Source organism: Mya arenaria, chromosome 12, assembly GCF_026914265.1.
Source record: "Mya arenaria isolate MELC-2E11 chromosome 12, ASM2691426v1".
Taxonomy (NCBI): domain Eukaryota; kingdom Metazoa; phylum Mollusca; class Bivalvia; order Myida; family Myidae; genus Mya; species Mya arenaria.
The window spans coordinates 49,553,984-49,626,072 of record NC_069133.1 but is presented as its reverse complement, the minus strand read 5'-3'; the positions used below and the strand labels follow the sequence as shown (position 1 = coordinate 49,626,072).

Below are 72,089 nucleotides of genomic sequence, written 5' to 3'. Positions count from 1 at the left end.
TCACACTTTATCCAACAGTGTGTTGAGAGCAAAAATGGGCGGATTCTCAATTACATAAAAACTTATTATTCATGACAAATTTAATAAATGTGCGGTCGGGTGTTGATTTTCAATGAATAAGTCAAGATTGTATTGCAAACCTTGCATTTCAGGAAAAAATAATAGATTTTGATAACAGGTTTGTTTCATTTTTTGAAATATGAGCAAGTAGTATATGCACATTTTCCATGAATTCAATGTAAATGTAATTCTTTGAAGGACATACATAATCACGCATATATGTTTATCATGTAACCAGACCCACAAGATATAATGTATTTTAATGCAAAATTTGTTTGGGAAAGGGAGACGTTTGGAAAACTGGATGCACCAATATTGTGTAAAATGGGCTGCGATATTGGCCAACTCATTTTAACTCAAATTCGATTTAATGTTCGCCGATTTTTATTAATTATCTTAATTCAAAAAAATATCTGTATGAAAAACAACAGAAACAAGCTCAGTAGCCATGACAGACATATTCATTATATTTTGTATGCTGTTGAGCATATTTTTATTTTAAATATTTCAATTAAAACATCATTAACAGCAATACAATTCATGTTAATCATGGACAATTACATATGAATATAATGTTCTGAATTATTCTCTTCGTATATCAACTCATTCTATTCAATACAACACTTTATTACATCCAATGAAGATATAAACAAACACAAGGGGAACAGTGACAAACAAAACACACAAAAACATAAATATAATTATGATTTGGCATAGTATAACTAATTGCTTAATTGAATACCTTAACAACTGAAAAAGAAGGTACTACTAGTATTATAATTGTTAACATTATATTAAAGCGATATATACAGGATAATAGGTGCATTTATAGAATAGGTGTAAACCACACTAATAGTATTCCTTGTAGTATTCCAATGTTTCGGTTATATTGAGCTCTGTGTGTGTGTGTGTGTGTGCGTGTGTGCGTGTGTGCGTGCGTGCGTGCGTGCGTGCGTGCGCGCGCGCGCGTGCGTGCGTGTGCATGTGTGTGTTGTGTGTGTGTGTGTGTGTGACAAAATTGAAGGTATGACCTGGTGGCATCCAAGAACACTTGAAACCTTTATTAAAATGTTATTAAAATGATTGATTTCTCTGGCTTCTTTATCATTTCCGAGCCGCATTTTATCATGCTACATGCAGGTAATTTAGCGATATGTTCCTTATTATAGTGAATACGTCAAATCTACTCATTTGAAGCTTGCTTTCTTGACAATACAAGAGAACATGTAACGAAAACAAACACAGCCATGTGAAGTTTATCCCTATGAAGCACAACTATAGCATCTGAAGACGTACACTCAAATTAAGCCAAGGCACCGATGGAGCTGAAGGTGACGTCGTGAGGATGGTTTAGGGGACCAAATTGTAGAGTCGTTTTTGTAAATCTGAATTTAAGGGCCGGCCACAATGCGAAGTCAAAAACTAAAACGTTTAAAAAGTTCATGTTTTATTTAGTTTTGAGGAACGATCATTTTTTTGTAATGAAACATATATTCTTTGTGACATGTTTTTGGGTACTAAGGAGTTAAACATAGTTTACAAAAGAAGATTTTGGGTAAAAAAGCATTCACATTATTTCGGAGAAGTCCGTCGACATTTTTACTTTGTTTGTATGTCAAAATGCCCCAGACAACCTTATTAACAATGTTTTGAGAGCTATTGATGATATCTTGTCAAATAAGTAAGTAATTCGGAAAATAATGAAAAATCGTGGATGAAATTTATTTCCGGGTTACAAAAATGCATATATCTTTTTAAAATAGCTGCAATCAACATAAAGCTCTAAGACATTATTGATTGAGCAGTTCCGATAAATTTGTCTCATAAACATATTTTTAGTATTAAGACGTTTCCGGGAAAACGTAAATGCTTTTTGATTGGAAATCTGATCAAATATTATTTCGTAAAAATTGCTCCTAATTACAGCTTTTTATGTTGCAACTGATATATGAATCATGCTTGTTAAATATTTAACCTCAAAACTAAATATATTGATTTTTTTTTTAATTTTGGTCCTTCAATCGACTTTTGCATCGCTGTCGGCCCATTTAAGCGTAGTACTTAAGGGGACCTAGTGAAGCTCAATGAGTGAGAAATTAGTAAATGTCAAGGTAACAGTCAAATGAATCTGTTTGTGTGCAGTTTTGACACAAATAATATGTTTAACATTACAGTCATTACTTAAGAAATATGAACCGTGCAGGTAAGTACATTCCCCTGAAATATATCTCGTTACGGTTTTCCTCAATCCTTTCTTTGTATGAAACCTAGCACGCCATGAAAAACTGACCAGACAAGGTAAGTGGAAACTTATTTTTTATTAAATAGTTATCTTTTTCTTAAAATTTACCGTTCATACCGCGCCATGCGAAAACATCCTGTAACATAATTTAAGATATATATGACATAGCGTTGATTGTTGCTATTCTAGTCTTGGTTTACTTTGAAATAAAGCCATGATGCACATATTCGAAACAATACATTTGGTGACAAAAAAGTAAATATGTGCAGTTTAATTTCCCCCTGATATTCAAAATTGTTTGAATTAGTTTTACAGATGAACTTTTCATCATATGTATGGGTCAATTGGTATTGTTCTGTACATTAGAATGTATTTAACACGATTCGATTGCCGATGAAATGATTGCTGATTAAAAATGATGTACTGGTGAAATGTTTAAAGTAACTAGTTATTGATTATATCAAATTTTAATTATTATTTGGTTTATATTAGATTTATTTTGTTTATTAGTTACCAAACTTCGTTTACGCTATCGAAATAAGGTTAGTAACTATGCAAAAAAGAGGAAGTACGAGGCAAGTACTCGATTAAAATTATTCATACCATAATATTTACACCTCAACTTCCATTCCTTCAATGAACTGCCTTTCGGCAATTGCGTTCATCAATCGATGAACGCAACATCTTCGGATATGTTCGGATCGCAATTCATCGCATAACAATATACATGAAAATTTGATCTTGTTATTGTTTGTATTGTGTCAGCAGGTCCCGTAAAATATAAATCAACATTTTAGAAAGTGCTAAGTTATTATATTTTAAATGTTTTGTTGCCAAAAGTGTTTCAATTTTACGTTTAAAAGTGATTTCATGTGGTTAATCTTTTCCCGCGTTATTGTGACGTAATTTGAAAAAAATTAAATGTTTTCAGTAACAGTCGGGTCGTCACAGAATGGGTAAGAAAGGATTACTGAAAGGTAATCCGAAATGAAATGAAGTATTTTTTTAACCTTTCTTGAATAAAATAATGAACTATTGGTGTAAATGTAAGGAATGAATTGCGGGGTTGATGTCATTATCGGGGATATGAACGCACTTGGGCTGGTCAAAGTACATCAAGCCCGCAATTCATTCCTTAAATAATATTTCATAAGAATATTAAAAAAAAACATGAACAGTTTTTAATCCTGATTTGTAATTAATTTATGGAATCGGATGAATCAGTTTCTGAGAAAACACTTCAAAAAGAAAGTCGGGTCAGATCATCTTATTTGAGCTGGTTGAATAAATGTTTTACCTTATTTACTTTTTTTGACTTATAACTGTCTTCTTTTGTTAAAGGCTGTTTATAATCAAATAAACTTTTTCCTATTCGTGAGCAAACACAAATCTATTTTTTTGACGGACAAAATGCAGTTTCCGAACAATATAGCAAGTTCAAGAGAGAGAGAGAGAGAGAGTTTGAGAAACAGGAGGAACACATACTGGTTATTATTATCTACTTCACTAACTCCGCAAGTTATTAAAAATATACACAAGGAGCCCGAAGGTGGAGTTGTGTATGTTCCATCACGAGATGTAGTGAGTGAAGAAGAAGTTGTTTTGTACCAAAGTGTCACCTTCCATGCATTAAGCAGCATGCACATATTGGAAATGCATTGTAATTTATCAACACGCTACGCTCAATTTTTAATGTGTTCAATTTCTCTTTATCATTTATATTTTATAGCAGAAATCACAACTAGTAAATTGAATTTCACTATGACAAATCTCGCATCACCGCTCAATAATGGTTAGATTAAAATAAGCTAGTCATAGATATATAAAAAATGCATGAAACGGTAAAAATATATATGGACTACCTATCAAGTGATATTCCTTATTTATTTAACTGTGTGGTAAGGAGTTGGAGCGCTCGAGGAGACCGAAGGTAAACGTTTAAACATCATTTATGAAATTTATTGAACAAAAACTTGTACTCATTATTGTTTTTTACGTATTTTAATTAACTATGAAAACAGAAGAAGAAGAAACGATACAGTTTCATAAAGCAATGTCCTTTTCGCAAAACGAAACGGCAAAATAAAACAATTTGTTTTATATACAGTCGAAACTCGCTATGTCGAACTTCGTGATCTCTATGTTACGGTTATGTCGAACGAAATGTGTTAAATTAGACATGTTTTGTATTTTGGTTGTATATCGAATGATCGTTATCTCGAAGTTTTTCTCGAGGTCAAAACATAGTGGGTTTTGATTGTATTCATATGTGAACACGATAAACAACGGAAACAAGAATTCGTTGTTTTAAGGCAAAAAGTTATCAAAACCTTAAAAGTTGTTTGGTGCCTCTTCTCATTTACCCCAAGATCTGTTTATAAACTACGTTTTGTTTTGTGTTTTTTACAAAATTGCAATAAAGAGTCATCAAAACTGGCGTTCTATTTTTCGCAATCACATTGTTACATGTCAAAACGAAATAGAACAACAATAATGAAAAATTGTTTTTAAAGCGGCATCCTCGGCTTCACCGCTCTCACTTCTTTAATTTGATTACACACACATAATTGACAGATTACATTCTGAATTTTGAACACTTCATATAAGCTTAGTATTCGATAACAAGCATTGTATGCAAAAATGATAGTAATGTCGTCTTAATTTCATTTATTTCACCAATGAAAACTAAGCAAATAAGTATACGCAAATGTCGAAAATTAAGACAACAAGTAAGGACATTTGTTTATATGCTGTTTAACTACTCACTTTTTATATACTCCAAGAGGCGCAATCGATAACCTGATTGTACTAAAGTATTTCATCTACATGTTCGCAAACATATATGATATTATGTATATTGGTTTGGTAAATAGTTCATTAATTACGTGGTCGGATTTCTATAACTGTATGGAAAGTGCATACATACAATTTATTATAAAAGTTAAACGAAAACTGGTATGTGTTTTATCTCCAAAACATGTAAATCTTGAAACAAATATCGTAGCAATGTTTTATAAATCCTCAAGAACGTACTTTAACACTGCTTCAATGAATTAAGTTTCAATATCTCTTTCATAACTTAATCTCTGAATAGCACATTACTGTCATCGTATATAACGCGATAAGTATCATATTTCATTTTGACCATGCACACCGGCCGGACCCGGCATGCGCTTTTCAACTTTACGCGCGAATGGGAACCGGGGATATGTTTACCTCGTGACTGGTACCCGTTTTATCGAAAAAATCTTGTAGATCTGAGCTCTTTTCCATACATATGTTTCAATCCGAAATCTGCTAACCTTCATAACTTGTGAATAATAAAGATTGTATGAAATTTAAAAATATTTAATATGACATATGTAAAAAATATACGACTAAAAATTGGTTATTTGTTTAGTATGTGTATCATAGAGTACTAAACATTTTTTTATGATTCTCAGTCCATGAAATAACCCTAGGGTCCAATCGCTCGAATCAGGTAGCTCGACTGGCCAAAAATGCAGTCCAAATACCAAGAAACTGTGCTCCCGGCATCAGTAGATGTCATTGACATATGTGTTCAACGCTTTCATTGTTTTTACTCTACTATTAACCCAAACATGAATAAACACAAGCCTTACATTGACTCAATGACAAGTATTTCCAAACCATTCCGTGATTTAAAATCCATACACTCAACCAACCGAACTTGAGATTAAATTGTGAAACTAGGTCACCGGTGTCAACCTAAAAATTTATTTAAATTACTTTCGATTTCACCACTAACACTTAGTGCACTGTTATTTGATATTTAACCATAAAATGTTATAAAATGTTTTTTTACTCATAATTTAAAGATATTTGTGTCTACTAATTCAATGGCAGACGCTGGAACTTTTATTTTTTAACAACAATATTTCCATGACCAAAACTGGCGGGGGAAAAACATCAATCACGTGACAGTTATTGTTTGTGTCGGCTGTTACATTTTTCAGTGCTTATTGCTATTGTTATTTTAACAACTCCTGCATATTTTAATTATTTATTTCATACAGAGAATATTATGACTGCGACGGCGCTGCCATAACAGTTGACTGGCTCATATGCTATCACTATTAATTGGCGAATACGGCTACGGAACAAACTAAAAACAGTCGAGATCTACTGCATTCGTACTCTTATCTGTTCGTTTCTTTTCCGTTTCGTACCAAAATCAATACGGTCGGGAAAATAATTTTGAAAAACAAAAGTGAAATTCAATTTACATATTTTTTTTTTCTTTTCGGAAAATTAGACTCGCCGGTTTTATAAACCAATTTATATAAAATTAGTGGCCTAATGCAAAAACTGGTATAAAGTCTAAAAAAAAAGTATATAATCAATAACATAACAAGAAAAGTGAGGTTACTTCGATACTATTATAATGATATCATACTAGGGCCTGAATTTCGTTCCGAGTGTTTTATTTTCAGTGCTAGAAATGGTCATAGCAAGTGTCTGTTTACGTGAGGTTTATCTGCAATACGTTGAAAGAAATCGTTGCATAATGTGCCGATTATTTGGAACTTTGTTAAATTTACAAACTCTTCAAAACTTTCAACTATTAACTGCTCTGGAATTGTTAATCTTTAAAGAGTTGATGCAACTGTAGCAACCGTATTTGTTTTATCTAAAATATTAACACATCATAAAATATTTCACCTTAAAACGTTCGTCGTTTATCACGTTGTCAAAATTCTTAACAATCAGCCAAATGTTATTCATTATTCATATCATTCATTGCTGAGTTGTTAATTATCGTTACATTCTGCAACGCAGATCCTTTAAAAGCACAAACCATGTCAAAAAATTGGAATAAGCAATTTCGAACCAGAATGAACTCGTGCGCACGTGAACACGTGTGTCACTGACCGTGCCAAGGCATTACTCCCATTTTGAATGATGTAGCTATCAGATGCATGTCAGATCTGTTTGTTGTCTGCGTACTTTTGTCTATTCTTTCAGTCTCGTTTTCGCACTTACCTTGAGTCTCTGAACACTGTTTGTTTTTGAAAGGTTGACCACTGAATTTGTACATGGAGTTTCCATTGTACAGTCAAACCCCGTTGGTTCGAGCTCGCTTGGCTCGATTTCCTCGTTGGCTCGAATTGGTTCTAAAGGACCGATTTTTAAAACTGAATGTAAGAATTCCCGCTTGGCTCGAACTCCCCGATGCTCGAGTTATTTTTGCCGGTCCCTTGGTGTACGTGCCAACGGGGTTCGACTGTATTATTGTTTGAAACTGTCAATATGCAACACTGTCAATGGTTTCTAGAACTCTTATGAAATCTCATTGCAATTTAACAGTGACTTCAAAGTTATGGCCGACAAGAAAGAGAAGATCATGGAGATAATGACTTGGGAGCAAGCCAAAAACACTTTATGGAATTGTATGTATCATTTGGATGTTACATTCTGTTTAAAGGTACCAATATGTTTTGATTTTGATATAAAATTTGATTTCCACATTTCGTTATCAAAACTTACATAATTCAAATTATGGCTCTCATCAATCCCCCTACCCCCACCCCCACCCCCCACCCCCCCCCCCAAAAAAAAAATAGAGAAGAAAAATAAATACATTTGGATAATTATTCATTATGATAAATATTATCATAACATAACAAGTCGTATTCTGTAACCCATTTTTATTCATTGAGTGGAATACAGTTTTTAACTTACATGGTTCATGTCATTTTTAGGGACAACACGTTTAAAGGAACAGTTACCGGCGATAATGGATGGAAGAATGTTTCTGAAAGGCTCTTTGGCAAGTGCATTCCTCGCGTTGGTATTCAGTTACGTTCTTCATTACATTATTTACCCGTAAGTGTTTCCATAAACTCCTCCCACCCTCCCCCCCCCAAAAAAAATAAATAAATAAATAATTGAAAACGCCTACATGCTTAAAGGTTGATATTTATATTAAATAAACAAACGGTCAAGTTGTATTTTTTAAACAAATCATTGGTATATTATCTATTTTAATGACTGGAGAAAAAATAAGTATTACTTATATGTTTCATTCTTTTCTCAGGGGCACGTTAAGAATAACAGTTATGACCGGTGATAAACCCCGGCAGAGTGACACCGCATGTGTATGTTTAACGCTTTCCGTGGACGGATACAAGGCACTGGAACAGAAGCTGGAAGCACGCTTTAATCATGATTTTTCACGTGGACAAACAGATACGTTCGACGTACCAAACGTTCAGGTATATATTATTTTCTTGTTGTTTTTCGTTATATGTAAAACAAAATATCAAATTGTCTGTTTTCAGTAAGTTTTCACTCTTTGCCATATCACTTGCATAGGAATTATATTATTAGGGACGGACATTAAATACACGTAACATAAGAAGACCCACTCCCTCCTCGTGGTATTTTTTCTTCATTATAGCTACCTTCTGAGGTTGACAGTATAGAAATATCCAAGTGTCGACCAGGTGATGAAGTTGACTGGTACATCGACATTGTTAAAGTGCAGAATATGAAAACAGAATCGAGTAGGGAATTTCCAGTTTTTCGTAGACTTGGATCGAATGAAGTAGTCGTCATTCACAATTACGACACTTACTTACCGAATGATGAATTCTACAACAAACTTCCAAAGATGCTAGGTATGTTTTGAACTATTTAGATATGCACACACAGAGTTGTTGTGCTTTCAACGCATGCTTAAGGCCTTTCCACAGTGCAAGTGGTTGACGAGGGTAAAACAGTCGAACGAGGACGATTTTTTTTAGGAGGAAAACAAACATCCTTTGCAACTTATTTTCGGGATATAAAAAGCTAAGTAAATTTAACGAAAGAAGATTATAGCAAATATTTGATCAAAAGCACTTGCATTCTTTCGTAAATGTCTAGACTTTAAAAATTAGTTGTTGTGTGTCAAAATGTGTCACAATGCCCCATGCTACCCAATCAACAATATGTTGCGCTTTCTTTATGATATCTTATCAAAAAAAAAGAAATATTATATAAGATATATAGTCCATATAATGATAAAATTCATATCAATGTTACAAAAATGCTAATGTCTTTCTTACAACAACTGCAATCACTTCAAAGCCACAAGACACTGTGAAACGAGTATTCTTGAATAACTTTTTATATTATAATATATTCGTTCGTAAACGTTTGCTCAACTCCTTATCACACCTACACAAATTGCACTGTTGAAGGCCTAAAAACTACACATGCATGTTTTTCTTTACTGCAAACATCATTTGTTGAAGGTTATATAATATTACAGAATATTGTGTAATAAAACCAAATATTTTTTTAAAAAATCTATACAAAGAACGTGACACGAATGTTAATTGCAGAACAAAGACAGCGCGAATTAGAGACAGCGAAGCGGGATTACGAGTATGAATATAAAGATGAGCTACCAGTTATGGTGAAGGAACTACCTGACAAAGAAAAATTTTCATTTTTGTACGAGATGTTTCTTGGATTGAACCTCGGAAAATTCATTCTGTTAACAAGCGCATTTGAACACACAGATTGGGGACAAACTATAGAAGGCGTAATGGACATTTTTAAGTACCTTCATCTAAAACCGCCCAGCGATTTAGAACGGTAAGATATCTTACTCCGTTATATGTTGAGTCAGATACAGTGTTAATTTTCACAGCATTGGTACAATCACATAATTTTTCCAGATGGAGGAGCGACGAAAAATTTGGTTTACAACGCCTACTTGGCGTTAACAGCAACGTAATCCGTCGGGTTAAGGACATGGCCCAACTACAAAAGCTTAACGTACATGAAAACGACGTGTTACTTACTTCCGAGGACCTCACAGTCATGGAAGCCTTCAATGAAAATCGACTTTTCATCGTCGACCACAGCATTATCCAGGGCTGCCCAACGAGCGAGCGCGTCATCCTTTGTTCGCCAATAGCGCTTTTTGTCCGTAATGAAGATGACAAGATCATGCCAGTGGCGATCCAGCTTTTTCAGAATAAAACAGATGATAATCCAGTATTTTACCCTGATGATGACGAAATAACCTGGCAATTGGCCAAAATATGGTTCAACAACGCCGACGCACAAGTGCACCAATCAATATTCCATCTTGGGTACACACATCTGATCATGGAAGGCTTCGCAGTCGCTGCACACCGTCACCTATCTACTTCTCACCCGATATTCAAACTACTGGCTCCCCATTTTATTTACCTGATGGCGATTAATAAGGGGGGCATGAGTCTGCTACTTGCAGAAGGGAAAGCTTTGGATAAAGTTATGTCTTCAGGCGCAGCAGGTGGTAAATACCTGATAGCTCGATACAAAACAAAATGGCGTTTGAATATTGAAGGCACACTCCCGGCAGATTTGGAAGCTCGTGGGGTAGGAAAAGAAGTAATTCCCATTTATCCGTTCAGAGACGATGCTATGCTTACGTACGATGTTATCAAACGGTATGTGCATCATTACGTTGATCTATATTACAAAGATGAAGATGTCCTAAAGGGTGACGAAGAGATACAGAATTGGCGAAGTGATATGACTCGCCCCGAATCGCAAGGCGGACTCGGGATTTTCGGTGTCCCAGGAGAGAACGATAGATTTCAAACCAAAGAGGATTTAGCTATTGTGTTGACAAGTATCATTTACACATGTAGCGTCGGGCATGCAGCGGTGAACTTCAAACAGTACGACGAGTACGCCTTCCCCTTAAACTACCCGTCGAAACTAAAAGGGAAGCCTCCTACCGACAAGACGAGGCGTTATGTGCGTGACATTCTATCAATTCTTCCTCCGAAACCTACGCATCACACACTTTTGGAAGTGGCAGGTATATTGAGCAGTCGCGGAACAAACAGTCTCGGGCATTTCGAAGTAGACTACATTCATGACCCAGCAGCTGTGGAATTGGTAAAAACGTTTCGGAAAGAACTCGAAACGGTTTCTAAAACCATCAAGGAGAGGAATAAACAAAGACCTCAAGAGTTGCAGTACGATTATCTGGATCCACAAAGCATTCCTAATTCAATCAGTATATAGACACCAGAGATATGTGTTCCCTGCTTTGACCTAGTTTGTGATTATGTTGTTCTTTTTGTAGTTGTTTTGATCAAAATACTTTTTTAAATGGCAAGTATAGTACAGCATAGTATAAAACTTTAAAGAAGAATTATTTTTACACATTTTGCCTTAATTGTTTTAACTGAAACCCATTGTGAAGGTTGACCGACTCCCTTAACTACATATCATTTGCAGACATATTCATGTATTTAAATTTCTCTTTGCTTTAAATCTGACAATTTGAACGTTTGTGACGCAGGGTTTTAACGTTTTTGTACTATATATATTTTTATAATAAGATTGGTTGTAACCAGTAGTTTCTGTAATTGTGTTGTGTTCATAATGCCTTTAGTTTGTCCGTGCTTCCTTACTCTGCAGTTAATTGTACCAAATTGTTTTGTTTTAATTTGTTCGAAATAAGCCTTATTGTTTATTTTTTTGGTTGTTATCTTATGAATTATTCTAACTTCTAAGTTTACTCTTGTTAAAGGATCTGCTATAATTACGTTATTGATACATACTAATTAAAACATATTGTTTTGTTATATTGTGTCTGCTGTGTTTTTCTATTATGTGTATGTAAACCTTTTTATGTTTCTATGTTTATTTTAAAAATTCGTATAGATAAAAAAATAAATTAGGAAGCTCATGTTTTGGGATTGGTTTTTTCTCACGCGAATGCGATCAAACTCTTACTCTTGCAAAACTATATTCTTTATCAGCACATAATAACTTGATTTAATGTGGATTGGTGTGTTAGCAGTGGTTTTTATAAATGAGTTCTGAAAATAAATGTACAAAAAGCCTTAATTAAAATATATGTATTGGACATGTAAATGCGATGAAATGAAACGATAAGTCGTTCGAAATGCTCTTCCAAGATCGTCAAAGTTTACTTTTTTAAATATTGGAGAAGAAATTAACAAAATTCGCCTAAATGTATGTGGGACTAGGAATTGTTACAATTTCCTTGAGGGAGTGCCCTTAATCCCTCCCAACACTTCATTTATATTACTGTTCTGGAGGAGGGGTGCAAGTGAAAAACATAACGCCCCTACGTTACGCCCCCTCGTACTTAATAACTCCCCCTCGTGTATGGAGCCGCCCCTATACTGTATAATATCGTTCTTTATATTAACCCATCATAAATACATAAGCAATACTCAAGAGCAATACGACCAAATTCCATTTCCCTTGTATCAATTCGTTAAAGAATACTTCTAGACAAACTGTGGATATTTGATACACATATGAAAACACATATAATGCTTTTCTTTAATCAAGATTAGTTTTTACATATATCCATATATGTACTTCTTTCGAACACATGTTTGGAACCGAATCAGCGTACCCGATCAAGAACTGTAAAAGCAAGTCTCGTTTGCAGACTCGGAGTCTGAGGCATTGTTTGACCATTAGCATTAGTAGAAAATAGTATGCAGTCGTTTCAGGTTCGGATATGACCGATGAAGTTTCATTTCGCTTTGACCTATGGTCGCATTTGGATTGGAATACGGCATATGCAGATGGTTGGTAACCGGGATCAAGAAGCAGACTTCTCAAACACTATACATGTATTTACTATACGAGTAATGTACCCGCCGTATATCTAATATGTCGAGAGACCGAATGTCTGACTTATGTAACCCATTAATTATCGATTGTTGAAAATCACATGCAGTTTGCTTCGCTTAAATTGCGCGCCGTTACTTTTCAACAAACAGGAAGAGAAAAGTCAAACCGGAAGTGAAAAGGCGTGTTAATTGAGTATATCATCGCGACCCGGCCTCTTCGCTATTTAAAACGAGCGTTTAAATCACCATTGATATTTCTGTTTTTTTTAAATGGCTCTGCAAGTTGTAAAAAGCTGTCATATGGGTCGGAATCGCAGTACTTTTGTAGATCGCTTTAAGATTTACATTAATTTACATTAATTTCGTCCTCTTCAGACGGGTTTTCGAAGACATCACTGAAATGTTTTTTGAAGCCATTGACTACATATGTATTGTTGTTGACAATAATTTCGATGCAAAAATCAAAATTTGATCAGTTATTTTCTTTGAAACGCTTGTAATCAACTTCAACAGCCTTATTGAGATAATCAAAGAATACATTTGGATATTTTTCACGGCACTGACGCTGCAATCATATAAAGGTAAATTCGCACGTTTATAATTTACCTACGGCCCGGGTGCCTGGCCTTTTTATGGGCCCTATAGATTCCATATGTACCTATACCAGTGTGATAGCACATGCGCGGCCCTAAATTCCTTGAACCAATATAGTTTTGCTCCTTTGTTGAAACGGGTTCTAGGGATATATTTCTCAGCATCGCGAATGATGTTGACCAATGCAGAGTTTAACATTTCTGGGTCTAAGGTACATCGTGAATTTTACATATATCAGAAATTTGCATTCCGATATCATTTTGTTAGTTTCCTATGTGCACAGTAGTTCATTTTGACCAGTTAATGTTTCGTTCATTTAGGGAGGTTACCTCCTGGAGCAAGTATATTCTTGGAGTTGTTTACAGCCGGTGGCATGATGTCAACGTATTAAAAGGTTTTGCGACATTATTTGAGGAAAACTTATGATCAGCCGAGTCTGTATTCATTTGATTTGGCAAGTGAGCATAGTTCGTGTAAACTAACACTTTGTTCAAGGGTAATTGTTCAAATAGTAATCGGGTCTTATAGTTCAAATTCAAACAATTGGCAATTGAAAGCGCCTGCAAACATACTGTATTCCGTCTTTGAGTAAAGGTTAAAAAGTGCATGAACATCCGTACAACCTTAGATATAATTGCCAAGACTTACATACACTTTTGCTTTACAAGAACAGCCGTTACCGCTTTGGCGCATCTCAGGGGTCCATATATTTCCCCCATTACGTCAATAGAACAGAAAGCCTGGTGATAAGAATTGATAGTTTATGGAACACTTGTTGATTTAGGAAATAATTTATGTTCGGCCAGGAGTGCTATATCTACATTTTATTAGCTAAAGGATCGGAGTGCTGGTAGTCTGAAAACGTAATGTCTTTAATATTTTAACATAGAATATAATGTATCATTATACAGAATAAAAGGCCGTAACGGTGTTGAACATGATAGCCTTACAGCATCAGTTTATGAAGTTATCGCGCTGGATTTGTTTAGTTATCACAACGCGCCGAATCCTAATCGTCTTCCCTTTTTTCATCATCTCAAAACATTCCAGTATCTGCTTATGGTATCTGCCCTATAACCGATTCATTAAGTCATGTTTGAACAATTTTCTTATACACGCTTGCCTATTAAGACCATCTTAGTTATTATTTCTTTTTGTTTGTTTAAAAATACTGATTATGTACATGTCTTTTAAGGTCGGTGTGTACGGGATTAGGGTCAGAAACCCTTTATCAATATTGGTCAATGCTGGTCAGTGTCCGGTCGAGTACTTGAGATTGGCTCACTTGACCGTGACACGCATGGGCCACTGTCAGCGTACCCCACCCGTTCAATCACATTTGTAAAATATAAAAATTCAATGAGTTCGATTCGAAATGCGTTATAGCTACACGTCAATAACACTGAATACAGTATATAACAACTCAAAAATATACTTATAATTATTATTATCTTAACGGACGGATATTTAGAAATAATCCAGGCCTCCTACTTCATCAGTTAACCTACTAGTGAACTACTCTTAACATCCTATACTGGCGCCTTTTCAAAGTGTAAACGATGGGGAGCTAACAGGGATCAAATTCAAAACACAAAAATGCAATTAATATTTGAACAAGCTTTCTTTCAACATGATGTTGATCGAAAATGATACAGATTCAATTTTAACGCTTTGGTTTAAAATAAAACTAGATTCTTCAAACAAATGATACTGTGTTTGGTGCTGTGTGCAAACCACATGACAAAAGACAAAAGACTTAAAATAGTTTATAATTTTTTTATTACGATATGTTTAATGAACTTAATATGTACGATGAATATGTGTCTGAAATGAAAAGTTTGAAAAGTAAGTGTCGAAATAAACAGTAGTGAAAACACAGGTAACAGTTAGAGATGTTTATATTGAAAAACAGTTTATCCATATTGAATGGTATGACTAATGGTTATAAGGTCGGATAATGCTCAATTAAAGAAATAAACATAAAAAACTTGTCAATTCAACTGTTTGAATGTATCAACCGGTTTAAAGTGTTCGATTTCTGTCCAGTGACGGCAACTGTACGATATCTCTTACACTTCGTATACAAATAAGACATATCAGTACAATCCATTTGGATTCGAACCCAAAGGGGATAAAACCAAATTTGAGATATGTATCGAAAATATTGATAAAACAAACATGTTCAATCGATGAAAGATATCACTTATAGTAGTGATGTAGAGCTAGAATGTATTAAAAAAATACCATTAAAAATATTTGTTTTGATATTGTGCTGAATATAAATGTGTCTTTAACGTTAAGAGGGGCAGTAACTCAAATAACAGAACCTACAACACACAAAAAATCATTGGTACAATAAAAATGTAAAAAAGCAGACAAAAAATACATACAGCAAATTATAACAAAAGAATACGAATTAATATTCAAATAGAACTAAAAAGAGATAGAAACGAGTTCATGAAAACTGTCAATTCAGCATTCATAGAAATGAAAAATGACAAAATCAAAACACTTAAGACATACTTGTGCTGCAATGTTTAATACCAATATTAAGAGAGCTTAAAAAAGATATTGCGAAAATCCATGGAAACCAGCTATAAAAGACTGCTGACAAAAAATTAGATCGCATTATTACATTTAAGTTCAAAAAATGATGTTCTATGCATTTTTCTTAAACCGTTAGTAACCATAAAACATGCATTTTCGAACGGAAATATGAAAATCTGCGATGTGATTTTTGTCAGCAATCTTATACCATTGGTTTGAAGATGTTTACGCAAAAGTTTTCTCTTTCCAAGACTAAAGATATCTGTGAGAGTGCAGCTTTAAAGCTGAGGTTTGCTTTGTCTAGCGCTCTGTCTTGCTATAGTGATTTTTAAGCAGTCATTTCCGTGAAACTGAGAATGTTTCACAAAAGTGTTTAAATGCCTATCGACACTACTGTCTAACATGGCATTTAAGATTTAATATTGATAGAACAAAAATTGTTACTTTCTCATATGGTAGAATATCGAATCATATTTTCAAATTTGATAAAAGCTGTGAAGGAGAACATGTATATTGAAATATATTTTAGCCGTTCTGGATCATGTCTTTCAAATTGATATGCAAATTGACTTGTTATTTTCTCATATGGTAGAATATCGAATCATATTTTCAAAATTGATAAAAAGCTGTTAAGGAGTACATGTATATTGAAATATATTTTAGCCGTTTAAGATCATTTCTTTTTTCAAACTGATATGCAAATTGACTTGTTTTGTAATCTTGTTATAACATTAGTCCTTTATAAATGTAAATTATGGGGATTCGGAAACTTAGTGTATTTAAAGAATGTGAAACATATATTTTCTTAATCACATATTAAACATGTGCTTCTCAATACCGATTGCACTAGTGTGTGGTGAGACTGAAGTACTTCCTAGTCGAATTGACATAGAAACATGGATGGTTAAGTTTTTGGCAAATCTTGTGCAACCATAATCAAGATGACTACAAAACTGTATAATGCCATATATTGTCTTTATGGTGATATGCATAATAAACGAAAAACAAAATCTTGCAGCTGCATAAATTATAGTTTATATTATATTTGGTATGATAATAGGAGAATTCTCACATGATGCATTATGCATATATTAAAGGGTATATATACATTCTTCCGGAGGTTACGATAATTTGCATAATGTTGATTGTACTGTTTTGAATATTAAAATTAATAATAAACCCCTTTGATCACATGTATAATTATTTCCTGTTCAAGATTGGTACGTTTGCAAAACATTTAAAGCTTACAAGTTTGTTCATCTAAATTCATTTCGGTATTGTATGACAAAAAGAGAATGAGAGCATATATCATTTACATATTAGAGACCTGTAAAAAATTACCCTACACATATCGCGACATCGCAAACATTACACTACATCTCGGGGCATCGCAAACATTATTCTACATATCGCGACATTGCAAACATTACACTTCATCTCGGGGCATCGCAAACATTACACTTCATCTCGGGACATCGCAAACCTTTCACTACATATTGGGGCATCGCAAACATTACACTACATCTCGGGACATCGCAAACATTACACTATATATCGGGATATCGCAAACATTACACTACATCTCGGGACATCGCAAACATTTCACTACATCTCGGGACATCGCAAACATTACACTACATATCCTGACATCGCAAACATTACACTACATCTCGGGACATCGCAAACATTTCACTACATCTCGCGACATTGCAAACATTACAAGTTACATATCCTGACATCGCAAACATTACACTACATCTCGGGACATCGCAAACATTACACTACATATCGGGACATCGCAAACATTACACTACATCTCGGGACATCGCAAACATTACACTACATCTCTGGACATCGCAAACATTACACTACATATTCTGACATCGCAAACATTACACTACATCTCGGGACATCGCAAACATTACACTACATCTCGGGACATCGCAAACATTGCACTACATCTCGGGGCATCGCAAACATTACACTACATCTCGGGGCATCGCAAACATTACACTACATCTCGGGGCATCGCAAACATTACACTACATCTCGGGGCATCGCAAACATTACACTACATATTGGGACATCGCAAACATTACACTACATATCGGGGTATCGCAAATATTATACTACACATTGAGACACTGCAAACAATGTTCTACATATTTGAGCTTCGCAAGCATTATTCTACATAATAGTATTGTGGCACTAAAACACATACCTCATATTATGGCACAACCACCATATACTTTATATTGAGGGGTCGCAGGCGTCATTCTACATATTATGGAACTGCAAAGATTACACTGCAAAATGGGGCATTACAAACAGTGAACTATATATTAAGTCATTGCAGACATAACACTACATTGTTTAAGGAATTGCAACCATTATACTAAATAATGGGGCATCACAAATCTTATATTTCCTATTTGTGCACTGCAAACATCAAACAATAAATTGAGACATTGCAGATAGTATTCTCCATATTTGGGCATTGCAAATAGTATACTACATATTGGGAAAATGCAAACATTATTTTACAAATTGCGGCATTACAAACAGTATACATGTACTTCATATTTGATATTGCAAACATTACACAACATATTGCAGAATTGCAAACTGTATACTTCATATATGGGCTCTGCAAATATTTAACTACACATTACGATATTGCAAACATTATATTGAGAAATTGCATAAATTATAATGCAAATTGGAGCACTACAACATTAAAATATTAACAAAGAAATAAAAAAGTTTACATTTTATACATTATAATATACACCTCAACTTACATTCCTTTGGCAATGGCGAATGCAACATCTTCTGATATGTTCGGATCGCGAATAGATAGATAGATAGATTTATTTCAGCATAAAATGTACATAGCATGGAATTAAACACATGATAAATAATATCAGGAATAAAATATATCCATGTTAACTACATTATATATCTAAGGATAACACAAAAAAGGGATTTTCAGGGATGCCAATCATAGCATAACAATATACATGTAAATTAAAAAGCTTTGTGTTTGTAGGTCCCGAATATATTAAATATTTTGTTGTCATTACTGTTTCGATTGTACGTTTAAAAGTAATTTGAAGTTATTTACTTTTCCCGCGTTATTGTGACGTAATTTGATAAATTGCTTCTGGTCACGGTCTGGTGGTTCCATTTACCGATTGGGTAAAAAGAATTACTGTAAGGTTTTTTAAAAATAAAATGAAGAAATTTTTATCCATTTTTGAATGAACTAAGTATTTGTGTAAATATAAGTTAAGAGTACGTTATTGATGTCATTATCGGGATTTGAACTCAGTTGGGCTGATTAAATTATGTGGAGTGCGTACTTTTACTAGCCCAGTTGCGTTCATATCCCTGATTATGACATTAGTTCATTCCTTAATTAGTTTCCTAAACATGAGTCTGTGTTACATTACATTTAGATAACAAAACTGACATCTTACTGAAGTATAGTATAAACAGTCTAACAAATAACCTCTAATGGAGGAGTAAAATATTTGTTTTATTTTTAAAACTAAATGAATTTAATTTGGTTATCATAAGGTTTAATTTTAGATATTCTTTTATAATTTTAAAACATTTAAAGAACGATATAATTTTATTATATGCTTTCAGGTGGTTTATAGAGATTTATCAGTGGTTTATAATTTAAAGTGTTTAAAGACAATGATTACAGCCGCAAAATAAAGGTTTATGCTATATATAGTTTTATTGCATTGTTATTAACATTTATAAAGGCTAATATCTTTTTTTTCCCTAAATTTCTTTGGTTTTGTTTTATCATTAAAGATAAATTAGCTAAATGTAGTTATGCATTACAATTTAAAAAATGCATATTGTACGCCTTCAAACGACGTGTCTATGTGCAATATTTGACAGTAAAGGGTTCAACATTAATGAAGAAACCGCACATTCATCTTCATATCCTTATGAATACAATATAACGTTTCTCATTGAATTAAAACCTAATTAACACGCCATGCGAAAATCTTCCTGTAACAAAATTTAAACTATCTATGTCATAACAGTTATAATCGCTGTCCAAGTTTTGGTTTAGTTTTAAATTACGCCGCGATGCACAAGCTGGAGATAATACGTTCTGTGAAAATGTAAATTTGATACTTTTCAAAATTGTTAGAAGTGATACTCGTGCTTAAAATCAATGTAACAAAAATGATTTTTGATATGTATTCATACTTTTCGGTAAATAAGAATAATTGTATTTATTGTGGTACTGCTTATTAGGGAGTAAAAGTACATTTCTAGATAATATTACAAATGAAATATTAACATATGGGTATCATTTGGTAGTTTACTGTTGTTGTTTTTATTAATGTCTTTAACCCGGGCCGACTGCCGATGAAGCTAAGCGTTACTTTAAAGTAATTATACAAGAACTAATATATATATGAAAACAAAGAAAACAATTGGAACATCAAACGGTTATACACATACGGTTGTAATTCATCAAAACCCTACTTAGCTACTAAGTGCACACTTAGCGCACTGCTGCGTATCCTGTTGTCAACATACTTGTGCAATAAGAAGCTTACAAGTTTACAAGTTTATTGGTACACTTAGCACATACATACATGTGATAAAACGTTATACAACAGTACTAATAACTACAATAACCAGGCTGTGGGTTGTTACTATCAGAAGGAAGAAATAATGCGGAAAAGTGGCTACAGATTTATCAAAAGGAAAATACATGTTTCTATGATTATCTAACGTTTTGTGTATTTGGAATGCCGGGTGGGTTTTTAAAATGATTTAATATAATAGCCAAATATTTGCCTAATTGACAAAGTGTTTGTTCATTGTTTTCATTCATAAGAGATTCGAAACTAAGACAATTTGTGTTTCTTTGGAATCGCTCTGGAATTTGTTTTTTTCGTAATTGGTTAAAAAAACTACATTTGAATAAGTAATGAAATTCGTCTCCGACCTCTCCAGAATTACAAACATTGCAAATTCTATCGTTACGTTGGACATTTGCCCATCTAAGTTTTTCAATAGGAAGATGATTGTTACACATTCTAAAATTAACTAATTGTTGTACAAGGTAGGGTGACAATATATCAAAATACTGTTCATATTTATGTTCGTGTTTGTACATACGGTAATTAAGGCATTTACTGGAATCAAAGACATTGCTTTGCCATATTTGTGAGTACTGATTTTGAAGACTTGATTCTATTTTCATTAACAACATATCTCTAGAACCATCAAATATTTGGTTTTTAATACATAGCTTAAAACACATTCATCGTAAATAGTCTTCACAAATGTTAACCAGTTATACATTTTAGAATTATGAACATAGTCTGGGTACATGAATTTATAAAACAACGAAGAAAGTTTATCAGTATTTGGTATCATATTATACCAAAAGCCAATAATTCGTTTCTTGATAACAATAGAAATAGAAATCTCCCAAGGTCTTCATATAGCATAATATGAGGAGTACTACGTTAAACATGTAATATATTTTTCATAAAGTCTGTATGCACCTTTTCTAAGAGGTTAACGTCTGAGTACCCTCTAGCGTGCATTTACTGAAATATCATTGTAATTTCTTTACAGTGAAAAGTCGTTTGTGGGGTTAAGACGTTTAAAATGTTTAAAAAATTGTTGTTGTTTTTTTAATTCGTTCAATACTTAGCACAAGTAAATTTTACGACATTTTATCAAAATTGAAATTACAAAGCATTTGCAATTTTCTGGAAATGTTTTTAAACAAAACGAATATGTGTTTGTGTTGAAATAGTCAAAACGGCCCAATCAACAATGTACTAATGTCTCTCTGGTTATTGCAGCTGTTTAATATGTATATGTGTTTGCTTTTCAGCTTTTAAATATCCCTTTCTCGAAACAACAAAACAAAAGATCATATTTTCTTAATTCCTTTAAACAGCATTCAGTTTGTATTTCAGTTACACTCGATACCATTTGATTATGCAGAGACAGAACTTAACATTTGAATGAGACGATGTCTTCACTGCAGACAAACCCAGGGTATAAATAAATATCATGTTTCACAAGTTACCCCCCCCCCCCCCTTCAACCCGCACACCCCACGCTCCCAACCTATACAAAAAATAAAACAAATTAAAATCGTAGAAAGTAGATCAACATTCTGTACCAAAATAAACATAAACCTCCTTGTCTTGATGTCAATATGCGTGTACAGTTTTTGTTTTTGTTTTTTACAAATAAATTCAATTTATCCGCTTTGTTTGTATTGATTTTTGAAGGGCAACACTGAATAATAAAAAAACCGCCATAATAGTCTTCACTGGTTATCGATCGGGGCATCCTATCATATCTAAACTGCACCTGCTTTTGCTTTTCTTAACATATAATTTATCTCTATAAATTGAAATGATTCAATTAATGCATGAACTCACAGACGCCGATTGTGATTTTGAGACGATGATTGAACTCGTTGCAAACGTAACACGGGCGCGCCGCACAACAATAATCGATAATCGACCCGGGCCGAAAAGCTGATAATCGTGTAATCATGCAAACAATCGTGAAAAACCTGCACAGATGTGGTATTGTATAAAGTAGCATATGCATATGTATAGAATGTTTAAGCAAACTGCCATTAATGTTTTGTTTTCGTTATAGTTACCTTCCGTTGTAGACAGTATAGAACTGCGCAAGTGTCAACCAGATGGCAAAGGTGGGTGGTTTATCGATACAGTTAAAGTGGAAAATGTGCAAACTGAATGGAGTAAGGAATTTGCAGTTTTTCGTAGAATAACGTCGACTGAATCATACACCAGTCGCGGTCACGACACCTACTTACCAAATGACGCTTTCTACAAAACACATCCAGAAATGCTGGGTACGTTTTAAAATGTTACAATAAGCACATATAAAGTTGCCTTTGCTCACAACACATGATTCGAAAAATATAGAAGCACGTCGCTCTTTACAGCAATAGTCGTGATCATATGTTTATAGATTATATAAAAGGACATCATCATTGTATAAAAACGAATATGAGTTAGTTTATATAACACAAAGAACTGACACATTTTGAATTTTTGATTGAAGAACAAAGAAAGCGCAAACTAAAGGAGGCGAAGCAGGATTTCGTGTATAAACATAAAGATGGACTGCCCGTTATGTGTAAGAAAATCTCTAGCCAAGAATCATTTTCATTTTGATTTAAGAATGACCTTGCTATTGAACTTTTGCGACTTTATTTTATGCGACTCGACAACGACGATTGGGGGGATAAAATCGAGGATTTAGAGAACCTTTATACAGCAACCTCCTTTAACTTTACCCAACGATTTAGACTGGTAAGTTATCTTAATTCTTAATATTTATTGACATGAGAAAAAGTGTATTTTTCACTTCCATTGTATTCTCATTTAATTGTTTCCAGATGGACGAGCGACGAGAAGTTTGGTTTACAACGTATACTTGGCGTGAACAGCAATGTTATATGTCGGGTAAAGGATATGGCCCAACTGAAAAAGCTGTACGTACATGAACACGACGTGGTACTCGCTTCGAAGAAACTCACTGTATATGATGCCTTTACTAAAACGACTTTTCATCGTGGATCACGGCATTCTTCAAAACTGCCCAACTATCGGTGAGGTTATTCTCTGTTGTCCAATAGCTCATTTTGTCCGACGAAAGGATGGCATGATCGTACCAGTAGCGATTCAGCTTTTCCAGAATAAAAGTAAAAACAATCCCGTATTTCTCCCCAGCGATGACGAGAAAACCTGGCAATTAGCCAAGATGTGGTTCAACAACGCGGACGCGCAAGTTCATCAATCTATTTCCCATCTTGGGTGCACACATCTGATTATTGAATCGTTCGCAATCGCCGCACACCGTCACCTATCCACGTTTCACCCGATATTTAAGCTGCTAGCTCCCCAATTTGTTTATCTGGTGATGATAAACGAGTTGGGTATGAAAAAGTTTCTTGGAAAAGGGGGAATTCTTGATCAAGTAATATCCTCAGGCACAGTTGGTAGGGAAACACCTGATAGCTAAATACCACAACCAATGGCGTTTGAACGTTGTAGGTACCCTCCCGGCAGATTTGGAAGCTCGTGGGGTAGAAGACAAGGAAGTAATTCCCAATTATCCGTTCAGAGACGATGCTCTGCTTACGTACAACGCTATCAAACGGTACGTGGGTATGTACGTCAACTTGTACTACGCATCTGACAATGTCCTACAGAATGACATCGAGGTACAGGACTGGCGACATGATATGGATCTCCCTGTATCAAGCGATGGACTCGGCCTTGCCGGTGTCCCAGGAAACAACAGAATGTTTCAAACCAGACAAGAATTGGCACTTGTGGTGACAAGTATCATTTACACATGCAGCGTCGCGCATGCAGCGGTGAACTCCAAGCAGTACGAAGAGTACGCCTACCCCTTGAACTACCCTTCGAAACTGAATGGAAAACCTCCAACAGACAAAAGGGAGCGTACTGTACGCGACATTATATCAATTCTTCCTCCGAAACCTAAGCATTTCAAGCTTATGAAAGTGGTTAATATATTGAGCAATCGTGAAACAAAAGCACTCGGAGATTTTGAAGTAGACTACATTCTAGACCTAGATGCTTAAGAGTTGGTTAAAATGTTTCGGAAGGAACTCGAAACGGTGAGTCGAACAATCAAGGAAAGGAATAAACAAAGACCTCAAGAGTTACAGTACCATTTTCTGGATCCAGAAAACATCCCTAATTCCATCAACATATAGACGCCATGAAAGAAATATTTTTGCAATGATTATGAGCTAGTTTGTGCGTGTTTATGTTGATTTTGTTGTGTGTGTTTTTAAAAAAAAGTATCAAAAACATGACAAGCATACCACAGGAAAAGTAACAATTTTAATAAAGAATACATTTTGCACATGTTTGCTCCATATTAGTAGAACTGAAGCCCAATAGCTGTGTTTACCGTGTTTCATCTGAATACACTTTATTTGCACACATGTATACGTGTATTTGTTTTTCTCGGAAAGTGGAACACATGGCCTATATATTGCTTACTTTCAAGCTGACAATTTAAACAATTGTGAAGCTTGGGTTTTAACGTTTTATGTTTTACAGCCCGGCAGATTAAGTAAATAATTAGAAATATCGTTCAGTTTGTGATACAAGCATCAAAAGTTGCATAGGTACTCCACTAAGGATACTTGTTTGAAAAGGACATGTTAGCCATTTTTATAAGATGTCCGTCAATTTCGATTGAAAGAAATTGTTATTCATACAAAAACTGACTTAGTAGTTTCATGCTTATGGTTTTGGAGTCAAATAGTATTTTGCTTTTTTAGCGCAAAAACTTGAGTTGGATTTTACTGTACATGATATTAATTGGTCCAGTAAAATCCAAGGGCCTTCCATTTGACCATGCCTTTAATGGCTGTGATGTCGTATCTGCATTTTGTGGTAAAGGGGAAAAGGTGCATATCCTTCTATATTCAAATTAGCAGAGGTTCCTATAATTGTGTTAATACTAACTGACTTTAGTTTGTAAAAATCTGTTTTAAAGTGTATACGTCATTATATATTCATGTATTACCTTAACCAGTTAATTCATTAAAATGTGCAAACAAGCTCCAGATATCTTGTCGACAACTTATCGAAGAAAATCTTGAAATGTGAGCACTAGCTTATTCTAAGAGAACTCTTTTTATATGCTTTGCTATATCTTATTGATACACACTTAATTTTGTAAAATAGCATTGTATGTGTGCAGTGTGTTTCTGTTATGTTAATGTAAAAATCAATACTCGGTTTCTTTTAAAGTCGTATACGATGGCATAAGTTTGTTCATGTATGATAAAACGCGTATTCTTGCGAAATATTTCCTTAATCAATGTTCTAGAACTAGATACACTCTATTTTGTGAAGTTTTGCTTTACAAGTTTCTATAACTTAGTTGTGAAAATCGATGTACAAAATGGCTTATCTTGTGTTTTGAATTTGACATGTGAATGTGATGTAATTAAAGGTTACTCTGGCAAAACATATCGACGCACACGAATTAATACCGCCGCGTTTCACTCGGCTGATGTCCAGCCGTAACATGCATCATTGCGCGACGTTAGAATGGCGTCATAAAAACAAAATAAAGCGTAAATGTCGTATAATGACATTTATTATTTTTGCAGATATCGATTGCACTAATGTAGCCATTCGTAGAATTCGATCATGAAAAAATCCAATCGAGTACATACCACCACCCGGATTTAAACACAGTACTAAATAACCTTGAATTTTAAATTTTGCAGTATTGTTTTTTTCCTATTAAGCTGAAGGATCAAAATCATCACCATACATTTAAAAAAAATAATTGACTTTAATTTGTGCACGTTTTGTAAAGAATTTTAAACCGTGCGTGTGTGATAATAAAATGTTAATTTTTGCACCATTTTTGCTTATCTTTCAAAGAACATTTATCAAATACATGGAACTTGGCTTACGTTAATTTTCTAACAAATAAAGAATTCGTAAATCGCTATACATTTTAAAATGAGGATAACATCACTGCACATATATGACTCTTTACATCATGTTGTTGTTTTTATAATCAAGATTTATGGTTTTTTAACCACTTAATGCTGTGTTGTTATATCCTGACTAGTACGCAAATTACTAAGTTAGTAAATTGTTTTTTAGTGTGTTTTATTTTAATTTAAATACATGCAATGACACTCTTTTCGTTACCTTTACTTACCACGTAAAATCAGAAATATGGATTAATGAGCAGGGGTTTGATGGTATAATTGCATTTCAACGTTGTGATGCAAAACAAAAGATGGCTCCATGTGTCGGTTGATGATATAAGGTGAATAGTGCTACGTACAGAAGATCTGAATGGATACAAAACACAATATCACGAAATGTGAATGCAGATTATTTTTTTAATTGGAGGATGAAACCGCCATTCATGGCCTGTGCCTGTCATAAACATGCATCGAAAGTTTGAAGAATATTGCCCTGAAAAGAATCCTTAAGATTTGCAGAAGTTTGTGCATGATTATCCCAGCAACTTCCAGCAGATAGGCACCAGAGCATGTCAAGTTGAATGAGCACAATTAAATGATGATCCATAGCGTATTGGCAAAGGCGGTCTAGCTTTGTCTTATTACGAACAGTTAAGGCTGCGAAAGGCTATAGCACTCTCGACATGTGCCCATATTATAACGACTTGTGGTTGCGCTGTATGTTTATACAGCCGTATAGCCGCACAGGCGCAGCGGCGGCTTTACCAGCACGATGAACATTCAAAATTATGTCTGATGTGATAGAAAAGTTATAATATTGGAAGATGTAAATGGCATTCGCAAACATACAACAAACAAGGTGAGAAAACCCACGATCTTTCTAATTCAAATATCAACGCGCATGCTTTTCCCAAGAATTGATTTGAATGCTTTACACAGACACTTGATAGTTTACGATGGTTTTAACTTTCATTTTAAGACAAACTAAAGAGTCGAATAACCATAAAGCGGCCGGAGACCGCCCCGATATTGTAAGGGATAAAATAATTTTAAAGATATGCCGCCAGACATACGGACGAAATATTAAAACATTGTTGAATCACACATAGTCCTTGTTACTTACAACAAACGTAGCAGTATGGAATGATGCATCACCTGTATAACACAGTCGGATCATTAGTCAACGACCATGTTGACTCCAAAACTGGATATTATTTGGAAAACCCTCACTCTCCGACGATGAAAATATTGTATTATTCCATTATGTACACTTATTTATAAAACACTCGGTTCAAACGGTTTACAGATTAGCCCCTTCTTTAATTATAACTAAACCAGGTTGTTTAATGGAACAGTTTAACACATATCACATGTGTAGCAGTGAGTCAGAATTCTTCTTCTTGTATTTTTACTTCCTGTCTTTTACTGACATTTCTTTCACTTATCCTTTTCTTTACCTTTTTCTTATTTATATTTATCGCCAAAAACTTATCAAGTTTATGTGCTCATGGAGAAGACGTTACTTATATTGTAAGAACTTGCGTCCAACCAAGAAAAAAAGGCAACAAAATTTGTTTAAATAAATGCATCTGTGCAATATACAAGTTTTGACGAGGCTGCCAAAATGATACCAGTTTTAGGAAGAAAAAAAAGCGCCCCATTAAAAATGCTTCCAAAGTGCTACCTATAAGTCCGGTATATTTTGAACTGCAATGCTATAAATCAAATGATAGGTGTTTTCACAAAACCCTACGTTTTTCCCTTTCCATTAGCTGCGCTACTTTTGAGCAGTTTAGATCTCTTATGAACTTTGTGTAAAAGCAAACTCTATGTCCTTGAATTTTCTTGACGAGGACAACAAATACTCGTCTTAAGCTTTAGCCAAGGATCTAAGCGTCCCTGTCTTAATCTTGACTCAAAGGAAATGGTAGTGCGCATGCTCAGGGATATAATTGAATAAAAAGTGAAAAGCTTTTAGAGTGTGATAGATGTCTGCTTCCCTGAAAAGAATACAATCGTTGATCGGGTCACTGATTTTGTGATGTAGAGCGATTAAGCTAGGACGCCCTGTTTGTAGGAGACTTATTCACTCGACATGTGGCCTGTCCACACCCTTCTCACCATATTCGATTGAAAAGACTGTAAAGATCGAACTACAACGATAACGCAGTTTCTTAAATTAATTTCATGGTGTATTTTTTCTCCAATTAATTGTGGCTTAAAGATTATGACGCCATTAACTCTAAGCTTTACATAAACAGAACCTGTGACAGGCTGATGTACCTACTTACAAGGACACTTGAGCGTATGCCTGATGGCCTGAATCCTGTTACAAAGAACGCTTTATTAGGAATATTACAGCTAATTTTAGTGTCTTTCACATTCTGAACTCTATGTCATCTTAAAGTAATTGCTGTCCTTAGCATTTACACTCACGTGCCTTCCGTCCCATTGTGGGGAAATCTTCAATAAAGAGCTGGCTCATTATTGTGATATTACGCAGCAGAAAAATGCGAGAATAACAAATAAAACCGCGTCAAAAGCACATTCCAGCATTTTTATTATAGCCTCAACAAAAACATGCTGATGCAAGCACAGCATCTAATTAGGTTTCATTGCCTTATGATTTGAAAACAACTTCCGACCAAGTACATTGCCGGTGTAATATTGAATAATGACCCGTTGAAAACTGACCCTAACTTTTCACTTTTAAATTTTGGTCGGTTGTGTGGCGTTTTTAACAGTGCGTTAAATTGGAGACAAACGTAAACGATCGACTGACAGTATCAAAATAAACGACAAAGGTGCCCCAGGAAAAGAATCAGCGACATCTGCAAACTTATTGGATGGCTTCTTCAAGTGTATCTCTCATAACCTCATTTTATTTTAAGCATTAACGAAACAACTGTTCCATCCACGGGTCTAGTATTTGATGTATGGGTGGGTCGAAACAAAGTAAATGAATTAATACATTTCAAACCTGATATGGGGGGGGGGGGTAGCCAGCTCCGAATGGGCAATTTTACCCTTCGCTCTAACACATCCCAAGCCCTTAATCTGCAAATGAAAATCACACATTTAAATGATATTTCTTTTCAATTTATTTTAAGCATTATCGAAACAACTGTTCCATACAGTTTTATACCTCTTAGAGTGGCTTTCAAAAGACTCTATAAATTGGTTACCGTACTACAAATTATTTGATAAGTCACTTAATTTAGAGCAAAGTTAAGTTAAAGTATGTATATTTCTTAAGAAAAGAAACACGGTAAGCAAACAAACACAAAGCATGGGCGGGTCCAGTATTTGATGTATGGGTGGGTCGAAACAATTTAAATGAATTAATTCATTTCAAATCTGATATGGCGGGTGCCCCGAATGTGTCACTTTTACCCTGCGCCATAACACATCCCAAGCCCTAAAACTGCAAGTGAAATTACATATTTATATGATATTTCTCTTCAATTTAAGTTTACCTTTGATGTCTTTTGCTTGCTTGTTTCACTATGTATATGTACATGCTGTTGCATTTTTAATACAATGCGAGTGCTTATCTCTTCATATTCGTCACAATTGAATAAAATAAGAAATATGTATCTTATCAGTATTTATTGCATTTTGGGTTCATTTCAGGTTGGTCAATTCTCAGAGATTTTTCAGATGTAGCAAAAATTACTTATCACACCTTTATTACATAATTTCAAGTCATGTTCCATCAGGTGTTCCTGTCCTTGAACATGTGTTTCAGTAGATGACCAGTTTATCATTACATTTAAGGATTTGTTAAAAAATGTTCCTATCCATTTATGCAAGAAAAGGTCTTTAGAAAAAATAACAATGCCAATGACAATCAATTGAGTCGGTTATTCTGTTAAACTACTCTGCATGTGAACCGTGAGTTATAAAGTAGTTTCATATATTGTCCATTCTTCCACATAGCGTTAACATCGTACTATAAACGTATTTTATACCATACAATCATTCCCAGTTTTCAATATCTTTTCAATGCAGCTGAAACAGTTTTACATAGCCTTTGTTCTTGGAAAGACCATATCCTTCATAAGGATGCTAACATCCTCATTCTCATGAAAAGCCAGGTCAGTATTGGGACTCGAACCCACGGTTTTCGAACGAAGAGGGATTTTGTGTGTGTTATTTTTGGTTTGCGTGTGTGAATGTGCGCGCCTGCGCGTGTATGCCAGGTATAAAACGAGGCAACGTTTTTAACCACTCGGCAAAGTGAGCTGTGGGACCTCCCTAGATATCATTCATTGCAGGTTTCGTGGCATTTTGGGTAAAAAATCACTCCTTTGACGAATATCCCATCAACCGATGGGGGTAAAACTCCCCTTTTGGCTTCAAAATTCTGTTTAAGTCACACTTGGGGATGTGACGGGGTCAAGCCATAATGCAGCCATTATAGGGCGCGGGCAGACCTATATAAACTCAACAACAACAACAACCACTCGGCAGGCGACCTCAACGAATACGGACGAAACGCCAGTTCCACAATATAGATATCTGAACTGGTATACTGATGACAGTTTGTCGGTCGATTTTAGATAGTAGAGTCTATCCCGAGCTTGCCGGAGATGGCCGAGTTTTAACGATTGTTATTATTGGTGGCTATATATATATATATATGGGAAATTCCCTTATTCCTGAGTTTCGGTTTGCAAAAGTGATGAAATGATAGCTAACGACAAGACAGCAGCCAATAAGTGTTTGCGTTGACTTAATAAACTAGATACGACGAAATAAAAGAAACAACCAAATACATTAACTCAGCAGTCAATATTAAGGAAATTAATCATACTCGTAATAAATTTTGCAGTGAAAATGCTTGAAATGTATCATATTGTCGAAGTAAAAGGAAACATACAACACATTTATTGGTGAACGCTAAATGTGAATTGGGCGTATTCAGTTTAATGCAATAAATACAACAGTGAAAGAAAACCGGTTAAAGAAATAGTATGAACATAATTCTGGTTTGATATCTGTTACATCCATCGCTGTAATAATGTTTCGGTTAATATTGAACGAGGACTGGACATTCTGTAGTATGCAATAAATGTAATACTGAAAGAATAATCAGTAAAAATTAATTAAACATACATGAACAAAGGCTGATTTGACAAACAGACCAACACAGCCAGACCCAGTGACACCAAACGGTCAGGGAACCTCGGTGACTGTTATGACAAGGAGGAGGCGATATGACGCCCTAAGACTGGGTACTGGCATGTAGGGGACATCCAGGGCTTTCTCCTAGCGCCGGCCAATAACTTCCATCTTGGGGTCTGCGTGACCCAAAATGACCACAACTTCCAGGACCCCCTATTATAAAAAATATCATTAAAATATTAGCTGGTATTTATTCCGGATACTATTTAGCGGTAGTCTTTACTGTAATAAATATTGATTGGGTACTTTTGTCTGTACATACCAATTAAGTACATTGTTATTATTTTTCATCTTTTTTAATTATATAAACCATTCGCATTAATGATGTTTCATTGAAACATTGTTGTTGTGTAGTCAGTGTTCTTATTGGCTGCTAGATAATAGTAGATCCATTTAACATTTCTTGTTTCGTGGTATTAAAAAGTACTTATTGGCTGCTAAGAATTTTATTGGCTGCTGTTATTGGCTGCTAACTTGCTTTCAGTAAAATGTAAGACTATGGATTACTAAGTGGATTACGTAATACATGTTTTAATATTATATAATATATATGCATATTCCATGTCTTTATGGCATCCAATTAATGCATGTGAGACATACAAGCAATGAGAACATTTAAAAATGAATAAATACCCGGAAAGGAAAAACAAAAACGCAACACCTAGGAAATCAAAATCCTTCTCTACCTTATCTACAATCCCTGGCTGCCAAACTCAAAATGGAGAAAGACAATTGCCATCGGTTGTCAAATGTGAATCTGGAGAAGAAACTTCTTCCAAACTGGTAGCGATGAGTTTATCTAATGATTGTTTATCTCCAGATGTTGAAGAAGACTGTTCCGACAGTTTGCTGCGTAGAGTTCCCTCCGGTGTACCAACTGCCAATATAGCAGAAAGGTGTTCATCTTCAGACTTGGAACATGACTGTTTACATGACGATGATGCTTATTTACGGACAGACGCATCTCTTGAAATACAAAGTAATGTAATGAGGTCGCTATTAGCCGAGGAAGAGTTCGATATTGTCAAAGAAATACATGAAGAAGGAACGAAAGTTAAAGAAAAACTTACCAAAGAACTTTCCGAAGAAGGTGACAGAATAAAATCATCTATTCAAACTACCGAGAGGGCAGCTTGTCAGTATCTTGTGAGAGGGGAACTCAATAGAAAATCAAACGAAAAGTCCAGAGGTAAAATCATGGGTTTTATTCTCAAACTCAACAGACCCCCGCCATTTTTTACGATTGGTAATTAATATGTTAAATCCCCTGTAAGATGTTGACTATCTCAAGCGCATGGGACAGAAGCGCAAGCTATATGTTTATGTTTTCCTAGCTCATATACCATATCTGTGATTTACTGAAATTTATTTATGGAATTTTAAAAATCTAAAAATAACTACGTATATATAGCAATAGTGGGAATCCTTACAAATTCGTCATCGTTCGAATTTAGTTGTTTTTATCGTAACATACTGCTTATAGCGTCGCCATATATAGCACATTGATATTATACTAATTAACGTTCTCAATTTCGTGCGCTTACCGGCGAAGATGCTGTTGTTATCTTAAAAGTCAATTTTTATTTCTTTTTAGATGTCGGAAGAGCAGATCTGATCATTTTACACACAGAAAAAGATCTGCGCGTTGCCAACGACTTGATGGCTGATTTAGCTGCTTTGCAGCCAGATATAAACCAGGATCTCTTCAGTAACATTGACCATGGACGAACCGGTATGGGTAGTCTGGACACCATACATGAACGCTATGGTTGTATTGGCATACTTGTCACACCCAACTTAGATGAAGACGAATTGACAATGTTTCAAGTAGAGGGCCTAATGACATTTGGGTTGGAAAACGGCAAGGATACAGCACACCGTGTAGTGCCTTTTTGGTATATGGAAAAAAGAGAGTGCAAAACAGTGTGTCTTCGTGCGATTAAAGGCTTGGATTATTCCAACTTCACATCGGACAAAAGACAGTTTTCATCTTCCTTTAAAACGCTGATTAAAAACATACGAAAACAATACTCTTGACAGCTTAAAAATGTTGTGCTATTTCACAAAATAGGCACAACTGTATAAAAAGTGACATAAACAAATTTTTGCTGCTGCGTAGCAATATTAATCTGATTGTAAAGTTATTGGTGTGTTGAAACAAAAAAGAAAACTTTTCGTAGGGAATACCGCTTTTTGGTGTGTTTTAAACATATTCCTGAACATGTATTAGTTGATGAAATTGGCTTCTCAAGTATTATGTTTATTCGCGTTTATTTGGTTATATTTGTGGCATTAAGGGCATTATGATATGCAAGAACAATAAGCTCAATAGCTTTACTCTATTTACATGAAACCAAAAGTGCCATTGATATAATGACTATGCATCACATAGCATTGTTGTATTTTTAAGCATGAACATGTAAGTGCAAATACAGTGTGTTCTTTTTCAACCCCAAATAGGGCCAGGAGTGAGCTTATTTACATTCCAAAAATTCGGATTTCAGGGGCAAAATTCATAAATCTGATTATATATATATAAAAAAATGTGTTTGCCTCAACTGTTTTGTTTCTGAATTCTATCAACTCTGTATTAAAAACATCTCTTCTCTGAAGGTGTATTTTAACAAAGAATTTATCTTTGTCCCATTTCAAGATCTTTCAACGTGCATAATAGTCATTGTTAAAAGCAATTTCGTTTATCTTTAAAGATGCACTATTACTCCCAAATAAGATTAACCACAATAAATACATTTTTTTATTATACCACAAAGCATTAGTAAATGTTGAAAACAATGATTCTTATGAAGGATACGGAGTTTAATTTGAAAGAAAGGTGCAGAAAACACGGTTTTTCTACCCTAAAAGACGGTAGTAAAACACAGTAAATCTTTTAGCATTCACCAATCATTTAATATTTGTGCGTGTTCAGCTATAAAATACACGGTTACAAATGTGTTAACAGTTATCAAAATTGCCATTAATGCATTATTTAGTAAGTAGTTAAAGGTTTATCACTCAAACTTTATGTTTATGTGTATGTATTGATTTTGATAAGAGTGTCACTTTAATCTATTTTCACACTTCAAAGAGCCATTATGCAATTCATAAAATAAAAGGGAGGGATCCTCACAAATACGATAAGGAATGGTCTAGAATCTTGAGAACCGTCTTTATTTTATATAAAATGGTGTACAGAGCAATCGCCAGTTGACCAAACAGATGTCTCTACTGTTTCGTGTGATTAGGGTTTGTTTCGTGTGATTAGGGTTTTCATTATTATAATAGTACTCGTACTTGTTTCTTCGCGCAGATACGGGTATGGTATGCGTATTGGCATTTCAAGGTCGTCTGGGTTTTTTTACCTCATGCTTCATAGGGACATCATAGCCTTCGTCCTTGGCCATATCATGATATTACTTGTTAAGTGTTCCCGTCGCCATGGCATGACGGTCCCCATACTTCTAGCTACATTATGCGTCGAGTGTTGTCCCTTGATCGACCGACGGAAAACGACGCGAGTGTGCATCCACTTGTTGGTACTATAAATAACAGCTAGGGTGCATACAAAGCATAAAAAATGTTTAACGATTGTCTATGAAAATCATTGTGTTCGGCTAAATGGCTTCTAGAAAGGTTCCTGTCGCAATAATTATATATACATTTCTGGTTAAAATGGAGCACACGGGGGTTACATACTTTGAATATTTGTTTGTGAGCGCGGGATGAAAACCATTTCAAACTTTACATTGGTGAACATTTTATTGAAAATGATTACATGTACGTCATCAATACGAATACAATGGCCTAAGTCTTCCGGTGTATACCACATAGTACAGTCACTATATATTTGTGTGATTATTTTTATGCCCCCGAAGGTGGGCATATTAAAATCGCACCGTCCGTCCGTCTGTCTGTCCGTCCGTCCGACTCAATAACTCAGAATATTATGGACAGCTTTTAAAATAACTTGCCACATGTGTTTGGCATACCAAGACGACGTGTCGCGTGCAAGAATCGTGTCCCTACCTCTATGGTCAAGGTCACACTTAGGTGTTTATTCCCAATGGAATGCTGCATATAAGGATATAGAGTATAGGTTGTCGTGTCCGGGCTGTAACTTTCCCTTGTATGGACATATTTTAAAATAACTTGCCACATGTGTTCGGCATACCAAGACGACGTGTCGTGTGCAAGAACCGTGTCCCTACCTCTAAGGTCAAGGTCACACTTAGGTGTTTATTCCCAATGGAATGCTGCATATAAGGACATAGAGTATATATTGTCGTGTCCGGGCTGTAACTTTCCCTTGTATGGACAGATTTTAAAATAACTTGCCACATGTGTTCGGCATACCAAGACGACGTGTCGCGTGCAAGAACCGTGTCCCTACCTCTAAGGTCAAGGTCACACTTAGGTGTTTATTCACAATGTAATGTTGCATATAACGACAAAGAGTATAGGTTGTCGTGTCCGGGCTGTAACTTTCACTTGTATGGACAGATTTTAAACTAACTTGCCAATTGTGTTCGGCATACCAAGACAACGTGTCGCATGCAAGACCCGTGTCCCTACCTCTAAGGTCAAGGTCACACTTAGTGTTTATTCACAATTGCATGCTGCATATAAGGACATAGAGTATAGGTTGTCGTGTCCGGGCTGTAACTTTCACTTGTATGGACAGATTTTAAAATTACTTGCCACATGTGTTCGACATACCAAGACGACGTGTCACGTGCAAGACCCATGTCCCTACCTCTAAGGTGAAAGATACACTTTGTGTTTATTCACAATGGAATGCTGAATATAAGGACATAAGAATGTAGGTTGTCAAGTATGGGTGGTATTTTTTATGTTCAGAGGCAATTTAAAATAACTTGCCATATGTATTTGTTTGATCTTTAACTTTTCATGTACTGACCTTGTTCATAGGTCAATGTCACATTCGGGGGCATTCGTCACATACTATGACAGCTCTTGTTCTTCAGGGCGATTCTTTGCATATTTGTGTACAAGGGTGTCATGTTAGCCAGGGTGGACAGTTAGCATCATGGCGGTTACCATGGTAAGCAATATATTTTGAACATAATGTGTGCGGTCAGTAGATACTGTTAGCAAACTGGCCAGTAAAGTCATCAAATGTCATTTGAAAGTCACATTTCCAAATTATACATTAGCAACAAAGATTGCATTAAAACCTGTTCTTCATTTTAAAACTGAATTTGATGGGCTTTATTACAAAAGCAGAGCCCAAGTAGTGTGTTGCTTTCTAGAAATGCTTTGGTTTCATACCTGTGCAGATTGGATACAGTGGTCGCCAAATTTGCTATTTCCAATTAAATCCGAGTTTGACCAATTATTAATGATTATCTGATTAAGTTAATATGTAATTCATGTTACCACATTTGACACTGACCTCTTTTGATAACAAATAAATCTGTAAAAACTTTATGTATAATTTGTATGTCGATATAATTTATATTTGCTTTGATGAACAGTTCCTGCTATTTGACCTAATCGGTTAACTGCTTATTTTTTCAAATCAAAGCAACCTTTGGAGTTGACAGTTATTAGCGAAATATTTAGTTTCTACTGTCCAATTCAAAAGTTTGTAATGAAATTCTGATTTAGATATATTTAAATTTCAATCAAAATGTTTTATGTTAAATGTAACCAGCTGTTGTGACGGCATATGCTGAACATTGCGAAATACCCACTGGTAGTATACCTGCTGGTTGACGATATAACAAGTAAGAACCATAGTTACTTGGTATTTGGACTGTAGTTTAGGCCAGTCGAGCTATACGAATCAAACAATTCCAGTGTTCTTGTACTCTACTCTTGATCCACGAAATAAGCAAGTTAACCTCTTTTGTTTGTATATTTTAATAGTAAATTACTATTATGCACCAGTCAATTGTAAACACGTCCCACCAATTGTAAAACTGTCTCCGTGGCCTAATGGTTAAGCGCCTATGGAGCAGGAGGTCGTGGGTTCGATCCCTGGCCGCGTCATACCAAAAGACGTTAAAAATTGGTACAAGTAGCTCCCTTGCCTGGCGCTCGGCATTTAAAGGGTAGTGCTTGGAAAAGTGGTGTACTCAGTACTGGTTTAACCCAGGAAAGTTGTACCCCGTGTATCGGTGCTTAACACCACACACGTAAATGAACCAAGGGGTCTCTTCGAAAAAGAGCTAGGGTATCGCACCCAGACTTCCTTGTATCCCACCACTGTCTCTTCAGCGTGCTGTCCCTTCAGCAAAAACAAAGGACCCCGTTGTAAATAATTGCTTGCATTTTCACTAGTTATCCTTGACCGCAAGCTCTAAAGAAATACATACATACCCCCAGGTTCGGGGACTTTGACTTTTGGTCCAGCCAAGCCGGGGTAAAATCCTCATCCTGCAGCGACCAACTGCTGGTAAAATCCCTGCACACCTGACCCCAGTGACCCTAGGTAAGGCCCATTCCCTGCTATTTTTGGCGCAAAGACAAAATCACAGCATGGGCCTGCGGGGCCACCTGGAAGGTAAAACCACGGCCCATTTCCCTGGCTATCCCCGGTAAACCCCCGGACCTGGGGGGCAGTGGTTACAAATGACTGGTGCATTACTGTTACAGTTTTAGATTTTTTTATATTTCATACAACTTTTATAATCTACAAGTTATGAAGATTCACAGATTTAAGAAGTTTGTTCAGATACCAGCTCAGATTGAGAAGATTCATTAAATATAACAATTCTATACCTGGCGCGTGCATGTGCAGAAAGAAGGTATCTCCAAGCTGCAATAACTGAACAAGCAAAAGCTAGTCTTATTTTTGCAAGTTTTATCAACAACACTGTCAAGAATACTGTTTATTTAACGACTCCGACTCAAAGATCTTTAAAGTTGCGTCCCAACCTGGCATGCACTCCTTAGCATTAAGCTAAGTCGGGAGCTTAGGGAAGATTAAATAATTAAAAAAAAAACATTGTTAACTTTGTGACTTGCTCCGTCCATGCATAAAGCTAAAAAATGTATGCGGGTTCAGGCCCTGATGAGCCAGTGTGAATGCATACAAGTGAAATTCAGGAATTTTTTTCCATCATGGAGGAATAAGGGCTTGCATGGGTACTGTAAGCTGAATGGCCTACAGGTTTTAGTCATAGCCAAAATATTTTTTGTAAACTTAAGGTTTAGTGCTTTTGTAGAATGGCTGTTGGAGGTGTACCAGAGCTAAGCGAGCTGACTGCAGCAGGAATAGATGAAAATAGAGAGGAACAAGAACAAGAGGTAAACTTAGTAAGATATAGATGATAACTGTTTGTTTCAGTGTACAATCACAATATATTTTACCAAGGGATCTACAAAAGCTATATTTTATGATTGGCTTGCCAGGATTTTTATGCCACGAATGAAATATTTACTTTTGGTGTTCACAAAGTCAAATATATCGCTTCTTACACTGAAACAAACACTTTTTTTATTATATGCTTAAAAAGGATACAAAATGACAGTTAATTGTAGTTTTCAGAAAGAAAGGTCATTCAGAAATGATGTCGTCGAAATTGTGTCCCAGCCCTGTGTGGCTGAAGTTTTATTTGAAAGTGGGAGCAGGAAAAATAGCAAAAAAGTGAAAAATAGCAAATTGTTATTACACTGTTTGAAACAATGAAATATTTTTTTTATTTCACTGATAAATCTCTTTAAATCACCTGCAAGTATATAATAAAAGAGATATGTAACAAACTGACAAGTTATTAAACAACTTGAGTGTTCACTTTTCATTTTGTGACCCTAACATTATGTTTCAACAGAACAATGCAAAACTTTAATTCCAACAATTTCTCAATCAAAATAATGCTCATCAATTTTACTACAGGAGCAAAGTGACATACAAACTTATGCTAAGTATAATACATGAAATTTATAAAAAAAAAAGACATGATTCTGAATTGTTTCTGTATAATAAAATCAACATACAGTAAAAACTCGTTGGCTCAATATCCCATAGACCGGCCAAAATATTTAGGGCCTCACGAAAATTGAGCCAAGAGGGAATGTTTACACAGAGCAAAACAAAATCTGTCCTTTACATCTAGTAACGAACAAGGAAATTGAGCCAAACGATATCGAGCCAACAGGTTTTGATTGTACATGTTCTATATTAAAATCACAGTTAAAGATGTACACATATATAGGTCCTGTAACTTTTCTCATGCATTGAAATTGATTGTTTTGATGTATACACAGATGTCATTGACAATCAGTTTGTTATTTATGACCAAATTTAACAGTCCCTTTTTAAACTCTTTTATTCTTTGTCTTGATAAAGATTATTTTGAAACAAATTGCTTGACATGATTTAGGCCAACTTTATTTTGAAATTGCAAATAAAACTTGAATGTTTAACTTTTAGAAACATTTATTTTAAAAAGTACTTTATCATATGAAGACATGTAAGTTATAACTCTATTTCCCTTCTTAATTCAGATAGAGGTGCTGTTGTCCATTTATGAGGGACAAGATAGTAGAGTTGAGATTTTGAGTCGATCTGGTGGCAGTGGAGAAGATGGAGCTTCTTATGACCAGCAAAATATGCTGAAGGTTTGTAAGGATTGAACGCTAAGAGCAAGATATAACCTTCAAGTTGTTAAAACTTTCCCTTAGATTGATATTGTTGTTTTTAAACCTCTTTTTAAACATGAAATTATCTAAAATAACTATAGATATTGTGAGATAGTTTGGATTTTTAATGTTCAATTGTCCTAAGTATCATGAGGTATTTTGGATTTTTAGTGTTCAATTGTCTTAAGGACTTCAAACGTTTAATATGAAGACAAGTTACTAGAATAAGGAGGTAAACTATGTGACATTGACAAATACACTTTTGCTGAGCCAAAAATGATACATTATGTAATGAACATTTTATATAGTTATAGCAATCAATTTTAATGTGAATATAAACTTATGTGAGTGGTATGGCATAGTTTTTGTATCAGGTGTTACGAAAAGTATCACTTCACCCTAAAGTCTCCCCACTTCTCCCTAAATTGGCTGAAGGGAGAAGTCACTTCTCCCAAAATTTCCAGCCTTGTGAGAGCCCTGAAGACAAGTTATTAGAATAAGGAGGCAATTGTTTTAAGCTGTACCTTTGTACAACAGACACATACCGTAGCCTAAATATGCCAAATGAAAAAGCAGTTTGATCTCATTTGATATTAATACCCATATTCGAAATACATACATGAAAACGAGTTCTTTTGGATATTTGATAAAGCAGATATTGTAGTGAAATGATCTTTAAATGGGACTGCCCAAGATTTGTTTTGACTTTCATTGGCAGTACTGGAAAATGATTCCAGTTTTTAAAAACTCTTCACAATTTGATGGCCATAGATGTTAACAGTATATATGAGAGATGACATGATGATTGAGTAGTGTGGAATAATTATTGATGGGTTCAAAACATTGGCAATAATCGATTAAGATCTGACATCCATAATCTGTATTCAACAAACTTGATTAATTTACTTAAAGATGCACTCTTACTCCAAAATAAGGAGTATCACAATAAATACAATTGTTTTAGTTTATTGAAAAGGATGAATATATATTATAATAAAAGTAATGGTTTTTATGAAGTAGACTGTGTATAATTGAAAGAAAGGTGCAGAAAACACTGTATTTCTACCTTATGAGACGATAGCTGATCACTGTAGGACTCACCAGTCATTTTATATTTGTGTGTTTAGGTTTATCACTCTAAATTTATGCTTGTTATTTGTATGTATTGATTTTGCGTACAAGTTTCACTTTATCTTCTGTCATTCAGTATGTTTGGCTAATTTTAAAGTCTATAACACATGATATATAGGAATTGTTGAAATAAACAATAATTTGCATTTTTTTACTTTCAATAATTAGTTTGGAAATACACTTAAAATTATTTCCGATTCGATGATTGATTATGGTTTTCCATTTTGATTTGATTATCTTATATGAAGTTTGACTTATTATCCAGCACTAGTAAGTATGTTGTGTTTCAGCTGTATGTGCCAGTCGTGTATGGAAATAAAGTGCCTGTAGATGTGTTCCTACCACTGGAAAGTGAGTCTACAGGTGCGACCAATGGTGTTACCTCCCCTTCTGGTGTTCAGCTGGCCAGATCTGACTCAGGTGAATACATACTGTTTTGGTTTCGGTTTCTCATATTATATTTTAATAGCTTTTGTTTATTATTCAAGAAAGATATATTTTGTTTCAGTAATATAGTCTTAATTGGGTGGTGGGGTAACTTCTATTTGGATTTAGTATATTTAAAGTTTTGGGGTTTTCTCCTATTAAATAATGCATTTTAGAACTAGAAATGCATTAACTTGGCTAAGAGACATTGTTTCCAGTGGTTTACTGGGTAAACAAACATGCTGTAAGGCACCATCTGATGATATTTTAATGTATAAAGATACAAGTTTCATATTATAATGTTTTGGGAGTGCAATTTAACAGGACTGGTAACAAGGTAATTTTATAGACAACGATTTCTTTCTCCTTAGGTCAGCAGGTTATCTGAAATTTTGCTTCACTCTTCTGCCCATCCTGCTCCGCCTGCGTGGATAGGAATCACATATTATTTCTGTTTTTTTCTACAGGTCAGCGGGTTATCTGGAATTTCCCAGTAACCTTCCTTCCCCCTCTAGTCATCCAGGCCTCTCTCCCACCGACCTACCCCTCCCACACTGCTCCTGACTACGTGGTTACCTGCCCTTGGCTCTCTCCCGCCCAGCTCAGTCTCGTGTGTCGGGAGCTGGATGGACAGTGGGAGAAAATGAAGGAAGATGGGGGTGGGAGGGGGATGTCAATACTGTTCACATGGATGGATTGGCTGACGGAAAACCTGACAAGGTACGCATTTGTCTTCAATATTTTTCATTATCAAGGCTTAGTCATTAGCAGTAATTAGCATTAGCAGTTTTCATAAGATATAGTTGATTCTGGATTGTTTTAAATTAAACATAAAGCATTATTTTCCTTAACACTTGGTTATATGTTAGTTATATGTTGCAGGTTATATGGAGGTTATATGTTGTAGGCTATGTGTAGGTTATATGTTGCAGGTTATATGTAGGTTATATGTTGTAGGTTACATGTAGGTTATATGTAGGTTAATCAGGTTATGTGCCATGCATTTCACAGTGTGGTTATTGGTAAACAATAAAATCTTTTGTTAATTGACGTTGAATATGATGGACTGAAAACATAACCAATAGCTTTGAATATTAATATATTAATTCATTGTGAAATTGGTAATACATTTTACATGTTTTTTATGTCAAGGGAATAAGTAATAGTTTTGTTTTCCATAGGCTGATAGGCTATGAAGATCATGTGTATGTATCAGCGTATGAAGTGGATCAAGATGTAGATGATTGCCGAGTCATTGTAGAACCCATGGACTTAAATGACATCATAACACATCTCATGAGGTAGTTCCTTGTCTGTAAAAAATGCTTCTACATGTTTAATAAAGGGTCTCAAAAAAAAAAAATTTTTTTTTTTTTTATCTCAAACATTAAAAGCAATGTAAGTGATTCTAATTGTGGGTCTTCAGTGTGTGTATACCACTTGATATAATACGTCATAAATGCTGTTAGAAGGCAACATATTGAATGGAATGAAGACTTTAAACAAAGATAACATTACTATTTCTTCACCATTTTATATGAAACACAGCGCAGTTAACGCTTCTTACAGAGCCCTGCCTTCGGTCTTTTACCCGAGTTTGATTGAGAGATTAGTTTCTTAAAAGACTTAGACAAATCCTTCCACAAAACAAGGAGCACTGTCAAAACAATATTTTGGAAACAAGTTTGTCGAAGTGTTTGAGGAAAGTAATCAGAAAAGCTCTGCCTTCTGACATCGCATTTATCACGTAATTTATCACATGGTAAACCCACAGTGCTCTTGCTGCTTTTAAAACAGTGCACATAAAAGGGATTATGGCATATAATAAAAGTTAATATTGTTTGTCATTTAGTGCTTGAATATAATATTATAAAATTATAATAAATATAAAAAATGTTTTCCACATGAATTCAAACATTGAGATCGTTTTTCCCCTTGAAAGGTTCCATTTTATATATCCATATGTATATATAAAAATAATATTTTAAAATATAGAACTTTTTTAACGAAAAAAAGATGTATATATATATATACAGTCAAACCCTGTTAGCTTGAACTCCCAGGGACATGCGAAGATACCTCGAGCCTCAGATCGAGCCAAGCCGGAATGCTTACCTTCAGTATAAAGGAGACAGTCCTTTACATCCAATTTGAGCCAACAAGTAATTCGAGCCTAGCAAGTTCCAGCCAACCATGTTCCACTGTATATGGAACCAAATTTCATTGTATATATGCATGTACATTGTTTGAATTATTTAAATATAACCATTCTCCATTTAACCATTTACCAATATTGTTATTAGATTCAACAGGGCGGAAGAGCTGCGCCAGTTTTACAATGACATCCAGTGCTGTGAAATATGTTACGAGGAAGGCCAGGGTTCAAAGTTTGTGCTGATTCCCGAGTGTGGACACTTCATGTGCCGGGAATGTCTAACTGCACACTGTGAGCTACTTGTGAAGGAAGGAAATGTTCTTAACATCTTGTAAGTTCTAGAGGGGGTGGGGGGAGGGATGAGTGGGTGATGAAAAAATAACCTTAGTTATCAAGATTACCATTCAAAAACACTTTGAAACAAACTGCATGTAAATAACATTTGTATTTGGCAGTGTCTCAATAATGTAATTATTATATGTGTTTTTAAAATAGTATCTGTGGAAGATTTTTCATCAAATATCCCTTTTTTTGGCCCCAATCAAAAAGGCTTTGATGCCCATGCATTTAAAATCACCAATTAAAGCTACATTATAAACAAAAGACTAGGTTTAAATTCATATTAGTGGCATCCTGTACAATATTCAATTAAGTATGTACTATTAGGTTAATCTGTGTACTATAATGTAACTTGCCTACCGGGCTGTTGATCAAATACTCATGGACCTTGTCTTATTAATGATCGTTTCGTACACTCGCTTTCTTAAATGTAGCAATAATATTCATTTCGAAATAGGCTAGTTGTAATTGTCAATACAAACATTGTTTATATGATGTAACACTACCATGACATTTGACTGAATTTTCTTGAGGTTTCAGTATGCATGTATGTTGTTTGCATGTTGATGTTATGGCCCTCTTTAGTGTATCAAATCAGTGCTATTAGCTTTTGTGTCACCCATAAAGCATGGCTAACACATAGGGATTATTTTCTTCGTTGGTTGGGATACACTTTCCTTCTTAGCGTAACTTTTGAACAACTTGGTGTAGAGTTTTCAAACTGGGTGTATATCCTTGGTCAAAGTCAGTAGATGACACCTAATTGAGGTAGATAGGTCACAATTTTTTGTGACCTTGATGAGAAAAATGATGGGTGATCTCAACAGGTGACACATTTGAGTTTTATTTTATACAAATTTATATTGTGTATTTAAAGGTGTCCAATGTCAGAGTGCAAAAGCCACATACCAGCGTTTGTGTTAAAGGAGATTCTGAGCAAAGAAGACTTTGACAGATTTGATTCTTTGAGCTTACAGGTAAGAATTGATTTCTTTGTTTACACACAAGGGCCATTAGTATTTTCACAACCTCAAATTTCCCATAGACATATTTGTATTTGTACCTTTTGTCAAAGTTATTACTTTTTTACATATGAACAATTGTTGTTGAATCAAACGCTGATGGAGAGATATAATAATGGAGGCATTTATCGTAGTTTGAAAGCATGCATTCTTTTTTTATGTATACTCCCATAGGCTACAGTGTTGAAAGTGATCAAAATCTTAGTGGAAAAAGTCTAATTCAAGTGACCAATTTCTTAGTGGAAAAAGTCATATTCAATCAAAAATCTTTCAAATGCTGTCTTTAGCTTTGACTATTTGAAGAATATGTGGAGCTATATTACTAACCTTTGCATCTGGGTTGATGTCACATCTTTAAGTTACAGTTTTGCATGTAAGCAATTTCAATTCATTAACTCAGGGCTATTCAATTTAAACATATAACCCCTTGGGGAAAGGCACTTTAAAATTATGCCACCCCCCTACAGAAGCAAATTTGCCCTTTTGGGGTCCAAATTACAGAACAAAGACACCCACCATTACACTATTTAAATAATCACCTTTCCCCTGGGGGTTATATGTTTTACTGGAATAGCCCTCAGTAAATACATCATGTTTTACATTGAAGCTTTAGATAATCCTAATGATCTACCTGTACTTAATTAATAAAGTCAGATAACTCTAATTTGAATATTATGCAAATTATAGACCTTTATTATTTGACTTAGAAATTCTGGTTACGGTTTTGCATGAAAGCACATATACGCTAATAACTCAGCAACTTCTTTATGTATTGCATTGAGACTTTATTGAACAGTGCTCAACCATCCAATCTACTTAAATAACCAAGTTAGATAACTGTATTTTTGCAAATAATGGTCCTCTATTATTCAGCTTATAAATTCTGGTTAAAGGTTTTGCATGTAACCACATTTAAGTCTATATCTCAGCAAATGCATCATGTATTGCATAAAAACTTTATACAAAGACTTCCAAACACCCAACCTTTATAATTAATCAAGTTAGATCACTATATCTTGCATGTAATGCAAGAAATTGCCACTTTATTTTTTGACTTTGAAATTATGAAACAGTTTAAATTTTATCTAATTTTACAGTGATCCATTCATGTTTGACTTAAACTTTGCAATCCTTAAACATGCAGCGGAATAGTTGAGCGCACTGTCTCTGTGACATCTCTTACAAGTTAAAATGTATCAATATTATCTTAATAGGCATACCGTATATAAATACATTCATTTTCCATCAACCTGGAGAGTTTTATGTACTTATGAAACATTGTTTAAAATATATAGCGAAATATTAAAACCTTCAAATACATGGGAAGCAGAGGGTCTGGATAATTGACTCTGTTAAAATAGTTATTGCCCATGACTGTAGATCTAGTAAAGAGAATACGGTTCAATATTAATGAAGAACTACCAGTATTAACAATAATCTAAGGAACCAAACTTTGTTTCAGATAAACTATATAATATATATACTTTAATGTTAAGTATTTAGTACTGCATTATCAGAATCAAGCTATGTATACAAAAGCATCAACTTTTATTTAACAACAGCTGTATGTCAAACAGTATGCCTCAGAGCACCGCTTTGTCAGAAACATGTGGCAGAATTATTAAGGTTATTTTAAGACAGAATACATTGATTATCAATTATTTTGCACATACATGTACTTTTCAGGAAAGTATACCCTTTGAACTGTGTATAAAACTGTGGACGATACCTTTAATTTTGTTCTCCTTACCCGGATACCCACACCCTGCCCAAAAAATAATTGAAGGGTCATAAACTGCTTAAGAGGAACCTACAACTGGAGCTTCATGGTCCTAGGGCAAACTATCCTCAAGTTAGTGTGCCGATAATGTTTTCCTGAGACTGTTGACCTTGACCAATTGACCAAAAATAAATGGGCTGATCTACTGATCAAGGGCAACCTACCACTGATGTTTCAAAGTCAAACCATTCTTGAGTTACTGTGTGTACAAAGAATTCATAAGGTTGTTGAAGTTGTTGTTATAAAGGCTTACTGTTAGCTTTTTTGTCTTGTAGAAAGCCCAGAACATGATGCCAGATGTTGTTCTGGTTGCCCATGTGGTAACATGGAAAAATGTATTACAGCGTGCATGAAGAAATTTACTAGCTTACTGAAAGCATCCTATGTTCTTTTTGTGTTGCAGAAAGCTCTGAATGTGATGTCTGATGTGACATGGTGCCCGCGTTGTAACAAGCCTGTAATCTGTGAACCGGAACAGAACCTCTCATTGGCCATCTGTCTCAACTGCATGTTCACATTCTGTACTATGTGCATGGAACGGTCTCATCAGGTACTGTATGTTTTCTTAGCTTTACATGGTCCATGTTATGCTATTATTGCTTTTCACCAATTCTAGTTCTTTTTTAGGTCATTTTTGTTTTCAAATAAAAAGGTCTAGGTATTGTCATTCCATCTGGCATGGTCTGCAGCAACTTGGGCATCAGTGGCATTGTCATGTTAAACCTCAATTAATAACTGAAAAGCCATTCGAGATATTCGAATGGAACTTGGTAGACATGTAGGCCCAGAGTCAATATGCACAAATAAAGCACGAGTCATAACTCAGGCTTTAGTATTTGTAATAGAGCTATGCCCCTTGTCAATTGAAGAACAAAACAACATGAGAATGAGAGCTAAACAGGAGAGCTATACTACTCACCCAAGCATTTGCGTCGGCGTCACCACTTGGTTAAGGTTTTGCGTGCAAGCACACATAGGTTAATATCTCAGCAACTACTTGAGGTATTGCATTGAGACTTGATACAATGGTACTCAACCATCCAACCTACTCAATTAACCAAGTTAGATAACTCTAGTTTGCATTTAATTCAAATAATAGGCCTTTATTATTTAACTTAGAAATTCTGGTTAAGGTTTTGCGTGCAAGCACACTTACATGTAGGTTAATATCTCAGCAACTACTTGAGGTATTGCATTGAGACTTGATACAATGATACTCAACCATCCAACCTACTTAATTAACCAAGTTAGATGACTCTAGTTTGCATTTAATGCAAATAATAGGCCTTTATTATTTGACTTAGAAATTCTGGTTAAGGTTTTGCGTGCAAGCACACATAGGTTAATATCTCAGCAACTGCTTGAGGTATTGCATTGAGACTTGATACAGTGGTACTCAACCATCCGACCTACTTAATTAACCAAGTTAGATAACTCTAGTTTGCATTTAATGCAAATAATAGGCCTTCATTATTTAACTTAGAAATTCTGGTTAAGGTTTTGCGTGCAAGCACACATAGGTTAATATCTCAGCAGCTACTTGAGGTATTGCATTGAGACTTGATACAATGATACTCAACCATCCAACCTACTTAATTAACCAAGTTAGATAACTCTAGTTTGCATTTAATGCAAATAATAGGCCTTTATTATTTGACTTAGAAATTCTGGTTAAGGTTTTGCGTGCAAGCACACATAGGTTAATATCTCAGCAACTGCTTGAGGTATTGCATTGAGGCTTGATACAATGGTACCCAACCATCCAACCTACTTAATTAACCAAGTTAGATAACTCTAGTTTGCATTTAATGCAAATAATAGGCCTTTATTATTTGACTTAGAAATTCTGGTTAAGGTTTTGCATGTAAGCACACATAGGTTACTATCTCAGCAACTACTGGATGAATTGCATTGAGACTTTATAAAATGGTACTCAACCATCCAATCTACTTAAATAACCAAGTAAGATAACTCTAGTTTGCATTAAATTCAAATAATGGCCGCTTTTTTATTCAACATAGAAATTCTGGTTAAGGTTTTGCATGTAACCACTTTTAAGTCAATGCTTCAGCAAATACATCATGTATTGCATTTAAACTTTACACACAGGCTCCCAACCATTTAACCTTCTTATTTAATTAAGTAAGATAACTCTATCTTTCATATTATATAATGTTTGCCCCTTTATTATGCGACTTAGAAATTCTGGTTAAGGTCTTGCATGTTAGCACACATAGGATAATATCTCAGCAACTACTTGATGTATTTGCATTGAGACTTTATACAATGGTATTCAACCACCCAACCTAATTGAATAATCAAGTTAGATAACTGTGTTTTGCAAATAATGGCCCTTTATTATTACACTTAAAAATTCTGGTTAAAATTATGCATGTAACCACATTTATGTTAATAATTATCTCTGCACATCATGTATTGCATTGAAATCTAATCTAACAGTGGTCCATGCATGTTTCGCCAAAACTTTTCAATCCTTACACTGAAAAGTGGCTGAATAGTCGAGCGCGCTGTCTCTGTGACAGCTCTTGTTTCTGCAGTACTCTTGTTGGCATCAGTAGCATCATTCTATAGTCATCAGAAAATGTCTTTGAATTAAATTTTCACTACGTGTTTAAATTATGGTCCCTTTCAAAACTCACAATTTATTATATTAAAATGTTTACTTTACTTATACATTAGTTAGATATTGACTTCGTTGTTCGTTTCGAAAACCAGCCAGATCCCTCTTACATGACTGGGTAAAGGCACCTTAAAATTGATCAAATTGAAAATACATGTAACCAAAAAAGCCATGCCAGTAGAGCATACGCCCTCATGCACCTATTGTTTTATTTTTTATATACATTTTGTAGGGGGAAGAATGCGAAAAGGCAAGGACCGAAAGAGAAAAACAGGCTGCAGATTCTGAATTAAGGCGAATGAAGGGCGAGGTAACAATAGGAATGCGGAAACGGGAGAGGGAGAAGAAACTTGAAAATAAACGCAGTGACAACTATATACTGGAAATGACAAAAAATTGTCCCCTGTGCAAATCACCAATTATGAAAACAGGAGGGTATGTTGGTCTTAGATAAGCAATGTTAAGACAATATTCAACAGTAGTTGAAATTACCACTGGAATTTTAAGAATGGAGATTTTCAGTTTTCCGTCTATGCCTTAAATGTTTGCCAAGGCATATTCTTAAGATGAAAAGTAAGGAAAATGTCAGATCTTAATGACCATTGGGCAGCGATTTTTACTTTTATAGTACTTGTATTTCAAAGAAAATTCAATGTATGCTTTCAAAGGATTGTAATAAAAAATGTAATTTGTTATTAATAATTATCGATTTCAATTTTTATATTATTGTTTTCTGTGGATAATGCATGTAGCAAGTGTGTTTTTTTGTTTACCTTAATTCCATAATCATAATGCATCTCCCTTCAATAAAGTATTGTTTTACAGGTGTAACAAAGTGACATGTGGCAGTTGCAGCGGTTATATGTGTTGGGTTTGTGTGCGACCGATACGTGGGTATGACCACTTTGCAAACAATCCTGCGTGTAATACGTTCACTATTGAACAAGATCGAATGATCGACAACCAAGATTTAGCCCAATTTAACTTTGACTACATGCATATTCCTGTGCCCCCTCCTAGGAGAGAGAGAGTCAGAAATCAGGTAAGGTGTTTTATTGGGGAAATATATTGAATGTAGGATGATGTTTTGTATTGATAATTTAATGGAAGGTTTTACAGTCAAACTTGTTGGCTCGAACTCCAGGGAAAATACCTCGAGCCTTGGAAAATACGAACCAAGCGGGATTGTTTACCTTCAGTATAAAGAAATTGGTTCTTTACATCTAGTTCCAGCCAACTAGGAATTCAAACCAAGTGAGTTCGAGACAACAGGATTTGACTGTATGCCGAATGCAGTACATATTTAAGTACAGATTAGATTTTCAAAGAAAACAAAATGAAGTTTTCATCAGCAGTATCCAGTGGCCAGGTGGATTTGCAAATGCTTGGCCATACCAAAAAAAATGTTACTTGATAAACACATGAAAATCAGACACATTGTAGGCATTTTACTTGTGCCGATATGCGGGTGTGTAGCAATGCCAATACCTCTAGCTTCAATAATGGTGGAGTCTCCGGCTTGATTAATACATAATATTCCCACCACAATGGTGTAGCAATGCCCATACCTCTAGCTTCAGTAAAGGTGAATCAGTCTCCTCATTATTCAAAACTTTGATTTAAGATATTATCATGAATCTAAGCACACAAATATGTCACCAGTGACACACAATGGGTGTGTGTAGCTAGACTCATAACTCTTGCTTTAGTGAGAGCCCTTGTCAGGCAATGAACATGTAATCCAAAAAGCTTTAATATTGGCTTTAACCCATTAACCATTGAAACAATTATTCTCATAAAAATAAGTACAGTATGTTCTTTAATAAATGATGAGTTATGTTCCTTGGTCAGTTGGAAATTAGTGTAATAAAACTAGACGAGTAGTGAAAATCCAGTGGCAATGCTCTATGTTTCTATACAAACCGGTATATAGAACTATTATTAATGAATAAAACGGAACACTTACTTAACAAACTTTGTTGTTTTCTCTTTTAGGGAAATGAAATCAAAGATCGTTTAGCTGCAAATCCCGGACTTAAGAACGATCTTGCGTATTGTGTCACATGCAGGCAACCGAACCTCCGAGAGAACCAGAACAACCACGTGCGGTGCTGGAGCTGTAAAGCAAGTTTCTGTATGCACTGTAACTCGAAGATTAGCGGTCCTGTTGGGAGACATTACGCTGGCCAGGGTTCCTGTCCACAGCACTCTTCTTGATGAACAACGAAATAATTGAGAGTATATGAAAATTGATAGTGGAAAAATTATTGATATGTTTTTAAAAAATAATTATAAAAATTTGTATTTATTTTAGATTGAGAAATATTGTTGTTTTTTATGATATTTTGTTACATGTTACGTCTGCTACTGTATATTTCAACTAAATGCAGTTATTTATCAGACTGATTTACTTCATATATACATAGAAGGGAGGTATTTATGTTAGGTACCATTTAAGAAATGTACCTTATCACAGTTATAAAAAATCCGTACGCGCAGTCTTACCATCATGCTAAAAAAAAAGTCTGCAAATATACAACGGCTTTTGGTATAATCTTGTGATGTTGAGAGAATTGGAACACCTCTGATCACGTCTGGAACTGTCAAGGAAGCTCTTGTATGAGTAACAATTATTAACATTGTTTTTGGAAATGTATGCTTAGCTGACAAAATTTTCTGCTGTTTATTTAAATACATTAAAATAATCATATCATTTCCATAAAATGCACCTTTGTATAGATACTCAATATCACACACTTGACTGTGTAAAGAACTATGTTTTCTACATCTTATTTGAGATTTGCATCTGAATAATTTTTGTGTCACCTGACTAGGCGACATATAGGGGTTACTTTTGTCAGCGGCAGCGGCGGTGGCGTCCCGTTTTCACTTGTCCGGGGCATATCTCGTAAACTATTAGTGGTATCAACTTAAATATCATATGTAGATAGATCTCATTGAGGGCAAATGCAGTGCACAAGAACAGTTACTCTTGCTTCCATATTAGTTATTGCCCTTTGTTAATTTTCATGCTTAAAGTTTTGTCCGGGGCTTATCTTGTAGAATATAAGAGTTATCAACTTGAATCTTCATATGTAGATAGATCTCATGGAGGGCAAGTGCAGTGCACAATAACAGTAACTCTTGCTTTCTTAAGTTTAGAGTAATTGCCCTTTGTGAATTTTCGTCCGTAAAGTTTTGTCCGGGGCATATCTTGAAGAATATAAGAGGGCAAGTGCAGTGCACAAGAACCGTAACTCTTGTAACCTATAATAATTACACTCTTTTTGTGACTACCCACGTAAAAGAAATTATCCTTTTCATAATGCAGACTGTGATCTGTTCAAATACTTTCATACTGCAATAATAATAATTGTTTACTATAATGTACACTTTAGATTTTTGTAACATTTATAGATATTGCAATTTAATTGTTGTTTTCATGTGTTATACATTTGTTATTTCACCTACCTACACTGTTTTAGCATGTAAACTTTATACTCGTCTATATCTTTGTAAACATACCAATAATGTACAAAATGTATTTATTACAATTTACAACTCCGAGGTAGCAGGAACCTTTAGTTACCTGTTATCAAACGGGTATATTTTCCCTCAGTCATGCTGTATTTGAAGCAAAATATATTGTCACATTTATTTATTTATATTCATGTGAATTTCAAAACTGTGATATATTTTTCAACGTTTATAGAACCAAAAATGCTGTTAGTACTGTTTTTCATATTTGTGATATGCATGATATACATACATTTGTAGTCATAAAATATGTTTTACATGTGGTACTGCATACTCTTTTATTTAACCTCTTTCTGTAAACAGATGAAATAAACGGTAACTGTTTTAAGAAGTTTATGTGTTCTCAACCATTCAAGATTTGTGTGCGGTTCAAGTTGTGTGCGGTTGTTTGTTCATTTGAGTGTTGAAATGCCATAAGCGATAAGAGATGGAAGTGACTTCAGCATGTTCAGTTCCCAGTTTAAACAAGATATTAGAAGACATAAAGAAACAGAACGAGATGCAAGAGATTCCGGTGTGTTACCTTAGCCTTTTCGAAGAGACCTCTTGTTGTTTTTTAACGTGCTCCGTTTTCCTGGGTTTAACCAGTACTGACTACACCGATATCCCAGTACCATCACTTTGATGCCGAGCGCTAGGCAAGGGGGTTATACAATGAGTTACCAATTATGTTGCCAAATTAATAATGCTGAATGCATCTGTGTTTTCTGGGATATTAGCCTAGGCAATCAAGTTATAGAACCATTTCATGTAAGTTATATACATTTGTATGACCCTGTGGGACGAAGACAATTTGATTAAGAAGTTTTGCACGTAAGTGTCTATCGTTAAATGCTCAGTAGCCGCTAATAAAATTGATCTATAACTTCATTTTAATCAAAAAAGGTTTGATAACCGACGTTATCATTGCATCTTGGTGTAAATCGATCAAAGTAAAATCAAATTGAATATGGGGACTACATACTTTTTTGGATCTGCAAATATCATATGGACTATATAAAGAGCCTTTTGTATGTGTATATGTATTTACAGTGGCATGTCCAGGATTTGGCGTGGGTGGGGGGCGTAACCATGAGATATGCGCTCCTCCATCAGAACCAATATCAATTTTGTTGAAAGTGTTGGCGGGGGACGGGATGCGGTACTCCCCATTTTTAGTCCGAAATGGTGCCTTGTGTTACTTTTTTTCTCCTGTATTGATATTAGAAGTAAACTTGGACGATTTTAGGGGGGAGGGGGTCGAGTGCTGGATCCGGTACGGATACCAATCGTAAATCGTAGCAGTGATTATCATTTAATATAATGTGCTTCAAGCTTTGGACAATGTAGAAACATACAACCGGATCCAAGACGACGCGCGCACAGAGCCGGTAAGCCTCCATTTAACAGGATCTGGCTCTCATACTTCTTTATTCTCGGTTGTGTAACATCCAAGATACAATTCATCGTTGATACGCAGCCCGTTATTTGGGGTTTCTTTATCTTCGAATTTACACCGCATCCAATGATGAGGGTGAGTAACCAATTGAGGATTCTTATTTCCTCTTAAATAATAAATACTTCGCGTGGAATGCCATAGGGTCAACCCATAATGCAGCCAATGGGCGCGGAAAAACCTTACACACTCATAGGGCTATAATTCAGTTGGAAATTTAGTCCATGATTTAATCACACTGGTGCACCAGGGGTCATGATCACGAACAGTCGAGTCTCAGTTCAGACTCAAGTTGCAAAACTGCAAACCTTGATTTTATTGTAACTTTCTTTCTTGTTGATTTTTGATGATGACATTACTATTTTTTCAAAGTTGTGAAAATATTCAATTAATTCTTATATATTTGTAAAACGAATGGTTTGGAGATATGTTTTGTAATCCAATACAAGTTTCCCGAGTCCAGACTTGGACTTGAGGCTCCCCTGATCTCGTGTGTCAGTGCTGGAATTCGAATCTATAAAGCTTTGAACTCTAGCTGAAATATAATATTAGAATTTGATGGAACTCACAGTACTCTGAAGTTCTCATTAAGGAATACCTAAACGCCATTTGTTGTTTTTTAAAGCTGCACTCTCACAGATTTACCGTTTTGACAACTTTTTTTGTTGTCTTAGAATGAGCCAATTTTTGCGTAAATATCTAACAATCAGTGATATAACACTGCTGACAAAAGATCCGACCGCAGATTTTCCTATTTCCGTTCGAAAATTGATGTTTTATGGCCCAAAGCGTTACTAACGGTTTAAGAAAAATGCATAAAACCTCATTTTTAAATTCAAATATGAAAATATGCGATCTAATCTTTTTTCAGCAGTCTTATATCACTGGTTTCCATGCATTTTCGCATAAATTGGCTCGTTCCAAGACAAAAAAAGTCAAAACGTTCAAACAGTGAGAGTGAAGTTTTAAACAAGCTTCGTGAATATTGTATATAAAATTCCCAGATTACAACGGACCAGGCAAAGCTATTTCACCTGCCGAAAGTTAATTTGTTTCATTTTTGAAAGCACTATAATTATTGTTATCACAACTGCGTTGCAAAATGTCATTGTTCTAAAGCGGATCACAACATACACTAAAATACGCCCAGAATGCACCATTTCTGACTAGAAGTGTTAAAATTTTCATTTCCAAACCCCCTGCCAACTCTTTAAACCAAAATAAACCAAGTAAATTTCGGTTCTGAGGGATGGCCGCATTTCAAAAGGTTACGCCCCTAAGTTACGCCCCCTCTAACTTCGAATCCTGGACCCGCCCCTGACATACCTAATAGTGGAAATTTATCACATAACTAAGGAGCATTTAACAGGCTTAAAACTAGTTCAGAGTTGCACCTGGACGTGGACTTGTCATTCACCGATCAAAATATTATAAAACACGTGTAAAAAGATGCTGTATATAATCAAAACGTTTCTTTGAGGGTGGTCAATGTGATAACAGCGGAACAGTTGCATTTGTAGTGTGCGCCTTTTCCAAATGCAGCAGTTGCTTCCATAATAGTGTTCGTACAAGATACAAATATACTTCTTTATTTTGTGTTTTTGCCTTTACGTAGAACAAGGATGTTTGGAAATAATTAATATTATAAACAAGAGTTCAGAGTTGCACCTGGACGTGGACTTGTCATTCACCGATCAAAATATTATAAAACACGTGTAAAAAGATGCTTTATATAATCAAAACGTTTCTTTGAGGGTGGTCAATGTGATAACAGCGGAACAGTTGCATTTGTAGTGTGCGCCTTTTCCAAATGCTGCAGTTGCTTCCATAATAGTGTTCGTACAAGATACAAATATACTTCTTTATTTTGTGTTTTTGCCTTTACGTAGAACAAGGATGTTTGGAAATAATTAATATTATAAACAAGAGTAGATGTAAATACATCTGTTAATAACGGCACATTGTGACAAATGATGCTTACCATTGGCGAATATTCGAGTTAATGTCTTAAAATTGGTATACAAATAAAACAGCATATGCCCAATTAGGGACTGTTTTACTTTTTCAATATTAGTAACAGTTTTGAAACTACTAGTCTTCAAAATATACCATGGACGTCAATATTGAGATTTCGGTAATTGTGTGGGGAAATTTCATAGCGCACGAAGAATTGATGAAAATATCGGATATTTTAGTTGAAAGGCAAAAAAAAATGACAGACATCTCAATATTGACGTCAGTGGTATATTTTGGAGACTCGGAGTTTCAAACGTGTTTCGAATATTGAAAATGTAAAAACATTCCCTTATTGGGCATAACTATTATGCTGTTTTATTTGTATCAATTTTAAGACATTAACTCGAAAATTCGCTCAGGGTCGCGTTCCACCTTAATGCGCAGACAGGTTTATTTATAAGCGCACGCTTTGAAACCACTTGACAACCAACCGCCTCATCACAAATAGGTCGCTTAAAATGTGCAAAAGTGTCAACACTCTCGTCTAGACGAAAATGATCATCACACAGTGGAAACCAATCTGTGATTAAAATAAAACCTGTTGGTTACATGTAGGAGACCAATGAAACCACTGAGCTTCCAAGTCGGTTGTAGCAAGGCCTTTTTGTTCATATGGTTGTGACCGGATGCACTCTGAAACCTAGTGACGACCTCCTCATCGAAACGTTTCAGATACCTCTATTGTCATAACATTTTGTCGCGAAGAGGTTCCAACCCCGGGGCAGTGTTGACAGTGTGGCCGGGGCTTTGGTAACATGTAAACGCCGCGTAAAATCGTTTGACGTTTTCTCCTTTTATGCACCCCCCTTTGTCACACATTACTTGTGTTGGGCCAAAATAAGCTTAAAACCCAGGTTATGTTTCAACAAACAACTCCATTTTGTTAAGTTCTCCATATTGTCAAAAGTGAAAAATGATTCTGTAAACATAAATAGTATTTGCCTTAATTCAGGCTGATGGCAACATTAATTTGGTAAAAAATAACTGCCATATGATACGATATAAAGTTTAACTTGACCGAATTACTCGAGCGTTATTCATAATAACTTTTAGCTTAAGACGCACATTGTTCTTGGCATTTATTGCCTTCATTTAATAATTCCTACGTGCAATATGCGTAAACATAATTTAACAAGACAGCAACATTCCTAAAAAGTATTTTTTACCGATTTTCCCCTTATTACAACTATAAGTGAGCGTGCTCCCCTAGCTACTGATTACAATCTGCGCTTAAATTATGAATATTAAATAAAATGTTAAATTTCTAACTTACGTGTATTTTCCATCTATAAAGCATATAAATGACATGGGTTTTTTTTTTCTTCTTCATAATTATAATTGAATGTTCATAATGTATATGCAAGTAGCAAACTGAGCAAGGGCCAACTAAAAGGGTTGGGGGATGCAAGACCGGAGCGCACCTTGAGACGTGGCCCTACCCTACGAACCGAAACTTGTATCTATCAGTACTTTCACTGTTAGTGGCATCAGAAGCGATACCGCTACTAACTGGACGCCGGTCTTTTCGTTACATGAAATTAGACTGGGGGTCTGTTTTGTTCCATGACATCGGCACGACGAGTATGTCTTATGTGGTAGATGGTTACTAAAAGATGGTCTAAAAAACTGTCAAGGGATACTTCCGACACCAGCACATGAGATGATCTATAACCATGATGATGATGATAATGGTGGTGTTCAACATCACCATAGTACGTACCCACATACCATACCATAAAAAGGTAGTGAGTGATTATGATTTGCTCCCTTGTGGTTAAATAAGGCCAATGAACTCAAAACGAAAATGTTTTGAACGTGCTCAATGGTGGTTGAAATATGTTGAGGGATACAATTACAGTAAGCACGTGCTTCTTTGTCACGGAAGGTTTTTTTTCTGCTTACGAGGTTTACCATAGGGATTATATAATTATTCGAATATGAACCAAATGCCCTTAATAGTTTCTTTTTTCGATGGTTTGTGCTTGTGTCTAATATTCAGAACACGGCGTTGCCCTTTAATATAAATGCGGCACTTATTCATTGTCATTGAAAGCAAAAATAGACACACCTGTCATGCCGGTAAGACAACAATTTGCTTCTTGATAAATGTTGTTTTCATTTTTGTTTACATAAGATACTGGATAAAAACGTTAACATAATATATAGTAAGATCCATTTGTTAAAAAGGGCCAAACAAGATGGCATGTCTAACATGGTCTTACATGGTCGTTTGTATTAACATACTAACGCCGCTTACATAATTGACGAAATGTGCCCAACTTACTGAATCGACAACATACAAAAGCCTGACTTACATATTCGACACCATACGAACTTCATTTACAGAATCAACAACATACAAACTCCACTTATAAAATCGACAACATACGAACTCCACTTACAAAATATGACAAAAACGAATGCAATTACTAAAAGACAACAGACGAACACCAATATAGAATCGACAAATTCGAACTCTTTTAAAAGAGTCGACCATATACGAACGCAACTTACAGAATCGACAACATAATTACTCCACTAAAAGAATCGACACCATACGAACGCCATTACAGAATCGACCGCATACAAACTATTTTAAAATAATCGACAACAATAGCGGCCATCACTAACAGAACGGACAACATACAAACGCAACTTACATAATCGACAACATAAGAACGCAGCTTGCAGTATCGAAAACATACGGACGTGACATGCAAAATCGTTAGCACACAAACGCCACTTAGAGAATCGACAATATCGTTAAAAGACTTAAAGATGCTCGATACAATGTGGGTGCCATATCGATGAAAAGAACAATTGATAGTGAAACACACTCGTAAAAGTATCATGCTTCCAATTTCACTATTGAGCATTGGCTATAAAGGCTCCTGTACGCGGTAGCAACTTTCGGCTATAAACTGAAACCGGTGTATTACTGACAAGGTTTAGAAAAAAACTCTGGTTTGTTATTTCTAAGCAATGTTTATTTATGTTTAAATGATGTGTTAGTAGCAACTCAAGGTGAAATAATAATCAACGAATGCGTATTTAACATTATTGATTAGCTTCCAACAGCTGCTGAAGTTTATTTATGTAATATAATAAACTATATGCATAGAACGCAGGAATACAACAGCTACGAAAAATCATTAAAAGAATGAATCTGTATTTCTGGTATATGGAGTTTTATTCAGAACAGCAATCCATTGCTTAAAGCCAATTAAGTGTTTATTTTGGTCAAAGTTACTCAAAATACCTATTGATTTGTCAATATGTATCCAATTATTACCTTTCACCATTCAAATTGTTTGAATTAGCCAACTAGGCAAAAGATAACATTCAACATATCAAATTTAAACAAATGGCTGCTGGAAAACAGCATTCACATCAGAAATATATATAATACAGGTAGTGTAATTTGCTGAGTAGTATACGGTATAACACATCGTATAATATCAACTGTAAATGACATTTGCACAGACAATTTGTGCATGCATGTTAAGATAAACCTCTTAAAATTTGTGAATTTCAAACAAAAAATCTGCTGACATAATGTCACAGCGTAGCTTTAATTATACATGCACTGTGGAAAAAGTTTGACAGTTATAAAAACAATCGGAATTAATAATGTTCTGTCATAAATATAACATCATAATTCAGCGTTCAGCATTGTCATTCGTCGCCCATAAGTGACAACCACTGTACACATTTATTACAAAACAGTGCTCCTTTCGTCTTCTTATTTAGTAAGAGCAGGTACAAATGCGTCTGTTTCTCCATCTTTTTCTGCTTCATTCTGTTCATCTACCCTTTTACACGACGGTCCGATCGCCTTCGAGCTGTGTCCAAGTGTTCCATCAAACACTCCGAGTTCGTTACGAACAGATAATCTTTTCTCTCTATGCATTGCCATGAACAAATTCTTGTAACCTCTCTTCATGATCTTTGAACGTACGGCGTAAATAAACGGATGAGCCAAGCAATTGGTGATCAAGAGAACGTGTAGATACTTGCTGGCGACCAATAGGCTGTTGAAGAGAGTATACACAACGTCCTTGTTGAAATTAACGAGTCCGATCATGATCATTTGGAAGACGATGTAAGGAACCAGACAAAGAATGAAACACATGATAATTATTATCGTTGTCATTACTGCTGTGTATTTATGAAGAGAGTAGTTGGCGCCGGGTGTCATTTGTGATTCTTTCTTTAGCGCTCTAAATTTGCGACACAGTTGAATGTAAATAAAAGTAACTGCAATCACAAAAATTGCTGTTACAATGCAAACCAAAACCTCAGCGTTGTAACGATCATACATAACTAGTTCACAAAAGTGGAAAACCTCGGTACGTGACTTGTCGTTCTGCAAAAGGCCAAGTACAATATTCGAGAATCCGCCGATGGCGGAGACTACCCAAATGATGCAAATCAAGACGATGCCTCGCGGCTTGGTCATGATTTTCGGGTATCTTAGAGGAAACATCACGGCAATGTAGTGATCAACGGCCATTGCAAGAAGATTAAGCAACGATGTCAGAAATCCCATAATTTTCAGAGAATTAACTGTTGCAAATGCGCATGCGTTTGTTGCTCGGTTCTCGGGACTGCTCATCCCTACCAGATTTGTGCTGTTGACAATTTTGTTGACGACCATTGCAAGAATTGCGATGACAATTAAAATGTTTGACGCACAAAGACTTACTATCAGTTTCAGATGGAGCGTTTGGTAGTATTTTACTCTGCACGTGGAAACTATAGCAACACAATTGGTAATTATTGCTAGCGAACACAACACTATGATAACAATATGGATTGGCTTCACTGAAGTCTTTTCAGCTAGTGGGCTGTATGGCTTTGTAAAAGGCCACATGATTTCTGTCAAAAAGTCAAGAGTCATATTGTTATACTGCTCGTACGACATATTCGCGCCTATAGATTCAATAAATTGTTCCACCGGCATCCTGGCTGTACTTCTTTTCCAAAAGTCTTTTTGCTCAATTTGATATCTCTGTATCGGTAGATAGTCCTCAGCAACACACTGCTTGTATTTCCAAATTCTAATTCACATTACTATTCATTAATATATCCGTGTTATTGTTTTTTTAATTCCAAGTCTCTATTTAAGTGGCTGTTTTTTCTTCAGATTTTTGAATGCACCTACGTTCTGTTTATACACGTATAGACAGGATGTCTTCAGTCTTCTTTTTTAATTTTTCAAACAAATGACCATCGTTCATTGCAACCTGAACTAAGTATATCTGATTACCCAACTACACACAGTTTTCCCTTGGTCACAACAGTATACATTAACTGTCAAGTAAGAAGCTGCTATCGTATGTTGTTGCTGAAGACCACAGCGAAATCTGACTGCTTATTTAAACCGCAAGTAAGATGATTTATATACAGCATATATATAAATATATATCTGACATATTTAGAATGCCACGCAAGTGGTCCAACGCCGTGTTTACTTCAAATGATTAATTCATGTTGTTTTTGCTAAATTGCGAAAAGCTACATTTAGACACAAACCTATTCATTCTAAGATTACGTATAAATTTCCTTAAAACTAATAAACTACGGTACGGCTGAGTAATTTTGACATTATGATATAAAAGAGCAATTTCCTTGACAGTTCTGAAGGGTAATAAATTACCCAATAACAATGGTTGGATTGCGAAATCGCTGCATTTGGGCAGTATCCATACGGACTGTTATTGAAGAATTTTAACTTCGTGACGGAATGCTTTTTTTCTAAGTTGAATTTGAAAATAATAATTTTACACTGAAAATATGAAGAAAAAGAAAAGTGTCAATTTATAATATACATTTGATAAATAATAGTGAGTATTTACAATATTCACTGGTTTTTTTCTTCAATTTTGACTAAGTTGAAAATGTTCCATATAAAAGAGCTTGATGCATATACTGCACAGGGTCTTATAAATGTGTAAACACTGAGCTATTTGTATACATCTGGGAGTTTACCAGTAAAAGGGGATTTCCCCTTCATATCCGTGTTTTATACGTGTGCTTATTGTTAATATACGCAAAATATTTCTGACTCTTACTTTTGAATTAACATGAACTTAATTTGTAAATCAAACATTATTCCAGATATGTTTCACAAAGGACTTTCATAAATATATGGTGATTTCAAGATGGATGTGAAGCTAGCAGTCTAGCAGTCTGGCAGTACAGCAGTGTAAATACACTACTATGCGGAAACATATACTCAGAATCATGAAATTAAAACAATAATGGAAATATTTTTTTTAAAGTATATTACATGTAAACTAATCTATACTCTTTTGGAAAGAATGCCAGTTTTATATAAATAAATAGAAACAATATTTATTTTTGTTACTTCCCTTGTTATTAAATTACATTGCATATCGTACAAATTCGTTATGCATATCAAGATCAATTTAATGAATATGAAAACCTTCTATATATAGTAGGCTTATTTTCTTTAACAAGTTTTTTTCTAATTATTATATACTTGGGTGAACATTATATAAAATATATCGGCTTTTGGAAGTGCTTTTTACTGATGATTAATACTACATCTAAGCTCTAATTAAGTTAATTGGGAATTGTAATGATTCAAACAGATAGTGACAAATAGTTTAACACGTAAACGTTAAAATGAAAATACAGAACATCAAGTAACATAATAATAGATAAAGTTAGCCTGCAAAAGGACTTCATAGTTGATGGTTATATCTCTTTTTCAAATTGTTGAAAAGCCGACAACAGATATGGCTACTTCATGTTGATATGATTACAGAAAAACTGCTGTGAATGGAATTCAACCACTGACTGCAGTGCTTGTTATAGATGGTTATTGCATACAGTTTCAAATATCATCTATTCACTTGATAATACGATGGCCATTTTGTTGTGTAGCTGTATTTGAATCTCTAGAAAGATTCTTATGATTCTTCTTTAAATGCACCAACCATTCTCGTTTATACTCTGTTTGTTTTTGTATTAGTACTTTTGAGTACTTATCAGGTATATAATTAATATGTTACAGCGAAACGTGTACACAAAGACGCACATATTTTACCCTCTAGAATCTCAACACACGATGTACCAATTTGCATTTGTTCCACGTTTCCCTCATTGTTAAATTAAAAGAAAGGCAATAATAACCGTTTTCCTTAAACTCCATATAAGTTAGTTAAGATATTGAAAATTTGTATTAAATTCATTGACTTTAAAAACGGCTTTTAAGACAAAATTAAACTGAAGATGGTATACGAGTCCAACAGTACGGGGCGAAAAGGGCCCCAGGAGCCAAAATGCGGGGTGAGTATGGTCAACTTTGAACGTGTGTCACAGCCTTTAACGAGTTTTCCCCCAGCAGTATGATATACTGGGTGAAAGCCAGTGACTAGTAGAGCATCTGGATATAAGGACATTAGGAATCAGATGATATACGAGTCCAGCAGTACGGGGCGAAAAGGGCCCCAGGAGCCAAAATGCGGGGTGCGTATGGTCAACTTTGAACGTGTGTCACAGCCTTTAACGAGTTTTCCCCCAGCAGTATGATATACTGGGTGAAAGCCAGTGACTAGTAGAGCATCTGGATATAAGCACATTAGGAATCAGATGATATACGAGTCCAGCAGTACGGGGCGAAAAGGGCCCCAGGAGCCAAAATGCGGGGTGAGTATGGTCAACTTTGAACGTGTGTCACGGCCTTTAACGAGTTTTCCCCCAGCAGTATGATATACTGGGTGAAAGCCAGTGACTAGTAGAGCATCTGGATATAAGCACATTAGGAATCAGATGATATACTAGTCCAGCAGTACGGGGCGAGAAGGGCTCCAGGAGCCAAAATGCGGGGTGAGTATGGTCAACTTTGAACGTGTGTCACGGCCTTTAACAAGTTTTCCCCCAGCAGTATGATATACTGGGTGAAAGCCAGTGACTAGTAGAGCATCTGGATATAAGCACATTAGGAATCAGATGATATACGAGTCCAGCAGTACGGGGCGAAAAGGGCCCCAGGAGCCAAAATGCGGGGTGCGTATGGTCAACTTTGAACGTGTGTCACAGCCTTTAACGAGTTTTCCCCCAGCAGTATGATATACTGGGTGAAAGCCAGTGACTAGTAGAGCATCTGGATATAAGGACATTAGGAATCAGATGATATACGAGTCCAGCAGTACGGGGCGAAAAGGGCCCCAGGAGCAAAAATGCGGGGTGAGTATGGTCAACTTTGAACGTGTGACCCGAATATTCGACTAAGAGGACCATAACGAAAAGTTACGCGTTGAACTAGGCCACAATGCCTACAACATGAGCTATTTAGATCGCTGGGGAATTTGACCTGAGTAGCCAAAATTTGCCTCATGCACCGCGAAATGATCATAGATATTGCAACAGTGCCCGAGTTAAAGCCATTTGGAAACACGTCATCTAACATTTGCCATTCTTCTTGGAAAACTCTTGTTTTGGTACATAAAGAACGAAAACACTGCCCTATGCATCACAAAATACGCTGGTATGTCTCATGTTCGAGACATTGACGCGTGTACGTGAAACAATCATATGTATTGCCACTATGCCAGGTTGGTAGGCATTATGAATCACTTCAACTTTATAAAGGACATTGTTCTGGGAATACTCTGGTTTGGGCACATTAAGTACGTGAACATGTGTCACAGCCCTGATTCATCGCTAAGGTGGTTTGGTTCAAAGTTTTCCGCAGCACATTTCGTCTCGATTGAATACTTGCGACACTCATTCCAAGTAAACTACAGAACTGTGTGCAAAATGAAGGTACCAAATTACAGGGAAAATTTGGCGCTGGAACGGGGTCAATGTTAGGAAATTTAATTGTTTAATTATGAAGAGAAAATAAACAAAAATACATACCATCTCACTGGGCTCTACCATTTTTAGTGCTTGGTATCAAAACAATGTAGCACGTGATTCCCGCCTCTGTTAGTAGGTCGGAAGAGTTTATTTGAGGACTTCCATGGAATTGCATTTCGGGCCTAGGTCACTGAACATTATTAAAAATAGAAAGAAAATACAGTTGAAACTGAAATTTACAATGAATGCTGAATTTCTTCTGTCCATCATTATAAATCCTGGTTTCGCCGCAGTGTGGCGTCTCTTCTGTTAACTTTTCAATTTTACAGGTTTATTGTTTTGAAAAGCACATATACACCAATTATTGTATCACATCTAAGACAACGCGGCGAATAGTCGAACGCGTTGGCCTACGACAGTTCTTGTTTTATAGGGGGAGTCAATATTTTATAGAAATTGTGTCACTTTTTTTTTTCTAAACACTAATGACCTTGTATCGTAATTCTCTATGGCTCGATGATAAATCTTTCAGAAGAAATGCATATTTTAATAGCATTATCTATTGACCTTTATGGCACTTCGGGGGTATTCATCAAATAAAGATATACGAGGATAAAGGGATTTTAAACATTTATCATACATATTAATAATGGTAATCTGTCAGACAAAATTGGAGGCATAATTTCGATACTATAAATATAGATTACTTTAGTCTGTATGGTCCCGTTGCCCCTTTTTATACGATGAAAAAATTGGCCTTTCAAATCAAAATGTTTTGATTGGTTGATTGGTGGGCCGCTTAGAAAAAAACCTGTGGAAATCTAAATTTTACCGAATTGGCTAAAACATTGAAAGATCATTTTTTTTCATACTGATATATTTCTATACAACTGGAAACAACAAACAATCATAAACTATAGAAGTATCAAGTAAGTATAGATTATAACATTCATAGTAAGATAATAGTAAAATAATGTAGCGGCTAGCAGCCACCAGTATAGCAGCGAGCTGCTGATGCTGCTGGTAGCTAGCTGCTATAAGACTGTGCTGCTAACTTTACTCACATATTAATAACAATGCACATATCTTGCTTTTCCTATGTTAAACTTTCGGTGCACTTATAATATATTGCAAATGTACCTTAATATGTTGATTTTAAATGAACAAAAATAAGGATATAGCTTAATAACTTAAAGGTAGTTATATTCGCTCATGTAAGTTATGAGAACAAACACTTGTGAACGGTGGTCAGATTTCTGTTTGTTGTCAAAATAATCTCGTGATAGCAAGTTATAATTTGCAATTAATACGGGTTTATATGGAATTTTACCTTTTTCAGTTTAAAAGCCTAAAAGCTGGGTTTGAATTCTCTGCATGGTCTGCATCTTGAGCTCATTAGCAAACTATTGTATTGTTATGTTTGTCTGTTAACACAACGTTATATTATTTATAACTAAACTTCCAATGTATCTGTTATTGATAAAGGCGTAACGTTAATTTTAAAAACTTGAAATTTACGTTAAGATTAAGGTGTTCAAGATTTCATTATTGTTCTTATCATGTTGATAAATGTACTACATGTAACATCAGACTCTGCTGAACAAAGGCCATAAAGCTTATGTCATCTTCATTTGTCCTTCGTATGCGCATGCATGCGCCCGTCCGTCCGTCCGTCCGTTTACTTTTCATTAAAACGAACTCAAGGGCAGAAACATTGGCTAGTGGTCCTCTACCAAATTTATTCAATGAATGACCATGTAGCCAAAACAGACCCCGCCCTAGTTGTTCAGTGACAACGGAATACATAGAAGCATTTTGTGATGAAGTTGATATCGCTCAGCCATTTGCTGTGATTCTGAATTTTACCAATTATGCATCGACGGAATGGTGAAAACTAACTGTGCTAACCCAAAGAATAAGCTTGATGCTGTAACACTTTGCAGGTTTTTAAGAACATTGTTGAAATCTCTGTTATGAATAAAGACTCTGATTATTCGGTTCTTAATGCAATGCTGTAACCTTCTTAAAACACAAAGACTAGAGCAGCATTTAACAGTTGACTACTTGAAACTAAAACGGTCGATTTCAACGATTTCCTGCAAACTCCTTAATGTGTCCCACAGAGATACGGTCGCAGCTACCGAAGCCAGAACTTCATATCGAGGCTTATCAGCAGCTTATGTAGACCAGTTTTTGTAATATTCAATAGAAACATTATTAAACAGTATAATTAATTCGTGTTGGGATTCTTTTTATGGTATGTATAAGTGCCATTACCGGCATTTCTTGTAGTAAAACAATTCGTTTATTTCAGATGAACTTTTAAGAAGAATTAACAGATTTAAGGTTTGGATCTGGTGCACATGCCATGACGCCTTTTTATGGCTCGGAGAATTTCCGGGAATTGTATTCCCAGGCAACACTTTCCAACACGGAGTTACACGATCCAACACGGACGTGTTCTGTTGTCATTGGCAAACCAGTTCATATCCGAGTGAAATATCGCAGAATACGCTAAAATACAAAGCGTTCTCAAATGTATTTAATGCAAATGCATTTACTATGAAAACGACATCACTCGAACCAGCCACAAAAACCATTTTCCATAACTAAATAAAAAAGCACCTCAGAATACACCAGATTGCATCAGGGTTTTCAAAGTTTTCAGAGAGGGCATACGCCCCCCCCCCCCCAGCAAATATAAATCCACATGAATAGAGGGCTAGCTACGCCCCCGCCTACGATTTTGTTAGTGAAATGTATGTCACAAGCTTTATTCAATATGTTTTTCTAAGCTTAGATCCTTATCTCTGCAGATCTCTGCTGATACTCTATGGATTTTTAGATTTATATCTTTATTAGAGTCTCGTCCATATACATACTAAAAGTTACATGCAACACATAAAACAAATAATTATATGGCCATTCTATACAGAATTACAGGAGACTATTTGACAAATACACAGAACATATTAATACAAAATAAAATACAGACTTGTTATAAAATATGTGACTGATACTGACTGGTAAAAAAAAACCAACAACAACAACAACAACTGTACTTACAAATTAAACACTAATATGCCACACAAACAATTTTCTTCCATCAATGAGCATAAGATTTGCTTTAAGAGCCCATAGAAAAAAGTGAAACAACCGACTTAATACTGACAGAAGCTCCCAGAAACACTAAAACAAGCAGGTGAAATTGGATTTACCGACCATTATATAGGAGGTTCATTTAATAACAAGGAACCAATATCATTTGTGTGACCTATTAGAATATCACAAAGTACAATAAGTAAACATCTACATACTTAAAAGTATATACATCTGCCAGTTTCAATTCGTAGAGGAGCTACACCACATCTAAATTTACTCAGTGCCGACCTATGCTGCAGCGGCATGATTATTTTACAGTACTTTTCTGTACCAAATTCAGTTTTCAACAAACAGTATGTACGCAATTTGTTGCGCCCTCTACCTGATGTACCAACTGTACTATTAATCTGAGCCAACCAGCCCTGCGTAAACTGATGCAGCAACAACTCCTCTACTTTACTTAAAATAGCATGTTTAGGTATAACGATTTCAATACTGCAATAAATATACAGGTTCAGAGAACACAGTTTCTGCTTAACCAAATAAAACCAGTTACGACATGAGTTACTCCCCCTTGCACCAGCCCAGAGTGCAATACGTTTATTGAGCCGTGACAAACCAAGGTTGGAAAGGCGAGACCAGTAGGTACATATAGATTTCCACTGTCGGACTTCTAATGGCAACCACCCCATTTCCCCTATAACTGCAGCATTGGTAGTATATTTACCCACACCAAGGAAAAACCGCATGGCTCTGTTAAATACAGCATTTATACAGGAAAAGGACTTATTACCATATATAGCTATCCCATAATTAATAACAGGCCACACAACAGAATCAAAAAGCTTAGTGTAGACCCCCCCCCCCCCCCAATTAACTTGCACTTGGCAATAACCAGGCCCAATGCCCGGCTTGCACTCTGAGCTACTGCCTTGGCGGTAATATTCCAGTCTAAGAACTCATGCAGAACTAAACCAAGATATGTGTATCTCTCAACAACACCAATAGTATTTTGACCACATTTGAAAATTGTACTTGTTCTTTCATGAGCCTTTGGTCTAAAATGAACAACACTGCTTTAACTACAGTTAATCTCCATGTCATTCATACAACACCAGTCATATAAGGCACTTAATAAAAACTGCAAATCAGCTGAATTTTCAGTTAACAAAACAATATCATCTGCGTATAACATAATACATATACATTCGTTGTCGATTGTTACACCTTTACCAAATGATTTCAAATATACAGCTAGATCATTGATGTACATGTTAAACAACAGTGGAGACAAAATACAACCTTGACGGAGACCGCAGTGTGTCTCAAACCAATCAGTTTTATAACCGTTAATTCTTACACAAGATAGAACAGATGAATAAATTGACTTTATAGCTGTCAACATTTTACCTGACACGCCACAGCCGCTAAGCCGAGCCCAAAGTTTATCTCTGTTAATAAAATCGTACGCTTTACGAAAGTCAATAAAGGAGCAGAATGTACTTAATTTCTTTTTTCTCCTAGTATCAATGAGAGAGGTTAAAGATAAAATATGGTCAGTCGTGCTCCGAAAGCCGTTTTGTTCATCAACAAGCAGATTATTCGACTCCACCCAACCACTGAGGCGTGCATTTAAAATATTACAATACAGCTTGTATATGACGGATTTATAATCGATTTACTCCAAATAGACGGAACAATTCCCTTATTATAACAGATATTAAATAAAACATGTAAAAACATAACCGAAGTGTCATTTTTAATAATTTCTGCCGGGAGTTGATCTATACCACAAGATTTACCGGATTTCGCATTATCAACTGCTTTCTTAACCTCCATTACATGTATACGATTGTTGAAAAAGGATATATGTTCATTGTTATTAATGTAATCGTTAACAACCGTTGGGGTATCAGTAAACCTCGAGTTATTAAACAAAGAGCTATAATCTGACTTCCATTTATCTAATACATCTGTCAAATGATTGGAAATGTTGCCATTATCCAACACCACTTCCATTGGAATCTGCTTATGCTTCGAGTGGCCGACACCCACTTTACCAATAGATTTCCAGAAACGACTTTGGTCTACATTGCAGTCATTTAAAAGTTCTTGTTGCATTGAAAACCAATACATACGTTTCGATCGCTGAACTTTTCTATCAAATATTTTACAATCTGAACATAAACAGATTTCAATCGAAGTTTACCATTTCTGTCTGGACAGGCTAACCAACATAATTGGACATAATTGTGCAGTTTCATTTGTATACGAATTTTCAGAAATTAACGCGAATCATCGCTTACGGTCGCGTGGAATTTTGAAATGAAACTACACGTGCATACACGACATAACAGATAATTTATTAAAAGTGGGTAATAAAAAACTGTTAACAATGATAGTTGTAAGACTTGATCAGGCTTTCACAATAAAACCAAAAATATTCGCAGTCCGGCATAAACTTATAATAACTGTTATATATCGACGCTGTAGAGAAAAAACAACGTCTTAAGGACATTATTATCCAGTTTACTGAAAGTCTTTATCCAGTATCCGAGGATTGGTCCTTAATCAACTTGTAAGGTTAATAAAGTGTATTGTCATTACGTTTACGAACACACGGCGAAAGATGTTTTTAAAAATAAAAATGAATATTTTGGCATATAATCAATTGCAATATGTACACTGCAATTAAGACAGTGTAAAAATGACACTTTTGTAAACAAAATAATTTTATTGGTTGAAATTCATCCGGCATATTGCGTGGCAAGGACTGATGTCCGTTTTGTATAATTATGTAGAGTGTTCTTATATAAGACAGCTAAACACTATAATCAAGGGAAGTAATAAAACAATGCTTAACCGTCTTTTCTAATCTGTTTATGGGACAGAAAAATAATTTCACGTACTAGATAGATACATGAATTGCTTACGTTAATATATATTTGGGACGAAAGAATTAGTTTTCATTTTGAGTTTTATATCAGAGTACACATTTCAACAGCGTAATATTTCCTCACTGCTGTACTGCCAGACTGCTAGACTGCTAGCTTCACATCCATACTTTCGAGTTCGATTTCAAACTAAACATGTACTGGTGTTTATTACAAAACTCTTTTAGCTAAAACTCAAGCCTTAAAGTAGTGAGCATCGAAAAGCCGCACTTCCAAGCCTGTTTTTAGTCTTATGATATTTATCTTACCAAAAAGGTAACGCGAATATTAACTAGATAGCTAGATGATATCGCGAAAATTAAGCGGTT

The 72,089-nt window shown here is 35.2% G+C and overlaps 4 protein-coding genes across 4 annotated transcripts; 3 read left to right on the top strand and 1 right to left on the bottom strand.

Moving 5' to 3' along the window:
* The first annotated feature begins 4,126 nt into the window (after positions 1-4,126).
* Positions 4,127-12,008, top strand: LOC128212090 (polyunsaturated fatty acid 5-lipoxygenase-like). The gene is made up of 7 exons (XM_052917348.1): positions 4,127-4,232; positions 7,631-7,713; positions 8,026-8,149; positions 8,361-8,538; positions 8,724-8,943; positions 9,652-9,907; positions 9,991-12,008. The coding sequence occupies exons 1-7, from the start codon at positions 4,132-4,134 to the stop codon at positions 11,336-11,338; spliced, it is 2,310 nt and encodes a 769-aa protein (XP_052773308.1). The 5' UTR covers positions 4,127-4,131; the 3' UTR covers positions 11,339-12,008.
* A 20,258-nt stretch (positions 12,009-32,266) lies between these two features.
* LOC128212096 (uncharacterized) lies at positions 32,267-34,893 on the top strand. Its single transcript, XM_052917354.1, has 2 exons — positions 32,267-32,993; positions 33,399-34,893. Exons 1-2 carry the CDS (start codon positions 32,426-32,428, stop codon positions 33,839-33,841), a joined length of 1,011 nt encoding a protein of 336 aa, XP_052773314.1. The 5' UTR covers positions 32,267-32,425; the 3' UTR covers positions 33,842-34,893.
* Positions 34,894-37,339: 2,446 nt separating this feature from the next.
* Positions 37,340-53,773, top strand: LOC128212093 (E3 ubiquitin-protein ligase RNF14-like). Its single transcript, XM_052917352.1, has 12 exons — positions 37,340-37,551; positions 38,995-39,076; positions 40,277-40,390; positions 41,833-41,962; positions 42,436-42,688; positions 43,150-43,269; positions 44,272-44,454; positions 45,340-45,439; positions 47,668-47,814; positions 50,138-50,340; positions 50,731-50,947; positions 51,901-53,773. The coding sequence occupies exons 2-12, from the start codon at positions 38,996-38,998 to the stop codon at positions 52,120-52,122; spliced, it is 1,770 nt and encodes a 589-aa protein (XP_052773312.1). The 5' UTR covers positions 37,340-37,551; position 38,995; the 3' UTR covers positions 52,123-53,773.
* A 6,078-nt stretch (positions 53,774-59,851) lies between these two features.
* LOC128212095 (melanocortin receptor 3-like) lies at positions 59,852-62,258 on the bottom strand. The gene has a single exon (XM_052917353.1). It carries the CDS (start codon positions 61,854-61,856, stop codon positions 60,636-60,638), a length of 1,221 nt encoding a protein of 406 aa, XP_052773313.1. The 5' UTR covers positions 61,857-62,258; the 3' UTR covers positions 59,852-60,635.
* Positions 62,259-72,089: the final 9,831 nt, after the last annotated feature.

Excerpts from the sequence above, each read along its gene's own strand:
- LOC128212090 (XM_052917348.1), top strand. The coding sequence starts at position 4,132 with ATGCATGAAACGGTAAAAATATATATGGACTACCTATCAAGTGATATT. Across the intron at positions 4,233-7,630 it reads AGCGCTCGAGGAGACCGAAG|TGACTTCAAAGTTATGGCCG; the intron begins GTAAACGTTTAA and ends GCAATTTAACAG. Across the intron at positions 8,150-8,360 it reads CTTCATTACATTATTTACCC|GGGCACGTTAAGAATAACAG; the intron begins GTAAGTGTTTCC and ends TTCTTTTCTCAG.
- LOC128212096 (XM_052917354.1), top strand. The coding sequence starts at position 32,426 with ATGAATAAATACCCGGAAAGGAAAAACAAAAACGCAACACCTAGGAAA. Across the intron at positions 32,994-33,398 it reads ATCAAACGAAAAGTCCAGAG|ATGTCGGAAGAGCAGATCTG; the intron begins GTAAAATCATGG and ends ATTTCTTTTTAG.
- LOC128212093 (XM_052917352.1), top strand. The coding sequence starts at position 38,996 with ATGGCTGTTGGAGGTGTACCAGAGCTAAGCGAGCTGACTGCAGCAGGA. Across the intron at positions 42,689-43,149 it reads CTGACGGAAAACCTGACAAG|GCTGATAGGCTATGAAGATC; the intron begins GTACGCATTTGT and ends TGTTTTCCATAG. Across the intron at positions 44,455-45,339 it reads GGAAATGTTCTTAACATCTT|GTGTCCAATGTCAGAGTGCA; the intron begins GTAAGTTCTAGA and ends GTGTATTTAAAG.
- LOC128212095 (XM_052917353.1), bottom strand. The coding sequence starts at position 61,856 with ATGCCGGTGGAACAATTTATTGAATCTATAGGCGCGAATATGTCGTAC.